This window comes from Callithrix jacchus, chromosome 9 (genome assembly GCF_049354715.1).
Source record: "Callithrix jacchus isolate 240 chromosome 9, calJac240_pri, whole genome shotgun sequence".
NCBI classification, from domain to species: Eukaryota; Metazoa; Chordata; class Mammalia; order Primates; family Cebidae; genus Callithrix; species Callithrix jacchus.
In genome coordinates this window covers 25271564-25343652 of record NC_133510.1, presented here as the reverse complement: position 1 = coordinate 25343652, position 72089 = coordinate 25271564, and positions in this window count along the sequence as shown.

The following is a 72089-nucleotide window of genomic DNA, read 5'->3' as shown; positions in this document are numbered from 1 at the left end:
TACATTTGTCAAAACTAGTTTAACATTTGTACATTACTTTAAGTAAATTCAGACTTTTTCAGATTATAGCACTCGTGTACTTGCTGTCTCCAATTCAAGATATCACATTGCGTTTAGACCTTCTAAATATTTTTTTGTGAAAAATTTCAACATGCAGAAAAGGAAAGCAAATAATATAATGAGCCCATATACCCAATAACTGATTTTAACAGTTGTTATTTTGCCATATTTGATTCATGTTTTTCTCAGTGCCATTAAGTAAATTATCAATATTATAAAATTTTATTTCTATACATATTCAAAAAAGGCATTTTTGTATCTGACCACAGTATCGTTACCATGTTTCACATTGTGATTATAATTTTTTTGAGACACAGTTTCACTCTGTCCCCCAGGATGGTGTGCAGTGGTGTGATCTCAGCTCACTGCAAGCTCCACCTGCTGGGTTCAAGTGATTCTCATGTCTCAGCCTCCCAAGCAGCTAGGACTACAGGCACCCACCACCACATTTGGCTAATTTTTTTTTTGTATTTTTAGTAGAGACGAGGTTTTGCCATGTTGGCCAGACTGGTCTCAAACACCTGACCTCAGATGATCCACTTGCCTCAGCCTCTCAAAGTGCTGGGATTACAGGCAGGAGCCACCGTGCCTGGCTGACACCACTACCTTATTGGGATGATTATAAGCTAGTAGTAGCTATTAATTTTTGGAGGACTTAGCATGAATGAGGTGCTTTCTAAGCACTTTGCACGACTTGATTCACTTAAATATTACAGCATGTCTATGAAATAGATATCATTATTCAATTTTACAGATGTTGGAACTTGGAACCAGTGTTTCAGTAACTTATCCAAAGTCCACAAAACAGTCAGTGGTAGAGCTTGGATCTGACACAATCAATCTAGGTCAGAGTCTGTGCTGTTTGACCACTGTATTCCTCAGCCTCATACTTACTGTACTTTAAATTATTTCTTTATCTTTTGTTGGACCCTGTATTTCTTGAAGAATTTTATGAAAGTGATGGACCATCTCCTGTATGGACACCTCCATTGATTCCTTATGCAGATGAATTCAGTGATAATTCAGTGAATTCCAGGAATCATGAGATCTCTTTTGGCTTAACAGTATATGAAGTTTTATCTGTATCATGAATATAAATTAGTTTGAGCATAATCAGTTATATAAAATACTATATAAGGCAGGAATATGTGAATTATGAATGTAGATTTATATTACTACATATTTTTACCATATGAAAGTTAATGTCATTAAAGTCATCCTCAACATGTTTTAGATTGAGAGAAACTGGTTATCTTTTTCTTAACTGCTATAACAGCACAGGTTCATTTTAGAAAAATTTCAAAGTAGGCCAGGCATGGTAGCTCACTCTGAAAATCCCAGCTCTTTGGGAGGCTGAGGCAGGCACATTGCCTGAGCTCAGGAATCCAAAACCAGCCTGGGCAACATGGCAAATCCCTGTCTCTACAAAAAAATACAAAAGATTTACTGGGTGTAGTGGTGTGCACCTGTAGTTTCAGCTACTTGCCACTGCGTTCTCCTTTGTTTGCAAATTGGTCAACAAATTTGAAAAGTGATTTCAGGAGAGAGCAGCTCTGAGAAATGTGAAAAATTATAATTACTACCTGGACCATTGATAGATTGTGACCAATAGTAGAAGGCTGCCTCTTACATAGAGAGGCTCCTTCTGTCCAAATAAATTCCTGTATACTATTCTATAAATAAAGGGAGGAATATATTCTGCTGGAAGCCTATGAACCATCGGTCAGGTTCTGATACAGCATAGAGGTTTTTTTCACGGAGTGAGTGTGGCTTAATTACTGTACTCACTCAGCACAGCAAGGTGTAAAACAAAATGTCAGGCCTCTGCTCTGCAAAAACAAAACTGCTATTGCTGCAGTATCTGATACCAGACATCCACATATCCACAAGAAGTGCCTCTTAGGTCTATGATGAGACTATGTCTCCATTCCTCACTTCCCAGAAAGGGGAGAGGGATGGCTTAAAAAGCATGTAGATGGTGGACAAATGGGTGGGGGGAAGAGGAACAGCCATTAACATAATATCATGTGTAATAAGCTTGTTTCAGAAGCCACATGGAAACCAAATTAAATTAATACAGAACCCATTTCTCAGAAAGAGTCTTTGTTTATGTTTTTGCTTGAGATGGAGTCTCTCTCTGTCATGCAGGCTGGAGTGCAATGGCACAAGCTTGGCTCACTACAACCTCCACCTCCTGGGTTCAAGCAATTCTCCTCTTAGCTTCCCGAGGAGCTGGGACTACAGGCACCTGCCATCACGCCTGGCTAATTTTTGTATTTTAGTAGCGATGGGGTTTGTCATATTGGCCAGGCTGGTCTCAAACTCCTGACCTCAGGTGATCCACCCACCTTGGCCTCCAAAAGTGCTGGGATTGTAGGTGTGAGTCATTGTGCCTGGCCATCAGACACATTCTTAATCCAATAAACTTCCTTTTGTAGAAAGGAAGGGGACAATCTGTAGAGGCAGTTCTGTCCAAGTAAAGTTGTTTTTAGCCTCCTGTCTACTGTTAGCTGAGGGAGTCACAGCCAGCCAGAGAGTATTACTGGAGGGTGGGAGAACTGTGAATACCAGCTGCCACATAAAAAGAGCCCAGCTCTTGGGAACATTGAAATGTAAGCTCAGGGTTACACAGTTCCAAATCTTGGGAAGGGGCTTTTCAAACACACTGTTTGCTTTCTGCTGAGATAAGAAATGCATCACTGCCAGAATATGACTTTTTACAGATTATTAAATAAAGCTGTATATGTCTCCTTGTTTCCTGAAGAAAAAAAAAGAGTTTCACTCTGTTGCCCAGGCTGTAGTGTAGTGGTGTGATCTTGGCTCACTCCAACATTTCTCTTCTAGTTTCAAGCAATTCTCTTACATCAGCCTCCTGAGTAGCTAGGAATACAGACACCCACAACCACCCTCAGCTATTTTTTTCTTTTCAGTAGAGACAGGGTTTCTCCACGTTGGCCAGGCTGGTCTCAGACTCCTGACCTCAGGTGACCCACCTAACTCAGCCTCCCAAGTGCTGGGATTAAAGGCATGAGCCACCACACCTGGACTACTTGGGAAGCTGAGGTTTGAGGATCACTTAACCCTGGAATGTTGAGGCTGTAGTGAGCCACGATCACTACACCACATGCTAGTCTGGGTGGCATACTGAGACCCTGTCTCAAAACAAAAATAGACCAAAACAACAAACATCCAAGTGTTGTGGAGAAACCCTGTCTCTACTGAAAAGAAAAAAATAGCTGAGGGTGGTTGTGGGTGTCTGTATTCCTAGCTACTCAGGAGGCTGATGTAAGAGAATTGCTTGAAACTAGAAGAGAAATGAATGCAAAATAAGTCCCTTTTTTGTCTTTTGCAGAAGCATGTCTAAAACCACAGAACTATGCACACACAAACAGAGATATGCATGCTTGCACACACACAGAGTCAGGATCAAAGAATCTTATCTGATACATAGTTGAGGAAGCATGGAAAAAAGCTGGCAAGAGAGGATATGAGGAGATCTGATCTAAAGTTGTTGGAATATTGCAGTATGGCATGGAAGTGGTTCTTGGGAGAGAGAGTGATAAATCCAGGCTACTAGAGAGAGGTTCAGATGGTGCACCACAACCTCCACCTCCCAGGTTCGAGCAATTCTGCCTCAGCCTCCTGACTAGCTGAGACTACAGCCACGTACCACTATGCCAAGTTAATTTTTGTATTTTTTGTAGAGACAGGGTTTCACTATGTTGGCCAGGCTGGTCATGAACTCCTGATCTTGTGATCTGCCTGCCTTGGCTTCTCAAAGTGCAGGAATTACAACCATGACCTGCCGTGCCTGAATGAATGCCATTTTTTTAAATGGATTTGTGATCTGTCTCCCAGGCTGGAGTACAGTGGCTTGATCTAGGCTCACTGAAACCTCTGCCTTTTAAGTTTAAGAACTTTTTCTGCCTCAGCCTTCTGAGTTGCTGGCATTATAGGTGCCCACCACCATACACAGCTAATTTTGTATTTTTAGTAGAGACAGGGTTTCACCATGTTGACCAGGCTGGTCTAGAACTCCTGACATCAAGTGACCCACCAGCCTCAGCTTCCCAATGTGCTGGAATTACAAGTGTGAGCTACTGTAACTGCTCCCCCTACCCCTTTTAATGGTTCTTTCCCAATTGGGTTGGAAGAAAAGTAAGCTCATTGAGTTTTTTTGAGACAGAGTCTTGCTCTGTCACCCAGGCTGCAGTGGTGTGATGTTAGCTCTCTGCACTTCAATTATACTATTTTTGAAACCCTGTAAAGAATGTTCTGTATGTAAAGTTGCTGTATTAGTCCATTTTCTCACTGCTATAAAGACATACCCAATACTGAGTAATTTATTAAAAAAAAGGTTTAATTGGCTCATGGTTCTACTTGGCTGGGGAGGGTTCTGGAAATTACAATAACAGTGGAAGGTGATGGGGAAGCAAGGCATGTCTTACCATAGCAAAGCAGGAGAAAGAGTGCATGCAGGGGAAACTGCCACTTTTAAACAATCAGATCTCCTGAGAACTTCTTCACTATCACAAGAACAGCATGGGGGAAACAGCATCCAAAAGCCAATCACCTCCCACCAGATATTTTCTAATAGTGTTGTCTTCTAATTACATCGTTGATGTTATTTTCAGTACCTGAAGTTTTCAACTCAAGATTGCCACCCTGCTTATCACACAGGTTTTCAAAATTCTAAACTGTGCTGGATTCCAGTTTGACAAATATTTCTGAGTATATATAGAAGCCAGGAACTGTGGCCAGGTGCGGTGGCTCATGCCTGTAATCTCAGAACTTTGGGAGGTCAAGGTGGGTGGATCACCTGAGGTCATGAGTTTGAGACCAGTTTGACCAATATGGTGAAACCCTGTCTCTACTAAAAATACAAAAATTAGCCAGGCATAGTTGTGTAAACCTGTAATCCCAGCTACTTGGGAGGATGAGACAGGAGAATTACTTGAACCCAGGAGGTAGAAGTTGCAGTGAGCCAAGATCGTGCCACTGCACTTTCACACAGAATCCATCTCAAAACAAACAAACAAAAAGCCAGGAACCCTTGTAGTTGGCAATGAGAATGCCAAAATAAAATATTGGTCATGGAATATTAAAAAAATCAACACTTCATGAAAAGGCAAAATGGAGAAAGATGTGCACACTGAATGTTGCAGGCATAAGGCCCAGCCTGAAGAATTACAACTTAGACCAAGAGAGTGTTCAGAACATATCAAATAGCACCCAATAAATTCATATTTTGTCTAATTTATTTTATTTTAGAACATAGGATTAATAGGAAGAAGATGATAGAAGCTGCACTTGTGGGGAAATTTTTGAAAACAACTGGTTTTAAGTTTTCTAGCATAATCAGATGCTTCAGCACCGTGGAGAGCTCCACATAACCCACGGACCCAGGCCCCCAAAATCCCCAGAAATATAATAAAATACTGCTTTGGGACTCAGTTTCAGCACTGAGCTACAAAAATAAAAGTCCCAGGAAGAATAAATCTTTAGAACCAACAGGAATATGAGCATTTCCACAGAGTTTCATAAGCTTCAGAATGATATTTAAATATGTGAATGGGAGGCCCGGCTGGCCTATGGTAAATAACAGAATCCTTGTAACAAATCCTGAAATTCATGTAACCATGGCTGGCCTAACTTCCATCATGGATGCCAATTCATAATTGCTGCTGATTGTCACAAACCACAGGGCTCTGAACCAAAATCTGATGGAGTGTGTGCATGTGTGTGTGTGCATGAGTGTGTGCATGTGTGTGTGTGCATGTATTAAGGTATGTACTTGTGTGTCTCTGTGTGTGTATTCATGCAGGTGTGTGAACATATGTATTTGCAACTCATTTTTAGCATGTATCTTGGCTATTTCTCCAGCTGGGAATTTTATAAGACTTGTGAGAAAACCTTTAAGGTTAAATGTGGATTTTGGATACTTTACATTCTGGTTTATTATTTTGACAGTTTTGAATTTCCATGGTAGTCTTAAAACTGAATCTTGCAAAAGTGTTAATTCTGTTCCATTGGCCAGAATAAGTAGCAAACCTGAGAAATGTTTTTGTGTCGTACATTGTGTGATGCATTGTTTAGGGCCTTGGGTTAGCCAAAGCTGTCCTGAGCTGTGAAGCTGACTGCAGTGTGTCACTGACATTAGCAACTTGACTTCGTTTGATGAGTAGGCTGAAAATCTTGACAATAAAAGAGTCTTCACAATGGTGGCTTTTTCATAACATTAAGAATAGACTAGGCTTTCTCATCCTTTGAATGGGAAGGAAAATAAAATGACCTCGTAATGTTCTCGTGAGGCTCAAGTTGAAAAATCAACGTGAAGTATTTAATACACTGCCTAGTATCAGTCAGCCCTTAATATGTGATAATCGTTACATTTAATTTTTTCATGTAAAAATAGAGAAATTCTGGGGCATCTTCCAACGTGGCTTGCTATGCTCATTTTTTGTGTGTGTATATGTGTTGTTATGTATACATGTGAGTGCCCACGGAGTGCCCCACAGAGAATATATGTATACATGTGAGTGCCCACACAAAGAATAATGTGTGGGGTGCAAATGACTACTGGAAGAGAGTAATCCCAAGTATGAGAATGACCACATCCACGTACAGGGGAAAATGTGTTCAGGAGTTGATAAAAGTATATCATTAGGCAAGAAGCCCTCAGTTACTCACCATAACTCAGATCTGAAAACCACCTGAGAGATGACAGATAGGAAAATTTAAATAGAAAAAGACAGTGTATTAAACAAAGCCACTCAGGAATCAATGGGCAGAACAGTGGCTGCAATTCTTCCTCAATGTGCAACAGCCCCTACCCTGCACTACAGACCTGCCTCGCACTCACACAGCAGGTGAGCTTGAGGAACAGTCAACTGGTGCCGTTCAATGTGGTCACCACTCTGCTTTTGGGTCTGGTTCTCACTGGCACACAAAGGCTTGCCGAAGTACCCATGCCTCACTCAAAAATTTTCTCTATAAGCCACGACAGCCTCCTGACTGCACAATTGCATAAAGTCAAAAACAGGTAAGATTAGGTACCATGAGCACCATCTCCCCAAGTCCCTGAGAATCATAGAGGCATGGAGTGCATGGGAATCCAGCCATTCACTCCCCTGCTTCCTGACTGAGTGTACACACCTGCCATTTATTTCTTCCTTGCTTGCCTCAGAAGATTAGTACAAATCTCTATTGAAATCATGGCCAAAACAATGGGCCACACAGTTGTAAATTATATCATCATCATTCATTTGTTAAACTGTGTATAAAATACCTACTCTGTCCAGGCATTAGCCTCAGTATTGGAAACACATTAAAGAACCATGTTGCTAATGTTTCTAATGCCGTGGCATTAGCATTCTAGTGCAGGCAATAGAAAAAATATATATATTACATCAGTTGACGGTACAACATATAGAAAAAAATAAAGCATGGTAAATGGTGTGAGGAGTCCCAGGGTTGACATTGGATTGCTATTTCAAATGGGACCATCAGAAAGGTCTAACTGATAAGGTGAAATTGAGCAGAGTCCTGGAGGAAATAAGGATGCGGCAATTGCCTGTCCTCTTCATAGTCATTAAATATAATGGTCCATCTTTTTGAGAGAAAGAGAAAGAAGGAGAGAGAATGGAAATCTTGCTCTATTGGCCAGGCTAGAATGCAGTCTAAAAAATGGGTATTAAAAACCACTTTTATGCCAATAAATTGTGCTTAACAATGGAGACAGGAAGGAATAAGGGAGGAAAATAGCAAACAAGCACCCAACTAATGTTTTATTTAAACCTGTGAAATGCTATGCAATTGCTGAGGAGTGATTTACTTAAAATTATGTAGTCCCTTTTAGAATAGGTGTGATGGAATACTGAGGAAAATGTATGTTTTGTGAATTTGGCGTGGAGAGTTCTGTAAACTTTAAGTTTACTTGTTCCAGGTCTGAGTTCAAGTCCTGGATATCCCTGTTAATTTTCTGTCTCATTGATCTGTGTAATATTGACAACATACTGTTAAAGTCTCCCACTATTATTGTGTGGGAGTATAAGTCTCTTTTTAAGTCATTAAGAACTTGTCTTATGTATTTTGGTGTTCCTGTATTGGGCACGTATATATTTAGAATTGTTAGGTCTTCTTGTTGAATTGATCCTTTTACCATTATGTAATGTCCTTCTTTGTCTCTTTTGGTTTTTGTTGCTTTAAAGTCTATTCTATCAGACAAGAATTGCAATTCCTACTTTTTTGTTTTCTTTTTCTCTCCATTTGGTTGGTAAATCTTCCTCCATACCTTTGTTTTAAGTCTTTTGTATCCTTGCATGTGAGATGGGTCTGGATACAACATACCGATGGATTTTGGCTTTTTATCCAATTTGCCTGTCAATGTCTTTTGATTGGGGCATTTAGTCCATTTAAATTTAGGATTGATATTGATATATGTGAGTTTGATACTACAATTTATTGCTAGCTGGCTGTTTCGCCCATTAGTTGATGTAGATTCTTCATTATGGTGATGCTGTTAACCTTTTGGTATATTTTTGGAATTGCTGATACTGGTTGTATTTTTCTATATGTAATGCTTCTTTCAGAAGCTCTTGTAAGGCAGGTCTGGTGGTGATGAAATCTCTGAGTCCTTGCTTGTTCAGACAGATTTTATTTTTTCTTCACTTATGAAGCTTAGTTTGGCTGTATATAAAATTCTGGGCTGAAAGTTCTTTTCTTTAAAGATGTTGAATATTGGACCCCACTCTCTTCTGGCTTGTAGGGTTTCTGCTGAGAGATCTACTGTGAGTCTGATAGGCTTCCCTTTGTGGGTAACCCGACCTTTCTCTCTGACTGTCCTTAGTATTTTCTCCTTCATTTCAACCCTGGTGAATCTAATGATTATGTGCCTTGGTGTTGCCCTTCTTGAGGAATATTCTTTTGGTTTTGTCTGTATTACCTGGAGTTGAGTATTGTCCTGCCTTGCTAGGTTGGAAAAGCTTTCCTGGATAATATTCTGAAGAATATTTTCCAACTTGGATTCATTCTCTTCATAACTTTCAGGTACACCTATCAAACATAGATTAGGTCTTTTCACGTAGTCCCACATTTCTTGGAGACTTTGTTCATTCTTTTTTACCCTTTTTTCTCTAACCTTGTCTTCTCATTTTATCTCATTAAGTTGGTCTTTGATCTCTAATATCCTTTCTTCTGCTTGATCAATTCGACTGTTAAGACGTGCATACTTTGTGAAGTTCTCATATTGTGTTTTTCAGCTCCATTAATTCACTTATTTTTGTCTCTAAATTCTTTATCCTCATCATTTTGTCAAGCCTTTTTTCAAGATTTTTAGTTTCTTTGCATTGGGTTAGAACATGTTCTTTTAGCTCATAGAAATTTCTTATAATCCACCTTTTGAAGCCTGATTCTGTCAATTCATCACACTCATTCTACATCAGGCCTTGTTCCATTGCTGATGAGAAGCTGCATTCCCCTGTAGGAGGAGAGACATTCTAATTTTGGGCGTTTTCAGCCTTTTTGCACTGGTTTCCTCCAATCTTTGTGGATTTATCCACCTGTCATATTTGTAATTGCTGACTTTCAGATTTAGTCTCTGAGTAGACCTCCAGCTTGGTGATGATGTTTTTTCTGTTTCTTAGTTTTTCTTTGGCAGACACCCCTTCACCACAGCACTGGACCTTCCCAAGTTCATCTGTGCTTGCTGTAAAACCCTCAATCCTCAGCGCTTCCACTTGCTGTTTTTTTTGTGTGGGAAAATTTTCCCTGTGGTGACACACTGCACTGACTGAAACAGCAGCGTTGAGATTCTTGGCACTTTTCTGCCTGGGAATCTCTCTGTCTGGCTCCCCATTTCAGTCCCCTTTTCAATTAGCTGAATGGGAGACTCTACCTTCCTGGAGCTCCAAATGCCAACCAAAAGGGGTCCCAGTCCCATATACTCCACACCAAGAACTTCCACACCAGGGTGTCAGCAAAACAGGCATGCCGGCTGAAAGGGTCAAGCTGGTGACCGGCAGTGCTCCTCCACTGGGAATTTCTTGGTCTGTTGGCAACAAAAATTCGTCTGGAAGTGTGACGCCTTCTCACTCTCTGCACTTTCATTGGGAGCTACAATCCTGAGTTGCTGCTAGTTGGCCATCTTGGGTCTCTCTTCTGATGGCCCATTTTTAATCCTCTGCAGTACTCCTCAAATTTTATTCCTCCATCAAAGCCTGCAAAAACTTCTCAAGAAGTTTCAAAGAACTTTATGTCTGAAGGAAAACGTAGTAGCAGCTTTGCTTGAAAAGTGCTGAGATGTGAACTGCCCCTCTGGCTGTAAACCTAATGTCTGCAACTTATTGTGTACCCATGTTAGGTAGTAAAATAAATAGACCACATTGCCTGGATACAGACAAAGCCTTGTACATGAAGGCAGAGCATGCAGAAACCTATCAGAGTCTTATGAAAAAGATGCAAGATGTCAGCAAGACAGTTATGAGCTATGTGATCATATGTAAGTCACTTAAAAATCTCCAAGTCTCAGGTTTTTTGCATGATAAAATAGGGTGTCATCTGCTACACCTTGTATGGTGAGCAGCTGAGGTGTGAAAAAATGATAGGTGGGTAACTGCTGATATGTTAAGATAAGCACCCTGAGAGGGCGCTGGGCTGGGTGCAGGAGACCCACAGCTAGAAAGGCTGTGGTCTCTGTATATGAGTTTCTGACAACATAGAGGATAAACAGATGTGGATGAAACAATGGCCAAGACGCCCCTGAAATCAAAACAGTGAACTTTCATTTTTGGCATATGGTAGGTTACTTACCCTGGAAAAACCTCCTACTTTGTAAGTTTAATAGGCTATAATAAATTTTAAATTTACCTTATAAGAGCATCATGGAGTTTAAACAAAAGTACAGAAAAGACTTTTATACAAGTCCAATAAAAGGATGCCAGTGTGTGTGCTGCCTTAAAGGTGTTTTATAGCCCAGGACCCCTGGAGACTTGAATTGTGAGGGTAGCCTGGGAGTGTTTGGTTCCACATGAGTATCAGTAGCCATGTTCCTTAAGTGAATGCTACCTCCTCACGGAAAAAAAAATGGAGTAGACAAAAATTTCCCATCAAGAATAACAGGAGGGACTTTGCTCTGGATCCCAGGTATTACACAGGAGGAACCACTGAGAATGAGGAGCTGTATTCCAGGTGAATACATTTTTTGACATCCAGCAAACCAACATGGCACATGAATGCCTGTGTAACAAACCTGCACATTCAGCACATGTATCCCAGAACTAAAAGTAAAATTAAACACAAACGGAAAACCATCAGAAAACAAACAAACAAACAACAACAACAAAGTTTTTCTCCACACACCTCTGAAGAGAGGCTTTGCTTTCCTGTCTGAACACATTCAAAGAGCTGACACTTCCTTTTGTTTTCAATGGGGTGAGATGGGTTTCTTCATTTGGACTTGGGTGATGAAACTTTTTGCTGCCTTAGAAAAATGTGTCCTTTGCTGATATAGCAAAAAACTCATGTCAAATTTTCTTTAAAAGATCATGAAATGTATGTCCCCTGTTGTCTTCCCAGTGGATTGCATGTAATTGCACAATTAATGACCTATTTTCATAGTCTTTATCTTGCAGAAGAGTACAGCGCTGGACTTTGTAGTTTCTTTTAGACATTTTTAAAATATAAAAACTTATTTAGAAGAACGTTTTCTATTAGAAAAGCAAAGAAAACAACAAGTCTCTGGAGAAGCATTTGAAGCCCAAATTCTGTAATAATTTTCACCTTCAAAGTTGGGCTGCTCTACTCTTGCTAATCATGCCTTCCAGCTTTGGACTCCATAGGTGGCTGCTTCAACCTCATTAAAATGTAGGCACCTGTTTTCATATTAAAGCATCATCTAGGAGTGCACTGGCCACACTCGGGTCAACATGTCACCCACACACACACACACATACACACAGAAAGGTACACGTGCACACACACACACACACACACAGAGAGAGAGAAAGAAACACGGAGAGATCCAACACTCTCAGGGAAACATACCCTGCCTGGCAGCTCCTGAGGCTGCGGGGTTCTGCTCTCTGCTGGAAAGCCTCACGGGGATAGAGCAGCTCAGCTGTATTCAGGGAGGCCTTACCTAGGAATCCCACACAGGACCGCTTTCAACGAGAGGCACCTTCACACTCTCTGACAGAAATGAAGTGTCATGAGGATACTTGGGGATCACCCTGGGCATTCTTGAAGCCCCATGGGATCTTTTCTCAGCCTGCTTTGGCCTGTCCAATTCCTCAAATCGCAGAACCAAGAAAATGATCATACAACATTGGGGAGCCATTGCCCACCACGGAGGCACTGACACAGAGGGCCCCTGCTTAGCCAAGCCGCTGTGACTGTTTCCCATGTAATGGTGGCTGTCGCTGTGATGCGATCCCTGGTTCAGTGCTGGGACTTGTGACAGCGTGCCTGGCTGGGAGCCACAATGTTGGCGCTATCCAGCTGCAGCCCCACAGGTACCTGGTGGAGGCTGTTACAGGGGCACCCAGGGAAGGAGGCTGCATGTGCAGGGAAGGAGCTTCCCAGAATGGCTTATAGGTGTGCTGGTCTGTTACCAACCCTAGTAGCTACAAAGCACATGCCACTGAATACTTGGTACCTGCTCTTTGGAGATGGCCAGTAGTTGAAATGTTATCCATTACCTGTCAACAAAGCCAATACAGAGACTCACAGAGATTGTGTTATTTTGCCTGCAATACAGTTGTGCTGTTTGTCAGTAGCTTTGAGAGAATGTATATAAGTACTGAAAAATAAACACACAGCTGTTTATATATAAAAATGTATATGTAAGAATCAACAAAACTATAAGCCTCCCTGCTTTTCCTGCCTCCCCTTGGAATCCTGCTACTGTTCACTTGCATCATTAGATAAAAATCAACGTTTAAGTAGTGAAATTTTCTGATGCTTCTTTATGTATCTATAGTTATACTTCCCCCTGATGCATGGATTTTGTTTTAGATTTTCTTGATGGCAAAAGTTTCTGCTAAGGAACATTCCAGGAGACTGCGACAGGCATATTTTCTTTTTGAAAAAGAGAAATACCTTGGTCATTTACGTAATGATGAGTACCCTAGGAATTCAGCGTATGCGGCTCAGTTTGCATTTATTTGCAAAGCTGTTTTGCAATCATAAAGTTCCATTACTTAGTCATGACAATTCAAGGTGGAAGCACGTTTGTGTGTTGGTAAATTTGGACAGGTGCAGAGTGAGGCAAGGCCTGTGAGATGCATGAGTTGTTAGAGGGCTGAGTGTGTCTGAGGTGAGAGGGAATTTGTTCAGATGGCCAGAGCCATGCCTTTATGAGGGCAAGTGTATGAATCCTAATTCTGGGTTTCTAGTATGTGTGTTATGAGTATCAGAGATCCAGATAGATAAGAGAACTAAGTCAAAAAAATCCTTTGGGGTTATGAGTCAGGAAGTATCTGAACCCAGGTGAGAGAAGCAGGGGCTGCATTTTAGGAAACTGAAGACATAATGGGCAAAGCCCATGCACAGGGAAACCCTAAAGACTTCCAAACATGGAAAGTAATGTTCAGCCCTCTTTCTCTCAGATAGCCAGGCTGGACTGATGGCTTGTAGGTGTTCTTTTGTCCAGGAAGGCTAAGCACTCGACTGAGGGAAGGGGTTTGCTCTGGAGACCTATTTTGCATTACTTTCCACAAAAAACTGATGTCTTCCTGGGAGGAGGTCCCCTGACAGGATAGCAGAAAAAGCCCCACTGCTGAGTGTCTCTAAGTGCACTTCAGCTATAATTGGCATCAGAATGAACTGAGAAACTCAGTGTAGATGAGAACTCCTAGTATCTCATCCTTGACTCACTTAATAAGACTCTCCAGAGCTGTGCTTGGGGTGATTGACAGTTGCATGTAAGTTTGCAAACTGCTGAGCTCCCTGTGGATGCTGTGTTCAGCTTCCTATACAACCTACTATTTGACATTGTGCTGCAGTTGCTTCTCCAGTCAAACGAGAATGATAATTGATATTCCAGCTACTGGTTAAAATAACAGGAAATTTCTTTTAAAATTTGAAAGTTCGACCCAGATATTATTCTATTTTTTACTGAACCAATGTAAGCTCTTTTCTGGCCTCCAGCTAGGAATATCATCAACAACAGTTTTCTTCAATGTATAATAGGTATGTCAAAAAATGACTTCAGAATGTTTTGGGTTCATTCTTTCCACCACTACCATCACTACTACCACAAATTACAGACTATTGTATAAAGGCACTGTGTTATTCACTATGCAGGATCAACATGTGAGCAAAATGCATTTCTCCAGTAATGTCCATCTGAGACCCCTTAAAGCACATTATATAATTACAGGCAGGATGTGTTTAGAAACAGAACATGGGCTTTGAACAATACAAGTCAAAGAGAGAACCTCTGTGACAAAGAAAGTCATAAAGGCTCCACAAAAGAGACAAGTATGAGCTGCGTCTTTCATGGTGTTCAAACATACAGAGTAGAGGAGAAAACAAAAGGCCTTCTGGGATGGTGTTCATAAGGGCTTGCTAATGAAAAGAGGCAGATGTATGTTTCAATTATCCACAGGGTCCAATGCCACAGGTGTGTAAAGGGCAGGATGGCTGGTAAGATGATGCTATGGTTTGTTTTATTTGGCCATGTCTCAAATTGACATGTAATTCCCAATGTTACAAGTGGGACCAAATGAGAAGTGTTTGGGTCATGGGCTGGATCCCTCATGAATGGCTTAGTACCATCCTTGTGGTAATAATTCTTGCTCTATTAATTCCTGCAAAACCTAATGGTTAAAAAGAGCCTGACATGCTCCCCCACACCCTCTTGCTTCTTCTCTCATTATGTGATCTGCACTCTGGCTCCTCTTCACCTTTCACAGTGAGTGGAAACTCAGATGCCAGTGCCATGCTCCTCATACAGCTTACAGATCTGGGAGCCAAATAAACCTCTTTTCCTTGTAAACTACCCAGCCTTAGATATTCCTTTATGGCAACACAAATGAACTAATGCAGATGAAATTATTTTCTCACACATAAAAAATAAGAAGTTTGTTTTTTGAATAATCTTCCATTGTAGAAAAATGAGCATACCACATATTTTACAATTTGTAAATGTTTTACATTTAATTATAGCTTAGTTTATTAAATCAAAATAAAATAAGTCAAATAAGACATAAACAGAAAACATTGCAGATTCTTTCTATGTGAACAGAACTTCAAATAAGTTACCCTTGCTTGGATTCTAGACAAGACTGGCAAGATTACACTAAGCCAAATGCAGGAATTCAGAACCATTTCTGAGTGCTTCTTTGAACCAGCCCACGCTGGCCTCAACCTTATCAACAACAGAACATACACTCAGTACACATCATATGCAACTGTGCCAGAGAATGAGCAGGTAGCCATGGCAAAGCAGATTAGAGCTCATAACTGCTTATGAGACCACTGCAACCTCTAGAGAGAAGAGCTTTTCACACCCTCCTTACTTGCAATGGACATCCACCTTCACCACCCACCACATGATTACAAAACCCCTAAGCCAACCTTAGGAGATTAAGAGAAGGATCTGTCCCCAGTTACATAATCTGGAATTTGAGTCACATTTTTCTAAAAAAAAACCCAAGCCATACAGATGGTTTCAGATTCTATTTATTTTCATGGGAACATCTCCAAGACAGCAAACTATCGATTGCACACAATTTATTAATAGTATTTTAATAATTTATTGGGGGATTAATCTTATACATACTTCTGCATTTGTTCTTTAAATCCTGGAAAGAGAATAGAGAGGGAAGGTGGAGGTAGAATACAAGCAGATAAATTGTTAGGAGAGAGATAACACAGTCTTAATCTCCTGCCAATGAGATCTCACATTGCAGAACACCTTCATCCACAAGCTTGACTGGTCTTGAGGAGCATTTTTCACACTCAAGGCAAGGTTTCTTTCCTTCCCCAGCCTGGGATTCTGAGACCAGAGTCTCTGTACTGTTTACCTACCCAGACTCATCCACCCATACCCACCAGGCTCACCTGTTTCCCCCATCCTTCAGACACTCCCAACTCCCACCCTCCAGGTACACCCAATCCTTACCCTCCAAAGCTCATCCAACCCCAACCGTCAGGCACAGCAACCTCATCTCCCAATCCAAGGGCAGATGATTGAATTAAGATTGAGGGATGATTAGTGTTATTATCATTGAATAAGCAATGTAGAGTTGTGAAAAGTTTGCTGCCCTATTCTCTTACTTGTGATTAGAAAGAACAGGGCATAGGGAAGTAGCTGGAGTTGAGTTGGTGGACACTGCCAGGGTCAGCAGAGAAAGAGCAGCAGGAAGAGGAAAGGAGTTTCCAAATGTGGGAGCAGTGGCCCATCCTATATTGATAATTCAAGAGGAGAAAGTCTAATAACGGTTTCCTTTAATAAAAATTGCATTAAGTTTATTAGCTGTCTAGCATGGGTGGATAATAGGAAAATATATTAAAGGAAGTTATGTACCTGAAGTGATTTTTACATCTATAGCATATTACAGTTTCCTGACATTTTATCCACCCATATAGTCCTTATACATTCACCCAGTGTGGACTATCAGAGATCCTAAAACCGAGAGCCATAAATGTGACACCTCATGCCATCAGGCTAACAAATGAGTACAGGCTCTGCCTAGTTTCTCTTTGGTTGGCGAGCACCTTCAGAGAGAAGTAGGGGGTGGTGCTGGCAACTGTATGGAAGTGCCTGTACCTTGACAGGCATCAGATCCAGTTCCTCTATGCATAGGGGCTAAACATACCCCTGGACAGAAGCTCTAGTCTGTAGAAATGACTAGGGACATGCATATACTATCCCATTTCTTCCAGGAATTAAATATCATCTCTGAAAACATCACTTATAAGTGTGTGCATCAGAAACTTGTGGAGAACAGACATCTGAATTCAGCCAGGCTACCTTTATGCCCACTCCACCGCCTGCCAAGCAAATACACTGGCTTCTCTTCATACCATATTCTACATCACATATAGCCATTATTCTCTAAAGTTCTGACTAGAACAAGTTTCTAAAGGAATTTTCACATCCATGAATGAACTAAAAAGTAAAGTGGCAAAGAAAACCATTTATACTGCAAGAGGATTCAACATATTTTCTCCTCTCTCCAATACCTAAAGTTTTATAAGCAGTCTTTATGTGGTTTTGAGACTTCTCTGAAAAAGAAGTAGCATCTCCCTTACATATTTCTTTAAAGTTGATGTTTGCTTTTTATAATCAGATTTTAGATATTTCTTTTCCGTTTTGAAAGTATGTCTCTGTGAAAGTCTTAAAGGAAATTGGCCATGATTGAACATATTAAATTAACAAAAACCTGAGTGATTGATCAGTTATCTGGAAGAACTAAGTAAGCCCTTCAGAGAATAATCTATTGGAAACTTCAAGCCTCATCTGTGCTCCTAAATGCTGCATCTATCTAGGCAAAAAGGGGTACTTTGAAGCTTAGATGGCTCTTGTCAAGGATTCATCCTCTTCACAAAAAATTCAATCCAATATGTGAGTGCATAATATTAGGGCAAGAAGTTATAAATAAATGTTTCTTCTTAGTGAAACAAATGCCCTTTTCATTCAAAGACAGAAAACATTAAAAGATTTTTATTTTTAAAATATATTCATGATCTGAGGATAACATAACTAGGTCATTCAAGTAGATATATATTAATCATGTCATTATATGTTCTTTTTGTTAAATTGAAGGTCAGGCTAAAAGCAGTGATCTACAGTTATATTTATCAGTACGATTCGGATGGATGCCTAACCCCAGGCAGGACACATATGGGGCTCAAAAAGTATTTGTTGGCTAATTGATAAAGTTACATGAGATTCTGAGGGTCCTAAGCCCCATCCTGAAGCTTGCTGCCAGGTAATAAAAAGCAAGGTCTGGAGCTGGAATTTCTCTCCTCTTTGCCAGATTTGACTTAATGGCTCCATAAGCCTAGTTCAGTAGAAAGGCTACCAGGACCCAGCTACCCCACCTGTCTTTGAATCAACATGATTGTTTACTAACTGTATGGATAAATTGTTTTATTTTACTGATTTATCAAAGTAGTTTCTGTCCAAGTATATTTGTTATTTCTGTCTTTGATTTTCATTTAATAGCTAACCACTATTTTTTAATATTAGTCTTGTATTTGAAGAGTAGCTTCAATTTTTGTAACTGCACTAAAACAGGACTTTCCCCAGGTATTTGCTGAGGTCATACCTCTTTTACCTCTTTCAGGATTCATGGTTCATTCTATTTCAAAGTATAAGAAACTATCACCATGTCAGCTTAGACTCCATTCTTTCTTCTGCCCTCCAAGAGATTGAGAAATACATTGCCCTGACCGAAGACAGCCTTTTACTCTGCCAGAGTGTCTTCCAAAATGTTGACAGCCATATGTATTACAATTTTACCACTACATACAAAAACACACTCCAAGAAAAAGTGATAAAACAACTGAAAGAAATCCCAACAGATTAAAAATTTGGCTTGTCTCATTACCACCATGCACAAAAGTTCAGCAGTGACAAACTCACTCATCCCCACAGAATTAAGGATTGATGTTTTAGTGCCTTACCCTTAAATAAAAACCAAGAAATAGGAGTTACTGAAACTTGAGGAGAACCTTTACCAAAATCTCTAACAAAAATTTGTAAATGAAGGCAAAGAGAAAAAAATAGAAAACTCAGAAGAGAGATACTGTAGAGAGCCAAAGAAACTTTTAAATTAACAATAATTCTACTCCTAATGAAGACAAAATAAGATCATGTGTCCTCAGAAAAAGAAATATATAGACATGGGTTTTGGGAACCAGGATCCAGTGTAGGAACGAGGAAAAGGGAATTCTGAGGATGAAAATGGAATGAAGTCCAGGACTGAATCAATGCAGTAGGCCTATGACATCAAGAAGGGAACAGAGGCTTTTGAAGAAATGTATGTCTCCAAGGGGGGAAAATAATCTGACAGTTTAATTAATATGTTTGACTTTTTTTTAAAGAAGCTTTTCAGTTTAATCAGAGGTTTTAGAAATGATAGACACATTGGGATTAATAGATTATAAGTGTTTCTATTATCTACAGTTGTGTAACCAATCCTAAAACTAAGTGATTTAAAATTATAACTTATTTTTACCTCTCAAGCTTCTGTGGGTTGACAGGGATCAGCAGGGCTCACTTGAGGGCCTCTCCTGTGATTACAGGCAGATAGTGGCTGAGGCTGGTGTCATCCCCAGGATCAGTGGCTGAAGATACCACATGATTAACTCACATGTCTGTGCTAGGGTGCTTCCTGGACCAGCCAGAGAATTACCAGTCTTCTGCTTCTATTCACACAACCTCTCCACATGCTGAATTGGGCTTCCTCACAGCCTGGATACTAGGCATCTCTTTCTGTGCACACAGTCTCTGCATGTGGTTACTTAGACTACTTCCCACTACAGCTATGGGTGGGAAGGTAGTCTTAAGGCAGTCATAATGCCCCATCACAGCAGCTTCTTCCAGAGTATTCAAGGCATCTGAGTGAATGATGCAAAGTTTCTTGTGATGTAGTCTCAGAAGGCCTGGCAGGTCACTGCCTCTACACTCTTTGGTCAAAGTCTAGCCCTGATTCAAGAGGAGGACTACACAAAGGCAAGAAAACTGAAAGGTGTAGTTCATTGGGGGACATATTTGTAAACAAGCTCCAATATTAATTGAATAATCAAATAATACAATTACCCCAAAAAATGTAATGTTAATGTGAACAAACATGCACAGATGATTTCACAGTTAAGAACAATTTTTACAGGAATGAAGTAAACACTAAATATTGATTTAACTTAAAAAATGTTATGGCCATACTGACAGAATGGGGTTAGGAATGGCACATGTGAGGGAAGGGTGGCAGAGTGCAGCATGGAGGGAGGATGATGCTAGGGAGACCAGCAGGGCCTAGAAATTAGGAGGTTCATTCTCAGGTTCACAGAGGGGCAGAACCAGCACTGAGTGACCACTCTTTCCATTCTGCTCCCTCGACACTGTACGTGTCCTACACTAGTCCCTGCCTAAGAAGCAGGAAAAGAGTTTATTTCTGATTTTCATCTTCCAAGTAAGAAATCAACAAGCCATAATTAAATTTAAAAATTAAGGAATATGAGTAAAGAGTTTCACTTTTAGAAGATGAAAAAGTCCTGGAGATGGAGGGTGGTGATGGTTGTACAACATGTGAATGTACTTAATGGCAATAGGATGTACACTTGAAAATGGTTAAAGCAATCAATTTTATATTATGCATACTTCACTCTATAAATAGCAACTTATCTAAAATTAAGTAAAATATTAATGTGTTTAAATTAATCTGTTTGAATATTTGTAAGGGTTTTAAAAGCTTCCAACAGAAATAAAGATACCAAGAGGAGAGGAGAATCAAGAAATATCTAATGAGGTATGTTATCTAAGTTAAAAAGAAAAGGTCAGCAGCTAAAATAGTTGAGAATTGCTTTCTCTCAAAAAGAGAGAACAGTAGTATGGTAAGAGATTACTGATTACTGTTTGTCGTTCCAAAATTTGTGGCTCTGTAAGTTATTAAACCATTTTCATGTATTACTTTGATAAAAATAAGAACTTACAATGAAAGTTAAAACTAAATCATTTGAATAGTAGGATAAGTCATCTTGGTTTTTATAGTTTATCTCTAGGAAAATCAAATAACCTGGATTATCCAGAAAGGGCTAATTTAAACTTTTGATTCCATTATCTCTCATTATTTACTTTTAAGTAAGTACTTGTATGCTACTTCAAGGGCCTGCTCTAGAACACTGACTTTCACTCTCTGGAGGATACACCTTGGTAGATATATAATAATTCACAGAAATAAGCAAGTGTAAGAACACAGTACACAATTCATAAGAGCAATAGGCAGCACTTAGAAAGAAAATAAATCCTTCATGGTCAGATAAGACGCTTTTCCTCATGAATTTCAAGTTAAATTTGCTTTTTTAAGTGACAGTTGTAGTGGATACATGGATTTTACTGAGAAAAAAAGATAAATCTTCATAAACTTGCTGAAGGAGATACCAATTATTGTGATCAGTTGTATGCCATATATCAATCCCTAATGTATAGTAAATCCACTCAACAAAATGGAAGTTTACCTTAACTAGTTGGATTTTTACAACATTTGCATGGCTTGGTGATTTATACTGAAAGAATTTTGGAGATTTTTATTACTAACAACTTTTCTAAGTGTCACAATGCAGAAGAGCACATTCTGTCTAGAGTTGGTTTACCTCATAAAAGTCTATTATTTTGGAAGAGTATTGTCAATCACAAGGTACACTTTACTAATAAATAAGTAAAACAAACTTTTCACTTCACAGAGTCACAAAACATGTTTCTACCTGAAATTGAAAGGATTTAAACAAAATATAACATCCAAATATATACATTTTATAATAGTCTATTACTATTTCATCTTATTCTCAAAAGAACATATTTCCAGAGAGAAATACAAAGATAGTACTAAAATAAGTTATACATGCCTGGCTAAAGTATCTGTATAATCTATGTACAAACCTGTGAAAATTGTTAATTACAAGAGCTATGTGGTTTTGATTAATAAAGGAAAATTCTACTCTTTTTTTTCCACAAACCTTGATTAATAATTTTCACTACTGCTCTTCCCCTGATTAAAATGGGACAAACACATTCCAGTCTGTCTCTCCTTTTGAATACACTATTGACAATAGCCAAGAGGTGGAAGCAATTCAAATGTCCATCCAGGGATGAATGCATTGTAAATGTGGTATATACATGCAATGGAATAATATTCCAAAAGAAGAAATCCTGTTAACATTCTCCAACATGAATGAATCTGGAGGACATTATACTAAGGACAATGTACCAATTACAAAAAGGCAAATACTATGTGATTCTACTTATACAAAGTATATAAAAGAGTCACATTTCTAGAGACAGAAAGTAGAATGGTCATTTCCAGAGGAATAAACAGGGAGTTGGTGTTTAATAGGTACAGAGTTTTAGATTCGCAAGACGAAAATCCTGGAGGTTGTTGCATACTTATGTAAATATACTTAACACTGGAGAGCTATGCACTTAATTATGTGTGGTTACGATGGTAAATTTAATGTAATGTGTTTGAAAGTAAAGTACATAAATAAATAGCTGGCAGATTGAGAAAGTAGACCAAAATTCCCAACATCAGAAAGCTGATGCAGAGTTTCCCATTTTTTTTTTAATATTCTCCAGACTGAACTCCAGGGATCCTTAAGCTCAGAAGTGGGAGCTAAAGCATGGAAATAATGAGCTTCAAGAAGTACACAGCAGAGTGGTATAATTGACACTCCAGTTTCTGGCTAGGGTGCAAGAGGACTGTTGCAAAATTAGAAATTACCAGGGAGATTGTGGAGAAGAAGTAGCATGAGAAAAGACTCCATAAACTTATTTATGAACTCTTGGCCCCATCCTAAGGAAGTGCTCAAATGTGGATCTGATCCTAACTGGCAGAAGAAAGACTTTGAAAACTTAATTATGGGATTAAAAGACACACAGTTCCCAGTCTGGTCTCTAAGTGATACTCACACAGGAAATGTCTGAATATATTTCAAGATCTCTTATAGCTGGACTGGACTGGCATAGGAATCAAAACCCAGAGGAGGCCAGTAGAAACCCGCAGCCTGAACCCAAAGGAGTGGAATGTCTACTAGAACGCATATATTCACAACCCTGATAAGATATAAAAATGATCCAGAGTTTTCTAACATCATATCCAAAATGTCCAGGATACAAGAAAACCTTACATTGCCTAAAAAGATTCCAGAAAATCACAACTCGCATGAGAAAAAGAAATCAACAGATATTCATGTCAAGATGATATAAATGTTGAAATTATCTGGCAATTACTTTAAAACCGTTAATACAAATATTCCTATAAGAAAGTGTGAACGCATTTTAAACAAATGAAAATTATCCAGCAAAGGGCTAAACTATATAAAAAAGAACTAAATGTAAATTTTAAAACTGAAACATGTGATAACCAAATTTTTAAAATATATTGGATATCAAACCACACGGAAGTCAGAAAGAAGTTGGTGAACTTGAAGATAGAGCAATAAAATTACAAATCTTAACACCAAGAAAAAAGATGAAAAAAATAATACAGCTTCAAAAACTTATGGGTCAATAACAAGCAATCTAAAAATGGAATCATTGGAATCCTACAAGAAAAGAAAGTTAAATGCAGAAAATAATATTGAAAGAGAGAATGATTAAAAATATCCCAAGTTGAGCGAAAGACTTGAAAACTACAGATGTAAAAGCTTAGCAAACACCAAACTGGCTGATCTAAAAGAATTCCACATCTAGACACATCATAAAAAAACTGTTGAAAAATAAACACAGAGAAAATGGTACTAAAAGCAGCCAGACAAAAATCATGCATTACTATTTAATTTGTATGACCTTGGATTTCACACCAAAAAACAGGAAGGCCAGAGGGAAGAGGAACAGTTTTTGTTAAAAGTGATGAAAGGGACAATACTGCCAACTCAGAACCTATATTCAGTATAAGTATTCTTCAGGAATGAGACTGAATTTTAGGCACTCTCAGATGAAGAAAAATTACCTAAATGAATTTTAGACACTCTCAGATGAAGAAAAATTACCTTCTATGGCCAGGATCCTGCTGTAGAAGCACTAATGACAGAGGTTAGAAATTCCAGGGGAGGAAGTGGGTAAGATTATAAAAGGGGAACATAGGAAACCCTTATGCTGTGACATTGTTTTATATCTTGGCTCTGTGCACGCATGAACCTAGAAAGACAATAAAATTGTAACTTACACACTCACATATACACACAGTCACACCGATGCATATGAGCAAATGGAAAATATGAAGGAGATGAGTGGCTAGCATCATTGTCAAGAACACCACATACCTACCACATGCCCCCCCACACACTTTATATACTGTCTCCCCAGTTCCCTGTCCCAGCAACCAAAAGACTTTGAACCCTGCCCTCAGCAGCTACAGCTGAACCCCTCCAAATCCTTCACTCACATCCACAAATGTTATTTTCCATTTGATTGGTCATTCTTCAGTGAGACTGATGGGCAGGAAGTGAGTAAAATATTAAAGTGGAAAAAACTGGGCAAAATATGCAAAGTATTTCTTTATACTGCTTCATCCAACTGCATTTTTATCTACAATAATCAATAAAACTTTAATTTTAAAATGTAAAAATTTTTTTAAGTGAAAGAACAATAACGGTCCAAGAGTTTGTCAAAAAGGAGACTGGGGAGATGTGGTAACTGAATGCAATGTATCCTTCATTCAATCTTGGTTAACAAGAGTGAAACTCCATCTCAAAAAACAAATAAATAAATGAATCTATATGGGTCAGACATAGTGGCTCATGTCTGTAATGCCAGCACTTTGGTAGACCAAGGTGGGGGGATCACCTAAGGTCAGAAGTGTGAGATTAGCCTGGCCAACATGGTGAAACCCATCTCTACTAAAAATACAAAAGGAATTAGTTGGGTATGGTGGCATGCACCTGTAATTTCAGCTACATGGGAGGCTGAGAAAGCAGAATCGCTGGAACCTGGGAGGCAGAGGTTGCAGTAAGCTGAGATCACACCATTGTACCAGCCTGGGCAACAAGAATGAAACTGTCACAAAATAACATAAAATAAAATAAAATAAATAAAATGACATATGTGTCTCTCTCTCCCTATATATATATAGAGAAAAAAGTAGCATTATATATATAATATAGTAACATATATATAATTATATATATATAACTATTTTCTGAAAACCACATTGTGTGGCTATAGTAATATTAGACAAAGTAGACTTTGGAGAGTAGAAATTATATAGGACAAATTGAAATATTAAATAATAATGGAAGTGTCAATTCACCCCCCCACAATAAAAACCCATTGTAGCCATTAAATGTGGATGCACCTGACAACAAAGGTTTAGAATACATGGAGCAAAACTGGAAGAACGGAAAAGGCAAATAGTCAAATCCACAATTATAATGAGAAATGTCCACATTTTCTCTCAGTAATTGATAGAACTAGTACACAAATATTCCTAGCAGTTCTACTCAGGATTATCAAAAACTGAATCCGTAGTCTCAAAAGATTGTATACTTGTTCCATTACATGACATTCTGAAAAAGACAAAGTTATTGTTTCAGAGAAAAGATCAGTGGTTGCCAAGGCTTAGGGGTTGGGGGAGGATGTGATTAGAAAGGGGTTGTACAAGGGACTCTGGGGGTGGTCCTGTCCTGGATCCTGATTGTGGTTGTGGGTACATGATACTGTGCAATGTGCACAATTCATGGAACCCTACATCCGATAAAGCTCAATGCTATTACGTATAATTCAAGCATTTTTAAAATACTAATACAATTGGACAAAAACAGAAACTGCCTTCATACAGTAAGTCTAAATTGTTTGAGCTTCCTGCATATAGAAGGGACAGAGTAAAGGCTCAACTAACACTAATGGACTCACTACTCACTCTGCCCCTTCCATCAAGGTTGATGAAATATTCAGGTTCTTTCCAGCTTCTTTTAATCTCCCTAGGAGACCTCGCTCACTCCTTGGCTTTCAATGCCATCCACATTAATATTACATATAATAATAAAACACTATGATTCTTCAAGAATAGATCTTTTAGATTGGGTTGGCGTATTCTGATTCAAAGATTGGGGAGAGAGACAAGGTGAGGAACCCACCACTGGGTTAAGAATGAGTTCCCTCCCTTCTCTCCCGTCTTCCTTCCTTCCCTCCCTCCCTGTCTCCTTCCTTTCTTCCTTCCACTTATTTTCATAAAGATGGTTGACTATCTGGCCATCGGTTTCACTGAAGAAGGACCAATCAAATGGAAAATATCGTGGGTGAATGAGAGTGAAGTATTTGGTGGGGTGCAGCCATGGCTGCTGAGGGCAGGGTTCAAAGTCTTTCTCTTGGTTGCTGAAACAGGGAAGTAGGGAGACGTATATAATGAGTGTGTTTATGTATGTGTGGTGTGGTAGGTTGATGGTATGCTTGTGTGTGTGTGTGATATGTGGTGTGTGTAGCATATGTGTGTGTGGTGTGTCTCTGTATGTAGGTTGCCTGCATATATGGCACATCTCTGTGTGTGTAGTGCATGTCTGTGAGTTTGTGGTGTGTGTGTGATGTGTGTCTGTGTGTGTTGTGCATGTGGAACACAGGTGTGGTGTGTGTTTGGTATATATATGTATGTCTGTGTGTGGTGTCTCTGTGTGGTATGTGCAGTATATATGTGTTGTTTGTATATATGTGTGTGTTGTGGTATTTCTGTGTGTATGATGTGTATGTGTGGTGTGTATGTATGGTGTGGTGTGTGTGGTACTTGTGTTTGTGGTATATGTGTTATGTTTGTGGTGTGAGTGTTGTGTGTATAGTGTGGTGTGTTTTTATACATGTGTGGTGTGTGTAGTATATGTGTGTGTGTATTGTGTATGTATTGTATGTGGTGTGTTGTGTGTAGTATGTGTGTGGTGTGTTTACCTATGTGTCTGATGTGTGTGTAGTCTGTGCATGTGCATTGTGTGATGTGTGTGTTTTGTTGTATGTAGTATGTATGTGTGGTTTTTGTATGTGGTATATATGTGTTGGTCTGTGCAAGTGTGTTGTGTGGTATGTGTGTGGCATGGTATGTGTTTGTGTATGGTGTGTGTGTGGCATGAATGTGTGGTGTGTGTGGGGTGATATGGTATGTGTGGTGTGTATATGTGCATGGTGTGGTGTGTATATGGTATGTGCAGTATATGTGTATTTGGTTTGTGCATGTGTGTTGTGTGGTGAGTGTATGTGTGTGGTGGTATGTGTTTGTGTGTACAGGGTGCAACTGATGGGGTGCAGGAAGCTTCCATATGTCTGACACCCTTTCTGCAGCCAATGTGGGAAGCCATGACGGAGGAAACATCTGCAAAGCAATGATGCTCCAGGTGCCTCACTACTCACATCAAGACTGCAGATAGGGCCAGAGTGCATGCCATGGTTTGTGCAGTGGGAGTAAGTGCATGACTTTCTTCCATGCCCACCAGAGATCCAGGAAGGAAGAAGCAACTGGCAAGACAGGAGACAGGCTGTAAGGGTCCAGCCAGAGGACTGTGAGCTGCCCACATGGGAAAACAGAAGCTCAGTGGTGGTTAAACATGCCTGCATTCCAGTGCCTGTCTTTGCTACTTACTAGCTGAACAATCTTGGCCAAGTTAACTTCTCTGTGCCTCATTATATTCATTTGTAAACAGAGACAAAAATGAAGATCCACTACGTTTTTAGGTAGTTATGAAAAATAAGTGGGTTAACATGCAGCAAATGGGTCAGAGTCCAGAAACACTATTACTTGTATTACTGTTTAGCAGTCATCACTCTGATTTTAACTATTTATAACTCAGTCTCTCAGTCTCCCCTTATTAACTTGTGAGCTCCTTAAAGGAGGAAACAATGTATCCTTTTTCTTTTTTATATGCCCAAACTTTATTGCTGGCATTTGGAAAGTGATCTATATAAATGAACTAAGTGTCAGTTGCATTATTGTAATATGGATTGTGTATGCATGTATGTATATGTGTGATGTGTACATATTCCATATATGGAATATGCATTGACTTACATTTCAGTAAGGGATGACAGGGAGGATCACCTTAATCTCAGCTCTGCCTGACTTTGCATTTTCAAATGAAAGGCTCTGAGTTAGCCAGTGTGATAAAAACATGCCTCCACCTCCAACATTCTGCTGTCTCCACCACAGGGGTGCACACTTTCTGAGACAGAATGGGCAGGTGTGGCCTACTAGTTTCCCATGAATGATGAAAGCTGTGGATCGTTCATTGACATTTTCTATATTCCAACCCAAGATCAGTATCTCTAGTGTAGTGAAGTTCATTCCTCATTTATAAGAACAGCATGGGCCAGGTGCAGTGGCTCACACCTGTAATTCCAGCACTTGGCAGGGGGCTGAGCAGGCAGATCACCTGAGGTCAGGAGTTCGTGACAAGGCTGACCTACATGGAGAAACTCCGTATCTACTAAAAGTACAAAATTAGCTGGGTGTAATGGAGCATCCCTGTAATGCCAGTTACTTGGGAGGCTGAAGCAGGAGAATCACTTGAACCCAGAAGGTGGAGGTTGCAGAGAAGTGAGATCACACCATTGCACTCCAGCTTGGGCAACAAAAGTAAAACTCCATCTCAAAAAAAAAGAAAGAGAGGGAGAGAAATAAAGAAAAAGAAAAAAGAATGAAAGAAAGAGAAAAAGAAAGAAAAGGAAAGAAGAGCAGCAAGAACCAAACCTTGAAAAAATAAAGACAATGAGCCAGGCAATTATCTTTCTCTATGAGATGACGCTAGAACCTTGGGTACAGAGTGCACTTTTATTAATAATACTTAAATGTCTGTGGGTGTGCATCAGTATTTTTGTTACAAAAATGAGAATGAGATTTAGAGCTTAACACTGCAATGCAGCTGTCCTCACTTATTCCCTTAGTACTTTGTAGACTCCCATGTTTTAAAGTCAGCCTCATTGACTTCCTTGCCTACCACCTGCTAACTAATTCCTTTGGAGAACTAAGAATCCACTATTGTACTGCCTTGGAAATCAATTCAATTACATCATTCAGCAACTCTCAGATAATAAAAGGCTGAATGCTTTTTTGAAATTTATTTTTGAATGAACAAAGGTTTTATATATTTATGGCATACAGCATGATGTCTTGATATATGTATACCTTGTGGAATGGCTAAATCAAGTTCATTAACATATATTGGCTCATACATTTATCTTTTCCTTTTGTTTGTGGTGAGAACATTTAAAATTACTCTCATAATCATTTTTTTTTCAAAAGAGATGGAAAAAAGGAAGCAAAAAAGAAAGAGAGAAAAAGGAATAAAGAAGAGAAAAAAAAGGAAGAGAAAAAGGGAGAGAGAACAGGAGTCTTGCTTTATTGTCCAGGCTAGCATGCAGTCTAAAAATGGGTATTGAAAACCTCTTTTATGCCAACAATTGTGTTTAACAATGGAGACAGGTAGGAGTAAGGGAGGAAAATAACAAACAAGCAGCCAACCAATATTTCATTTAAACCTGTGAAATGCTATGCAATTACTGAGGAGTGACTTACTTCCAATTATGTAGTCACTTTTAGAGTAGGTGTGATGTGGCACTGATAAGAATGTATGTTTTGTGAATTTGAGGTGGAGAGTTCTATAAATGTTTACTAATTTTACTTGTTCTGGGTCTGAGTTCAAGTCCTGGGTATCCTTGTTAATTTTCTGTCTCATTGATATGTCTAATATTGAGAATAATATATTAAAGTCTCCCACTATTATTGTGGGGGAGTCTAAGTCTCTTTATAAGTTATTAAGAACTTGTCTTATGTATCTGGGTGCTCCTGTATTGGGTATATATATACTTAGAATGGTTAGCTCTTATTGTTGCATTGATCCTTTTATCATTATGTAATGTCCTTCTTTGCCTCTTTTGATCTTTGTTGCTTTAAAGTCTATTTTATCAGAGGTAAGAATTGCAACTCCTGCTTTTAATTAATTAATTAATTAATTTACTTATTTATTTTTGGTCTCCATTTGGTTGGTAAATCTTCCTTCATCACTTTGTTTTGAGTCTTTATGTATCCTTGCATGTAAGATGGGTCTGGATGCAGCATGCTGATGGGTTTTGGCTTTTATACAATTTGCCTGCCTGTGTCTTTTGATTGGGGGATTTAGTCGATTTAAATTTAGGATTAATAATAATATATGTGTTTAATACTGCCATTTGAAGCTAGCTGGCTGTTTTGCCCATTAGTTGATGTAGATTCTTGACTCTGTTGATGCTCTTTACCTTCTGGTACATTGTTGGAATGGCTGATACTGATTGCTCCTTTCTATGTGTAGTGCTTCTTTCAGAAGCTCTTGCAAAGCAGGCCTGCTGGTGACAAAATCTCTGAATACTTGCTTGTTCACAAAATATTTTATTTTTTCTTTGCTTTTGAAGCTTAGTTTGACTAGATATAAAATTCTGGGTCGAAAGTTCTTTTTTTAAGGATGTTGAATATTGGCCCCCACTCCCTTCTGGCTTGTAAGGTTTCTGCTGAGAGATCTGCTGTGAGTCTGACAGAATTCCCATTGTGGGTAACCTGACCTTTCTTTCTGGCTGCCCTTAGCATTTTCTCCTTCATTTAAACCCTGGTGAATCTAATGGTTCTGTGCCTTGGGATTGCTCTCCTTGAGGAATATCTTTGTGGTGTACTCTGTATTACCTGGAGTTGAATATTGTCCTGCCTTGCTAGGTTGGGAAAGTTTTCCTGCATTATATCCTGAAGAATATTTTCCAGCTTGGATTCATTCTCTTTGTCACATTCAGGTACACCTATCAAACGTAGATTATGTCTTTTCATATAGTCCCATATTTCTTGGAGAGTTTGCTCATTCCTTTTTACCTGTTTTTCTCTAACTTTGTCTTCTTGTTTTATTTCATTGAGTTGGTCTTCGACCTCTGATATCGTTTCTTCTTCTTGATCAATTCGACTGTTAAAACTTGTGCATACTTCATGAAATTCTTGTGTTGTGTTTTTCAGTTCCATTAATTCCCTCATATTCCTCTCTAAATTGTCTATTCTCGTTAGCATTTCATCAAACCTTTTTTCAAGATTCTTAGTTTCTTTGCATTGGGTTAGAAAATGTTTTTTTAGCTCACAGAATTTTCTTATTATCCACCTTCTGAAGCCTGATTCTGACAATTTATCACACTCATTCTCCATCAGGCCTTGTTCACTTGCTGATGAGGAGCTGTGATCCCCTGAAGGAGGAGAGGCATTCTGATTTCAGATGTTTTCAGCCTTTCTGCGCTGATTGCTTTCCATCTTTGTGGATTTATATACCTGTCGTCTTTGTAATTTCTGACTTTCAGATTGGGTCTCTGAGTGGATGTCCAGCTTGTTGGTGGTGATGTTATTTCTGTTTCTTTGTTTTTCTTTGGTGAACGCCCCTCCCCCACAGAGCTGGACCTTCCCAGATTCAGCTGTGCTTGCTATGAAACTCTCAACCATCAGTGTTTCCAATTGCTGTTTTTTTTGTGTGTGGGTGAGACCAGCCGAGCCCGATCACCTGGCTCCCCGCCTCAGAGCCCCCTTTTTTCTTTTCCTAATTGAATGGTCGATTCTCTCCCAGTTGCACCAGTCACCCACTGAAAAGGCACCGGGATCTATGCAATTTCCCATGTGGTATCCACGCCAGCTGAAACAGTTGTGCTGAGCTTCGTGGAGCTTTTCTTTCTGGGAATCTCCCAGTCTATCTCCTGGTGTCAGCTTCCCTCTCAATCAGCTGAATGGGTAACTTTGCCTTCCTAGAGCTCTAAATGCCAACTAAAAGAGCACCCAGTCTCGCATATTTCACACTGAGAACTGCCGTGCTGAGACACCAGCAAAACAGCCGCACTGGCCAAAAGAGTCATGCTGGTGACCCATGGGGCTCCTCTGCTGGGAATCTCCTGGTCCGTAGGCAACAGAAATTTATCTAGAAGTCTGGCATCCACTCACTCCCTGCGCCTTCCCTGGGAGCTGCAACACTGAGCTGCTGTTAGTCAGCCATCTTGAATCTCTCTCCATTTTAAAAAAATGTATAATTTTATTAACTATACTCACCATAATGTATAATAATTCAATCAAAAATATAGCCTGTAAATATATAACAAGCCAGGTTTAAAATGGGCCAAAGACCTTAATAGACACCTCACTAAAAAAAAAATTGTGATGGTACATAAGTGTATGAAAAGATGCATCATATCATAAGTCATTGTGAAAATGCAAATTTAAACAACAATGAGATACCACTATACACATTAAAATAGTTAAAATCCAGAAGGGTGACAGCAAATGCTAATGAGGATGGGCAACAAGAATACTCATTGCTGGTGGGAATGAAAAATATGGTCACTTTGAACACAGTTTGGCAGTTTTTTACAAAACTATACACACACTTACCATAAAATCCAACAACGATGCTAATTGATATTTTACCAAATGATCTAAAAATGTACATCAACACAAAAACCTGCATACAAATGTATATGGCAGCTTAATATCAAAACTTGGAAGCAACCAAGGTATCCTTCAGTAAACGAATAAATAAATAACCTGTGGAATATCTAGACAATGGAATATCATTTAGTACTAAAAATGAATAAGCTACCAAGCAATAAAAATACATTGCAAATCCTTAAATACATATTAATAAATGAAATAATCCAGTTTGAAAAGGCTACATGCTGTATGACTTTCACTGTATAACATTCTGGAAAACGCAAAACTATAGAGATTATAAAAAGATCAATACTTGCTGGGATTGGGGGAAGGAGGGATGAATCAGCAGAGCCCAGGGAATTTTTAAGGCGGTGGAACCACTCTGCCTCCAAATGGTAAGTACATGTAGTTATACATGTGTCAAAACTCAAAAATACAATACCAACAGTGAACTCTAGTGTGAACTATGGATTTCAGTTAATAACGATATGTCACTCATTGTAGATTAACCCATAGTAACAACTATACCATGGGGGTGCATGATGTTGTTAGTGGAACATTGATATAAATATGTGGGGATGGATAAATGTGAAATCTCTATCTTTTGCTCAATTTTACTGTAAACCTAATTGGCTCAAAAAATAAATATACATATATATATATGTGGAGAGAGAGAGAGAGAGAGAGAGAGAGAGAGAGAGAGAGACCTTAAAAACATACTGCTAAGTAAAATAGTTCATGTGAAAAGGCAATGCACTGTATCATTCCAACTATATGATATTCAGGAAAAGGTGAAACTATGAGGAGAGTAAAAAAAAAAGATCAGTGGTTGCCAGATGTTCAAGAGAGAGTACAAGATATAAATAAGAGAGGATGAGACATATAAAAAGTGAAGCACGTGGTATTTTTAGGAAAATGAAACTATTCTATATGATACTGCAATGATATATACATGTCACTGTATATCTGCCAAAGCCTATAGAATGAACAACAACAGAGTAAACTCTACTGTAATCTATTTACATTATTTAATAATAAGGTATCAATATTAATTCATCAGTTATTTTTAAAAGTACAACACTAATTTAAAATGTAAATAATAGAGAAAACTGTGTGTGGGAGGAAATTAGGAAATTTCTGTACTTTCCACTTAATTTTCTATAAACATAAAACTCAAAAAATTGAATGTCTTTTAAAATTATCTATAAACATAAAAATAAGAGGCTGGGCGCAGTGGCTCAAGCCTGCAATCACAGCACTTTGGGATGCTGAAGTGGGTGGATCACGATGTCAAGAGATCAAGACCATCCTGGTCAACATGGTGAAACCCCATCTCTACTAAAAATACAAAAAATTAGCTGGGCATGGTGGCGTGTGCCCGTAATCCCAGCTACTCAGGAAGCTGAGGCAGGAGAATTGGCTGAACCCAGGAGGTGGAGATTGTGGTGAGCCAAGATCACGCCATTGCACTCCAGCCTGGGTAACAAGAGTAAAACTCCGTCTCAAAAAAATAAAAATTAAAATAAAATAAGAATAGAAAAAGCAGATAAGCATGACAGATAAGGAAGAGAAAAATCAACCAATTGAAACTAATGCAGGTATTAGAATTAGTAGACAAGGACATTGAAACACTTATTATAAATGGATTGTATACATTCAAAATGTAAGAAATATGAAAGATACAAGAACCACCCAATCAAACTTTTAGAGATGAAAACAGCATTGTGTAGAATGAAATTGTACTGAATTAGGCTAATGTGGATTAGATGTAGCAGAAGATTGACAAGTGAACTTGAAGACATGAAAACAGAAATCAGGCTAGGCATGGCTGCTTATGCCTGTAATCCTAACAGTTTAAGAGCCCGAGGCAGGTGGATCATCTGAGGTCAGGAGTTCAAGACCACACTGGCCAACATGGTAAAATCCCATCTCTACTAAAAATACAAAATTAGTTGGGCATGATGGCATGCACCTGTAACCCAGGCTACTTGGGAGGCTGAGGTGGGTGAATCACTTGAACCTAAGAAGTGGAGGTTGCAGTGAGCAGAGATCATGCCACTGCACTACATTTTGGGTGACAACAAAGTAAACTCCATCTTCAAAGAAAAAAGAAAAGAAAGAAAATAAAAAAGAAATCATACAAAACAAAACACAAAATGAAAGAAAAAATTTAAAAATGTATAAAGCATCTGTCAGCTCTGGGAGTTTCAACTAGCTTGCTTTACATGTAATCGAGTCCCACAAATGACAAAATAAAGTGAAAAAAAAAACCCAAAAATATTGTTTAGAAAAATTCCTCAAAATCTTATATATATTATAAAACCTGAAATTATATAGAAGCAAACAAATTTCAAAAACAAGATATTCAAATTGTTCCAAATATGTGACAAAAAAAACTTGTAAAAGCAGGAAGAAGAGACACAAAATAAAGAATGACGTCAAATTTCTTCTCAGAAGAAATAGAAATAAGAAGATACTGGGGCAACATGTTTTAAATACTGAATTTTTAAAAAAATTATTTTTGAAAACTCTTTTAATCTAGAATTCTGGAACCAGGAAAAATATTTCAGAAACAAAAATAAGCTAAATACATTTTTCAAACACACAAAATTAGTGGAATTCATCACTAGTGCACCTGCACTACAAAAAATATTAGAGGAAGTACTAGAGACAGAAAAAAATTATTCCAGAAAGAAATATATATCTACACAATGAGATAAATAGCATTAGAAATGGCAATCACATAAGCAAATATAAACTATTTTCCTTATAATTTAAATGTCTTCATTAATAAGTGGCACTGTAAATGAAAGTAATAATGTTGTAATTTAGGATTTATTATATGTGCAAAAGTAAAATGTATGATAATATCACAAAGATGAGAGGGGAGATATGGAAATATACTATTGTGAGATTCTTATATTACAAATGAACTGTATAGAATCAATGAAGGTAGGTTGCTTGAGACAAGCTAAAGATATTTAATATAGAACTTAAGACACCCACTAAAATAAACAAAGTGTTATAATAAAATATACAACAGTAGATAGAAGTAGAATCATAAAAACATTCTATTATTTCAAACAAAGGCAAACGAAGGAAACTGTAACAAAGACAAGATTGGACAAATACAAAAAAATAGCAAGATGACAGATTAAGCCTAACCATATCAACAATCACATTGAATCTAACAGTCTGCAAGAATAATTAAAACTCAGAGAATAAAGGCTGTACATTAAAGTAATACTAAACTATATCCTGCCAACAAAAAACTACCTATCAATGTGCAAATATATTTAAAGTAAATGGATAGAAAAACACATACTATCCTAATCCAAAGGAAGTTGGATGGGCTATCCTAACTTCAGACAGAATATTTCAAAGCAAATAGTATTAAAAATAAAAAGATTTTATGTCATAAAGTGTCAATTCATTAAGATATAACAGTCCCAAATATTTACAAACAGCAAGAACTTCAAAATTTCTAAAGCAAAAATAAACAAATTCAAGAAAAATAAGAAAATCCACAATTAGTATCAGTAATTTTAATTTTTGTCTTGAAATATAAAAAAGATATAGATAAATCAATAAAGATATAAAAAATTGGAGCTACACTATTATACCTTGACCTAGCTGAAGTATATAGAACATTCTAACAAACAACAGCACAGTATATATCATTCTAGAAGTACATAACAACAAAACATATACAAGATAAACCACATTCTGTGCCAGAAAAGAAATCTCAATTTGAAAACATTCAAGCTATACAAATTTGTTTTTTTTTACTATAAAAGAATTAGAAATCTGTAGCAAAAAAAAGAACTGAAAAATCTCCAAATATTTGGAAATAAATTATGGTACTTCTCAGTAACTCACAGGTCAAAAAAACTTAAAAGAGAAATTAAAATGTATTTTAAACTAAGTAAAAATAAAATCATAACATATCCAAATCTGTGGAATGCCAAGAAAACATAGAAGAAATTTTAGAAAAGTAAATACCTATATTAGAAGAAACTATAAGTCTCAAATTATTGACTTACATGATTCCACCATAAGTGCAAAAGAAAGACAAAATAAAACTCACATCAGAGAAAATGAAATAAAGATCAAAAAGGAAGTCAAAAAATAGAATATAGAAAAGCTATAAAGAATATCAATACCAGTATGTTGATGTGTCGAGTCACATCAACCATTTTCCCTTATGTCTGCATTTTCATTAACTGTGCTGTGTATATTGTGTATATAAGCGGACATTAGAGTTCTAATTTACATCTAGTCGATGTTAAAGAGGTTGCCAGTGTATGACAGAAGTAGAGTTAGTAAATTCAATACATTAAACATACCTTGTTTTAAAAATCATAGGGAAGACTTCTTAAAAACAGAAGTGAAATTGTTAAAATCCCCACTAAGCTGTCCATGGAGTTGGTAGAGGTCGGAAAGGGAGGTAGGTTCTAGGCCAGAATGTTTCTCTTTAGAAGGCACTCAAATTACAGTCTGTGTTATGTATACATTTGTTCAATGCTACCACTTATATAATGGAAAACTTCAGTTGGAAATATCTAGTCTTTCTAGGTGTTTAAAAGTGCACAACACAGGTTAAAAGTATAGGGCTAAAGTAATACCCATCTAAGCATTTGTTTTCATTACTTCCTTAGGAGTGGTTGGTCGCATTTGGAAATAGAATTGTTAAAATTTGATGCTTGGGAGCCTATGCTGACTATTCATTGGGTAGTGATGGGTAGGGGAGGAAGATGTTTGCAGGGAGAAGGGTTCTGTGCCCCTTGGATTAGTTCAGCTGGTCTAACCATTGTTCTCTATGTGCATTTTACTTAATATTATGTATTAAAGGATAAACAAGTCAATGCTCAGAGTATGATAAAAATATATATAATAAATCAGTCCCTTTATGAATGTCTTTTTGTTAGTTTTTAAGAAGGCCTGTCTTCTGGGAGTAACCTTTATTATTAGTCCACTTCTTGGAGCCAGACATCCTATACTTAGTCACTGAGGATGGTGGAAGAGAGAGAAGACAGGGTGAAGGGAAGCGCTCTTTGCTAGTATCTCCATATTTACAAGATGGTTTTAGATGATAACCACAGGTCTATATAAGTGTTTTTAGTAAAGTGCTTGTGTTTTTGTGGACAAATGTTATTATTTTGCAACATCTAAGCTTTATGAATGTCTGAGGTGACAACATAGAGCTAGTGAATCAGCCAATTTGTTAATACCTTTGTTGTAATTGATAAAAAAGATGCATCTTGGACATGGAATTGTAAACCACCTCTGAGCAGTATATGTCAGGACTTTTTAATTAGTTGTCAGCAGAAGGGCAGAAGGAACTATAAAGGGAGAGATGTATGCAGATGTGTCCATATTTACATTTTGATGATAGACATTAATGTATGCATCTCTTGTGGCTGTACTATAGGAATATATTAAATAATTCAATGGAAATATACCTTGCTAATATTTTAATGGTATAGATCTGCTAATGACCTCTCTTAGAAGTGTTATACTGACTCAAGATGGCGCTGTGAGAACAACCCAGGATTGGAGCCCGCGTTGAATTCGCAAATGGTGAGTCAGTGCTGCATTTCCAGACTGATTTTTGTTGCCCACAGAATGGGGAAACTCCCAAGTATAAAAAGACACGGGATGCCAGGCAGTAGGTCTGCCTGGCGAAGCCGGCAGCCGGGGCGGCGGCGGCCGGCCCTACCCAGCAATCCCCACAGGGCACGCTTGTCCGGGTGCCTTGTTGAACTGGCAACCTGAGACTTCAGAGGGCTGGACTTGAGACTGAACGAGACTTGCACAGTAGCCCAGCCCAGGGGATTGCAGGGACAGATCGCTTGGGATACCCAGTGGGACGAACAAAACCGCGATTTCAAACTATCCCGGGCAGACGGTCCAAGACGCTCTGTGGGGGAGGGGCGTCCACCACTACGGAGGCAACCTACCCCAACTGATATACAAGCCCACTGCTGAGGCAGCCAGCCGTTGCCGAGGCAACCCGTCCCTACTGAGATACACGCCCACTGCTGACGCAGCCTGCCGTTGCTGAGGCAACACGCTACAACGAAGAGACTCCGCCGCAGGGCGTGGCGGAGACCACAGCAGAGCCGGCAGGAACAGCGCGAATCACACAACAGCAGGGCGGAGCCTCGGCAGCCAAACAGTGGCTAGTCTGCCTTCGAGCTGGGCAGGACACCTGATCGGACATCCAAAAATAAAGCCCAAACCCCTCAACACAGAGCATTTGAGAAAAAAAAAGGGTTGTTTAATGAGCTGTGTTGCAGCAGAATCAAACATAGCAGCCTAACAGCCCTGAATGAACAACAGAGTGCACAGCTCAGCAATTAAACCCCTATAAAGTACAAACTGTCTCCTCAAGCAGCTCCCTGACCCCTCTATATCCAAAAGACTGTCATTAGGCAGGCATCATCCTGGGACAAAGAGAGCAGAAAAAGAAACTGGTGGCATCCCTCGCTGTGCCACGGCTACTAGAGGTGCACCCCAGACAAGCAGGGTCTGGAGCGGACCTCAACAGTCATACAGCGAAGGGGCTAGACTGGTAGAAGGAAAACCAAGCAACAGAAATACTTCATCATCAACATTCTGGGTGTCCACTCAGAGACCCAAACGAAAAGTCAGCAACTACACAGACGACCAGCGGACAAATCCACAAAGATGGGAAGAAACCAGCGCAAAAAAGAGGAAAACACCCGAAACCAGAACACATCGCCTCCTAGAAAGGACCAAAACTCCTCACCAGCAAGGGAACAAAGCTGGACGGAGAATGACTGTGACAAAATGATGGAATTAGACTTCAGAAGATGGATAATGAGAAACTTTTGTGAGCTAAAAGATCATGTATTAAATCAATGCAAAGAAACTAAGAACCTTGAAAAAAGATTTGAAAAAAGATTCGAGGAAATGATAACAAGAATGGATACCTTAGAGAGGAATATGAATGAATTAAAGGAGCTGAAAAACACAATACGAGAACTTCGCGAAGCAAACGCAAGTTTCAATAGCCGAATTGACCAAGCAGAAGAAAGAATATCTGAAGTCGAAGACCAACTCAATGAAATAAAACGAGAAACCAAGATCAGAGAAAAAAGCGCAAAAAGGAATGAACAAAGTCTCCAAGAAATGTGGGACTGTGAAAAGACCTAACCTACGTTTGATAGGTGTACCAGAAGGGGACGAAGAGAATGAATCCCAGCTGGAAAATACTCTTCAGGACATCATCCAGGAAAATTTCCCCCACCTAGCAAGACAAGCCAACACTCAATTGCAGGAAATACAGAGAACACCACAAAGATATTCCGCAAGAAGAGCAACCCCAAGGCACATAATCGTCAGATTCAACAGGGTTGAAATAAAGGAGAGAATACTAAGGGCAGCCAGAGAGAAAGGTCGGGTCACCCACAAAGGGAAGCCCATCAGACTCACAGCAGATCTCTCGGCAGAAACACTACAAGCCAGAAGAGAGTGGGGGCCAATATTCAACATTCTTAAAGAAAAGAACTTTCAACCCAGAATTTCATATCCAGCCAAACTGAGCTTCAGAAGTGAAGGAAGAATAAAATCCTTTGCGAACAAGCAAGTACTCAGAGATTTTGTCACCACCAGGCCTGCTTTACAAGAGCTCCTAAAAGAGGCACTACACATAGAAAGGATCAACCAGTACCAGCCATTCCAAAATCACACTGAATGCTAAAGAGCTTCAACATAAAGAAGAATCTACAACAACTAACAGGCAAAACAGCCACTTAGAATCAAAATGGCAGTATCAAATTCACACAAAACAATATTAACCCTAAATGTCAATGGACTAAATGCACCAATCAAAAGACACAGACTGGCAAATTGGATAAAAATCCAAAACCCATCAGTGTGCTGTATCCAGGAAACCCATCTCACATGCAAGGATACACAAAGGCTCAAAATAAAGGGATGGAGGAAGATTTACCAAGCTAATGGAAAGCATCAAAAAGCAGGAGTTGCAATTCTCATCTCTGATAAAATAGACTTTAAAGCAACAAAGATCAAAAGAGACAAAGAAGGCCATTACATAATGGTAAAAGGATCGATACAACAAGAAGAGCTAACGATCCTAAACATATATGGACCCAACACAGGAGCACCCAGATACATAAGGCAAGTTCTTAATGACTTACAGAAGGACTTAGACTCCCACACAATAATAGTGGGAGACTTTAACACTCCACTGTCAATACTAGACAGATCAACCAGACAGAAAATCAACAAGGATACCCAGGGCTTGAACTCAGACCTGGAGCAAGCAAACCTGGTGGACATTTACAGAACTCTCCACCCCAAATCCACAGAATACACATTCTTCTCAGCACCACATCACACCTACTCTAAAATTGACCACATAATTGGAAGTAAAGCACTGCTCAACAAATGCAAAACAACTGAAATCATAACAAACAGCCTCTCAGACCATAGTGCAATCAAGTTAGAACTCAGAATTCAGAAACCGACCCAGAACCGCACAGCTTCATGGAAACTGAACAACTGGCTCTTGAATGTTGACTGGGTAAACAACGAAATGAAGGCAGAAATAAAGAAGTTCTTCGAAACCAATGAGAATGAAGACACAACGTGTTAGAACCTCTGGGACACATTTAAAGCAGTCTCTAGAGGAAAGTATATAGCAATAAGTGCCCATATGAGGAGAATGGAGAGATCCAAAATTGACACCCTATCGTCAAAATTGAAAGAGCTAGAGGAGCAAGATCAAAAAAACTCAAAACCCAGCAGAAGACAAGAAATTACTAAGATCAGAGCTGAGCTGAAGGAGATTGAGACACGAAAAACCCTTCAAAAACTCAATAAATCCAAGAGCTGGTTTTTTGAAAAGATCAACAAAATAGACAGACCACTAGCCAGATTGATTAAAAATAAAAGAAAGAACAACCAAATAGATGCAATAAAAAATGATAAAGGGGAAATCACCACAGATTACACAGAAATTCAAACCATCATCAGAGAATATTACAAATAACTCTATGCACATAAACTAGTAAACCTGGAAGAAATGGATAAATTCCTGGACTCCTGTGTCCTCCCAAGCCTAAACCAGGAGGAAGCTGAAACTATGAATAGACCAATAACAAGGTCTGAAGTTGAGGCAGCAATTAAGAGCCTACCTCACAAAAAAAGCCCAGGTCCAGACGGGTTCACAGCCGAATTCTACCAGACACACAAGGAGGAGCTGGTACCATTCCTTCTAAAACTATTTCAAACAATCCAAAAAGAGGGAATCCTTCCCAAATCATTTTATGAGACCAACATCATCCTGATACCAAAACCCGGCAGAGACCCAACGAGAAAAGAAAACTTCAGGCCAATATCCATGATGAACATAGATGCAAAAATCTTCAATAAAATATTGGCAAGCCGATTGCAACAGCAAATCAAAAAACTTATTCATCATGATCAAGTAGGATTCATCCCAGGGATGCAAGGCTGGTTCAACATACGCAAGTCTATCAACGTAATTCACCACATAAACAGAACCAAAAACAAAAACCACATGATTATCTCAATTGACGCAGAGAAGGCATTTGACAAAATTCAACAGCCCTTTATGCTAAAAACCCTCAATAAACTCGGTATCGATGGAACGTATCTCAAAGTAATAAAAGCTATTTATGACAAACCAACAGCCAATATCATACTGCATGGGCAAAAACTGGAAGCATTCCCTTTGAAATCTGGTACTAGACAAGGATGCCCTCTCTCACCACTCCTATTCAATATAGTACTGGAAGTTCTAGCCAGAGCAATCAGGCAAGAAAAAGAAATAAAGGGTATTCAAATAGGAAAGGTGGAAGCCAAATTGTCTCTATTTGCAGACGACATGATAGTATACCTAGAAGACCCCATCGCCTCAGCCCAAAAACTCCTGAAACTGATAAACAACTTCAGCAAAGTCTCAGGATATAAAATCAATGTGCAAAAATCACAAGCATTCGTCTACACCAATAACAGACTTAAAGAAAGCCAAATCAAGAGCGAACTGCCATTCGCAATTGCTACAAAAAGAATAAAATACCTTGGAATACAACTCACAAGGAACGTAAGGGACCTCTTCAAGGAGAACTACAAACCACTGCTCAACGAAATCAGAGAGGACACAAACAGATGGAGAAACATTCCATGTTCATGGTTAGGAAGAATTAATATCGTGAAAATGGCTATACTGCCCAAAGTAATTTACAGAATCAACGCTATCCCCATCAATCTACCATTGACTTTCTTCACAGAACTGGAAAAAACCACCATGAACTTCATATGGAACCAAAAGAGAGCCTGCATAGCCAAGTCAATTCTAAGCAAAAAGAACACAGCGGGGGGCATCACACTACCGGATTTCAAACTATACTACAAGGCTACAGTAATCAAAACAGCATGGTACTGGTACCAAAACAGAGATATAGACCAGTGGAACAAAACAGAGGCACCGGAGGCAACACAACATACATACAACTATACAATCTTTGATAAACCTGACAAAAACAAGCAATGGGGCAAGGATTCCATGTTTAACAAATGGTGTTGGGAAAACTGGCTAGCCATGTGCAGAAAGCAGAAACTGGACCCCTTCCTGACACCTTACACTAAAATTAACTCCAGATGGATTAAAGACTTAAACATAAGACCTGGCACCATAAAAACCCTAGAAGGAAATCTAGGCAAAACTATCCAGGACATAGGAGTAGGCAAGGACTTCATGAACAAAACACCAAGAGCATTGGCAACAAAAGCCAAAATAGACAAATGGGACCTAATGAAACTCCACAGCTTCTGCACGGCAAAAGAAACAGTCACTAGAGTGGATCGGCAACCAACAGAATGGGAAAAAATTTTTGCAGTTTACCCATCTGACAAAGGGCTGATATCCAGAATTTACAAACAACTCAAGCAGATTTACAGGAAAAAAACAAACAAGCCCATTCAAAAGTGGGCAAAGGATATGAACAGATACTTTACAAAAGAAGACATATATGAGGCCAACAATCATATGAAAAAATGCTCATCGTCACTGGTCATCAGAGAGATGCAAATCAAAACCACATTGAGATACCATCTCACGCCAGTTAGAATGGCGATCATTAAAAAATCTGGAGACAACAGATGCTGGAGAGGATGTGGAGAAAAAGGAACACTTTTACACTGTTGGTGGGAGTGTAAATTAGTTCAACCATTGTGGAAGACAGTGTGGCGATTTTTCAAGGCCTTAGAAATAGAAATTCCATTTGACCCAGCAATCCCATTACTGGGTATATATCCAAAAGACTATAAATCGTTCTACTATAAGGACACATGTACACGAATGTTCATTGCAGCACTGTTTACAATAGCAAAGACCTGGAATCAACCCAAATGCCCATTGATAATAGACTGGATTGGAAAAATGTGGCACATATACACCATGGAATATTATGCAGCAATCAGAAATGATGAGTTCGTGTCGTTTGTAGGGACATGGATGAATCTGGAAAACATCATCCTCAGCAAACTGACACAAGAACAGAAAATGAAATACCGCATATTCTCACTCATAGGTGGGTGATGAAAAATGAGAACACACGGACACAGAAAGGGGAGTACTAAACACTGGGGTCTATTGGGGGGAAAAGGGGAGGGCCAGTGGGAGGGGGAGGTGGGGAGGGATAGCCTGGGGAGAAATGCCAAATGTGGGTGAAGGGGAGAAGAAAAGCAAAGCACACTGCCATGTGTGTACCTACGCAACTGTCTTGCATGCTCTGCTCATGTACCCCAAAACCTATAATCCAATAAAAAATTAAAAAAAAAAGAAGTGTTATACTTAGTATATTCTGTTGCTGTATGCTTCGTTTTAAATTGAGCATTAAGGGAATGCAGGATTTAAATCGGAACTCTGCCAATGCTTTTATCTAGAGGCATGTTGCCATTTTTGTCTTTATAAAATTTTTATCCCAAGACAGACAGGATTACATATATTTTTAACAGACTGGACTGGTGTAGTGTATTTTTGGTTATCAAAATGCTCATATAGCTTTGGGATTTTGAATTGGTAAATATTCATGATGTGTGAGAAATCATGATACATACTGTACAATCTCAGTTCCATAAAATTGGATGTTGTGCCTACAGACTCACAGGACCTAGAAGAATGTGTCAAACTATAAACTGCTTGTGATTGTGACTTTGTTCTTTGCTTCTTGTGTTTTTCAGTTTTCTCTAATGTACTTTTTAAAAGTAAAAGTTATTTTAAAAACATGTTTTAAGCCCTCGTTGCTTGTAGAATAAAGTTAGTATACTCCAGAAGGAAAAAAAAAGAATATCAATAAAACCAAAAGATACTTCCTAAGGAAGACAAATAGAATTAATTAAACTATAGCCAGTTGAAGCACGAAATAAAGGGAAATGACAAAAAATATCTGCCAATATTAGAAATAAAGAGGCAACATCACTATACATTTTTGCAGGTATTAAACATTAAAAAGATATGTGACAAACAAATATACACCAATAATTTAGACATCTAGATTAAACGGATAGATTCTTTGAAAGACATAAACTTCCAAACTCACTTAAAAAAATAATTTGGAGAGTCCTATATCTATTTCGAAGGTTTATTTTGTAGTTGAAGCATTTTCCAAAAGAAAAACTTCAGGCCCAGATGGCTATGCTGGTAAATTATACAAAATGTGATTGTGATTCACAATATTAACAAACTAGAAAATAATAACTATTTGATCATCATAAGATATGCAAAAAAATGACTTAGAAACATTATTAATTAAATGCAACATTCATTCCTATCAAAACTATTGGCAACTAAGAGTAGAAGAAAACTTCCTTAATGTGGTAAATACTAAATAAAACAAATTCATACTTAATCATGAAAGATTAAATGTTTTATCCCTCAAATTGTTACTGAAACATTAGGGGTTTGATCTAAGTCCTGCAGCTCAGAATGCAGAAAGCCAATTACTGAGACATTGAGCACTGACAAGGAAGAAGGCTTTAACTGGGTGCTGCAGAGGAGGAGATGAGAGATCAGTCTTAAATCAATCTCCCTGAAAACAAAAAATAGGGACTTAAACAGCAGGGGGAAAAAATGCAACAATGTATAAGAAAACAGGAATCAAGGAGATGCCAGGAAGCAACCATGATGAATGAGAGGTCTGGCTTCTCATCATCTGGATGTGGTGATCTGTTAAATTTCAGTTCTTTGACATGTTTTTTGAGAAAACTAAAGGTCATTTCCCATGGAAGAAACTCAGATAAAACAAAAGTTTCAAGTTTTTACCTGGGAGTCAATTTATATAATTATTTATAAAAAAACAAACAAAACACACACACTAATAAAACTATCTTGGGTTGGTTTCAAAAATCATGCCAAGGCAGGTATGTCCACAGTCACAACTTCTATTCAGCATTACACATGAGGTTTCAGTCAGTGTAGTAAGATAAGGGAAATAAATAAAATACACTTATGTTGGAAAGGAAAACATAAAACTGTCACTATTCAAAGAAACATTATTGTCTATGTTTTTTAAAAAGTAATGAAATATACAATTCTACAAAGCAATAAATGATTTAACAAGATTCAGTGTACAAGATACAAAAATCAATTGTCTAGAAATACAAAGAAACTAGACCATTCTAAACAACCCAGGAAAAGAAAAAAGACAGGGGATGTAATCTCTGTCTTTGGGATGTAATCCCCAGCACTTTGGGAGGCTGAGTTGGGAGGATCACAAGGTCATGAGATCAAGACCATTCTGGCTAATGTGGTGAAACCCCATCTCTATTAAAAATACAAAAAATTAGCCAGGAGTGGTAGCACATGCCTGTAGTCCTAACTACTCAGGAGTCTGAGCAAGGAGAATCTCTTGAACCCAGGAGGCAGAGGTTGCAGTGAGCCAAGATCATGCCACTACACTCCAACCTGAGTGACAGATAGAAACTCTGTCTCAAAATTTTAAAAAACAAATTTGAAAAAAGACAGAGGAATCACAATATAGAATTCAAAGAACTTTAAAACTGCAGTAACCAAGATGGTGTGGTAGAAGATCATGTTGTAATAATTTTATATCCATCCACAAGAAAAAAATTGGCCCATACTTTGCTTCATATAAAAATAAAGTCAAAATTGTTAATAGACCAAAACTGTAAACCTAAAGGTATAGAATATTTTAGAAAAACAATAGGTGAAAACTTTTGTGACCCTGGCTTAGACAAAGATTTTATAAATATAATACCAAAAACAACATCCATAAAAGAACTTAATAAATTCATTTATAATCACATATACAACTGTCCGTTTTTCAAAGGATACTGTTACAGATACTGTCAAGAGAATGAAATGACAAGCCATAAACTAAGAGAATACATTTTCAAAACACATTTAGAGAAAAAAGTTTATTCAGTAAATATAATGAAAAAGGAAATTAAATAATAGTAATAGCAAAACAAAACCTTATAACTTGTAGTTATTATATACTGAAGTAGATTCTAGCTGTGTTGTATGTTATTTAATATAACTCCTCAGCGCTGTTTAAGGCAGAATAACTTCCTTCCTGCAACCTACTGAACCTTATCTATTCTTCCCACATTCTTAGCAAAGTTTCCAGGTGCCTGAAACTTACCGTTCTTCTTGCTGACCAGCATCAAGGTCACAGAGCAGATAGAAACTGCACAATGGGTTTCTCAATACGTTACTTTTTCAAATGTAAAGTACATCACAAGACATGTTACAAGTTGATTAACTGTTCTTTGTTCTGGTTTCTGTAAATCTTTTTACTGCTGCATCATCCTAGGTGCATAAAACACCCCAGTTTCTTTGTCCTTTGCTCAGACCTTGGAAGTGATTCCATTAAGTAAGACACTCCTTCAACCCCATCTGTAATCCAGATCTCTGATTTTCCACTACAAAAAAGAAATCTCAAATCCAATTCTAAAAAACAAATTACCATTTATTTAACAAGCAGATTTAAACAGATACTTCACCAAAAAATATATCAAATCTGACAAGTACATTAAAAGAAGGTGAAATCACAGATTTACCTTTTTCATAAACATAAATGCAATATTTTAAAATATTGTCAGCCCAAATATGACGATATATCAAAATAATGGACACGATCATAACAAAGCTGAGTGTATTTCTAACACTGCAATAATGGTTGAACATTGCTAATCAGTCAAAAATTTATTAATGGAATGACAGGGATAATATATCACAATTATATTTTTAGGTACAGAAAATACATGTAAAAAATTTAACATCTGTTCATCATTCTTAAATTAATACAAAATAACCTAGCAGACTGGTAATAGAAAAAAAGGGTCCATAACCTGACAAATGGTATATACATAAGCCTACAACAATCATCAAACTTAAGTATAAAACGTTGAAATCTTGCTCAATTGAAATAAAGACGAGACAAGGATTACTTCAATTTGACATTATCATTGAGGTTTTAACTGGTGCAATATGGCAAGAAAAATAAATTAAAATTGTGAGAATTGGAAAAAAAGAAACAAAACTGTCACTATTTTGAGACAATATGTTTGGGTATGTAGAAAATAAAAAATGACTATAAGTAAACTATTAAAATTTATGAGTACATTGGAGAAAGGAGAAGATGGCACTATAGGAGCAACTCAGGATTGCAGCTCCCAGTGAAAGTGCAGAGGGTGAGTGGACGCCGCATTTCCAGACGGATCTTTATTGCCCACAGACCAGGAGATACCCAGGTGTAGGAGCCCCACAGGCAGCCAGCATGGCTGTTTTGGCTGGCACGGCCATTTCAGCTGGCATGACTGTTTCAGTCAGCACCACAGCATAGCAGAACTCTGTACAAAATACACTGGTCTGGTTGCCCTGTTAAACTGGCAATTTGAGATTTGGGAAGGCAGATTACCACATTCATCTGAGTAAACGGGACTTAAACAGTAAGTCAGGCAGGAAGATTCCCGGGAATTGACATTGTATCAGTCAGCACAGTGGGTTGCTGCATGGGAAATCAAACAAATCCTGGTTCCCTTTCAGCAGGCGACTGAAACACCTGGGAGAAAATCAACCGTTCAACTTAAAAAAGAAGGGCTCTGAGGCAGGGAGCCAGGTGATCCGAATCAGCAGGTCGCACCCCCACAAAAACAAACAAAAAAGCAATTGGAAATGCTCAGGGTTGAGAGTTTTATGGCAAGCACAGCTGAACCAAGGATGGTGCAGCTCAGTGGGGGAGGGGTGTCAGACATTACCGAGGCACCCCATGCCTACGGAGATACTCTGCCATTGCTGACACAGCCTGCCATTGCCAAGGCAACCTGCCATAATAGAGAGAGTCCGCCATTACAGAGGCAGGCCACCATTGCCATGGCAGTTCTAACCACACCCATATAAACAGGACTACAGGGAATTACATACGGCAGCAAGGTGGAGCCAATGGCAGCAGGGCAGAGTCCATGGCAGCAGGGTGGAGCACACGACAGCAGGACAGAGAAAATAGCAACAGGGTGGAGCCCACAGCAGCAGGGCAGAGCCCAGAGCAGCTCAGCATAGCCTCGGCAGGCAGGCAGTGACTAGACTGCCTCCTTGCTGGGCAGGACAGTGCAATAGATACTCATAAATAAAGCCCTAACTCCCCGGAGCACCTGAGGAAAAAAAGGGGCTTTATGAGTTCTGTTGCAGCAGACTTAAACGAACCTGCCTAGCAGCCCTGAATGAACAACAGAGCTCAAAGCTCAGCACTTGAGCTCCTATAAATTAGACTGTCTCCTCAAGCAACTCCCTGACCCCCATATATCTAAAGAGTCACCTCACAAAGGACTGATCAGACTGACGTTTGGTGTGCATCATTCTGGGACAAAGATAGCAGAAGAAGAAACTGGTAGTGAGTTTTGGGAAAATGGCACTGTAGGACCAACTCAGGATTGCAGCTCCCAGTGAAATCACAAATGGTGAGTGGATGCTGCATTTCCAGACAGATCTTTATTGCCCACAGACCAGGAGATTCCCAGGTGTAGGAACCCCACGGGCCAGCAGCACAGCAGTTTGGGCTGGTGCAGCTCTTTAGGCCAGCATGACTGTTTGGGCCGGCACAGCTTTTTGCACTGGGGCCACAACACAGTGGCACTCCATACAAAATACACTGGTATGATTGCCCTGTTAAATTGGCAATTGCAAATTTTGGAAGGCATATTAGCACATTCATCTGATTAAACGGGACCTAAACAGAAAGCCAGGCCAGGAGATTCCTGGGGAGCAACACTGTTTGAGCTGGTGCAGTGGGTTGCAGCATGGGAAATCACACACATCCCGTTGCCCTTGCAGCAGGCGACTGGAACACCTGGGAGACAGTAAACCATTCAACTTAAAAAAAAAGGGCTCTGAGGCAGGGAGCCATGTGATTACGCTTGGCAGTTCCAACCCCCACCAAAACAAACAAAAAAGCAATTGGAAACACTCAGAGTTGAGTGTTCCATGGCAAACACAGCTGAACCCAGGATAGTACAACTCAGTGGGGAAGAGGCATCTGCCATTACTGAGGCACACGACCCTTATGGAGGTACTCTGCCATTGCTGATGCAGCTTGCCATTGCCAAGGCAATGTGTCATAACAGAGAGAGTCCACCACTACAGAGGGGGGCCGCCATAGCCATTGCAGTTCTAACCACACCCATATGAATAGGACTACAGGGAATTACATACAGCAGCAGGGTGGAGCCCACGACAACAGGGCAGAGCCCATGGCAGCAGGATGGGGCCCATGGCAACAGGGCATAGCCCACGGCAGCTCAGCATAGCCACTAGAGGCAGGCAGTTACTAGACTGCCTCCTCGCTGGGCAGGACAGTGCCACGGACATTCATAAATAAAGCCCTAACTCCCCAGGCCAGAGCACCTGAGGAAAAAAAATGGGGCTTTATGAGTTCTGCTGCAGCAAACGTAAACGTACCTGTCTAGCAGCCCTGAATGAACAACAGAGCTCACAGCTCAGAACTTGAGCTCCTATAAAGTACAGACTATCTCAAGCAGCTCCCTGACCCCCATGTATCCAAAGAGTAACCTCACAAAGGACTAATCAGACTGATATTTGGTGGGAATCATTCAGAAACACAGATAGCAGAAGAAGAAGCTGGTAGCAACCCTCACGGTTCCACAGCTGCTACAGGAGTTCTCCAGGCAACAAGGGCCTGAAGTGGACCTCAACATTCCTACAGCAGGGAGGTCAGACTGTTAGAAGGAAAAATAAGAAACAGAAATACTTCATCGTCAACAATCAGGACATAAACTCAGAGACCCAATGAAAAAATCAGCAACTACTCAGATGACAGGTGGATAAATCCACAAAGATGGGAAGAAGCCAGCGCAAAAAGAAGAAAAACACCCAAAACCAGAACACCTCGCCTCCTACAAAGGACCAAAACTTCTCACCAGCAAGGGAACAAAGCTGAACAAACAATGAGTGTAATGAAATGACAGAATCAGACTTCAAAAGGTGGGTAATGAGAAACTTCAATGAGCTAAAAGAACACGTTCTAAACCAATGCAAAGAACCTAAGAAACTCGAAAAAAAATTTGAGAAAATAATAACAAGAATGGACAACTAAAAAAAAAATGAGTGAACGGAAAAAGCTGAAAAACACAACACGAGAACTTTGCAAAGCATGCACAAGTTTCAACAGCCGAATTGAGCAAGCAGAAGAAAGCATATCAGAACTGAAAGATCAACTCAATGAAATAAAATGAGAAGCCAAGACTAGGGGAAAAAGCGCAAAAAGAAAGAAACAAAGTCTCTAAGAAATGTGGGACTATGTGAAGAGACCTAATCTATGTTTGATAGGTGTACCTGAATGTGACAAAGAGAATGAATCCAAGCTGGAAAATACTCTTCAAAATATTATCCAGGAAAATTTACCAAACTAACAAGGCAGGACAATATTCAAGTAAAGGAAATACAGAGAACACCACAAAGATATTCTGCAAGAAGAGCAACCCCAAGGCACATAATTGTCAGATTTACCAGGGTTGAAGTGAAGGATAAAATGCTAAGGGGAGCCAGAGAGAAACGATTGGTCACCCACAAAAGGAAGCCCATCAGACTAACAGCAGATCTCTCGGCAGAAACCCTACAAGCCAGAAAAAAGTGTGGGCCAATATTCAACATCCTTAAAGAAAAGAACTTTCAACCCAGAATTTCATATCCAGCCAAACTGAATTTCAAAAGTGAAGGAAAAAGAAAACCCTTTGCAAACAAGCAAGTACTCAGAGATTTTGAGGCCACCAGGCCTGCTTTACAAGAGCTCCTGAAAGAGGCAATACACATAAAAAGAAACAACCAGTACCAGTTATTACAAAACATACCAAATGCTAAAGAGCATTTACAAAATGAGGAATCTGCATTAACTAACAAGCAAAACACCCAGATAGCATCAAAATGGTAGTATCGAATTCACACATAACAATATTAACTCTAAATGTAAATGGGCTAAATGCATCAATCAAAAGACAAAGACTGGCAAATTGGATAAAAAGCCAAAACCCGTCGGTGTGCTATATCCGAGAAACCAATCTCACATGCAAGGATACACAAAGGCTCAAAATAAAGGGATGGAGGAAGATTTACCAAGCAACTGGAGGGCAAAAAAAAGCAGGAGTTGCAATTCTTGTCTCTGATAAAATAGACTTTAAAGGAACAAAGATCAAAAGAGGCAGAGAAAAAAATTACATAATGGTAAAAGGATCAATACAACAAGAAGAGCTAACAATCCTAAATACATATGGACCCAATACAGGAGAACCCAGATATATAAGGCAAGTTCTTAACGACTTACAAAGAGACTTAGACTCCCACACAATAATAGTGGGAGATTTTAACACACCACTGTCAATATTAGACGATCAGCCAGACAGAAAATTAACAAAAATATCCAGGACTTGAACTTGTAACAAGCAAATCTGATAGACATTTACAGAAGTGTCCACCCCAAATCCACAGAATATACATCCTTTTCAGCATCACATCACACCTACTTGAAAATTGACCACATAACTGGAAGTAAAGCACTCCTCAGCAAATGCAAAACAACTAAAATCATAAAAACCAGACTCCCAGACCATAGTGAAATCTACTGAAAACTCAGAATTTGGAAACAAACTCAGAACCGCACAACTTCATGGAAACTGAACAACTGGCTCTTGAATGTTGACTGGATAAACAATGAAATGAAGACAGAAATAAAAGAGTTCTTCGAAACCAACGAGAATGAAGACACAACATACCAAAATCTCTGGGACACATTTAAAGCAGTCTCTAGAGGAAAATATATAGCAATAAGCACCCACATGAGAAGAGGGGAAAAATCCAAAATTGACACCCTATCGTCAAAATTGAAAGAGCTAGAGGAGCAAGATAAAAAAAACTCAAAACCTAGCAGAAGACAAGAAATAACTAAGATTAGAGCAGAACTGAAGGAGATAGAGACACGAAAAACCCTTCAAAAAATCAATAAATCCAAGAGTTGGTTTTTAAAAAAGATTGACAAAATAGACAGACCACTATCCAGATTGATAAAAAAGCAAAGAGAGAATAACCAAATAGATGCAATAAAAAACGATGAAGGGGAAATCACCACAGATTCCATAGAAATTCAAACCATCATCAGAGAATATTACAAACAACTCTATGCACATAAACTAGTAAACCTGGAAGAAATGGATAAATTCCTGGGCATCTGTGTCCTTCCAGGAGGAAGCTGAAACTATGAATAGACCAATAACAAGGTATGAAGTTGAGGCAGCAATTAAAAGCCTACCACACAAAAAAGCCCAGGTCCAGATGGGTTCACAGCCGAATTCTACTAGACACACAAACAGGAATTGTTACCATTCCTTCTGAGACTATTCCAAAAAATCCAAAAAGAGGGAATCATTCCCAAATCATTATATGAGACCGACATCATCCTTATACCAAAACCCGGCAGAGACTCAACAAGAAAAGAAAACTTCAGGCCAATATCCATGATGAACATAGACGCAAAAATCTTCAATAAAATACTGACAAGCCGATTGCAACAACACATCAAAAAGCTTATCCACCGTGATCAAGTAAGATTCATCCCGGGGATGCAAGGCTGGTTCAACATATGCAAGTCTATAAACGTAATTCTCCATATAAACAGAACCGAAAACAAAAATCACATGATTATCTCAATTGACGCAGAGAAGGCGTTTGACAAAATTCAACAACGCTTTATGCTAAAAATCCTCAATAAACTCGGTATTGATGGAATGTATCTCAAAATAAAAAAGGCTATTTACAACGAACCAACAGCCAATATCATATGGAATGGGTAAACACTGGAAGCATTCCCTTTAAAATCTGGCACTAGACAAGGATGCCCTCTCTCGACACTCCTATTCAATATAGTACTGGAAGTTCTAGCCAGAGCAATCAGGCAAGAAAAAGAAATAAAGGGTATTCAAATAGGAAAGGAGGAAGTCAAATTGTCTGTTTTTGCAGACGAGATGATTGTATATCCAGAAGACCCCAGCATCTCAGCCCAAAAACTCCTGAAACTGATAAGCAACTTCATCAAAGTCTCAGGCTAAAAAAATCGATGTGCAAAAATCCCAAGCATTCCTATACACTAATAACAGACTGAAAGAGAGCCAAATCAAGAACGAACTGCCATTCACAATAGCTACAAAAAGAATAAAATACCTAGGAATACAACTAACATGAAACGTAAATGACCTCTTTAAGGAGAACTACAAACCACTGCTCTACGACATAAGAGAGGACACAAACAGATGGAGAATCATTCCATGTTCATCGTTAGGAAGAATCAATATCATGAAAATGGCTATATTTCCCAAAGTAATTTACAGACTCAACGCTATCCCCATCAAGCTACCAATGACCTTCTTCACAAAACTGAAAAAAAACCCACCTTAAACTTCATATGGAACCAAAAGAGAGCCTGCATAGCCAAGTCAATTCTAAGCAAAATGAACACAGTAGGAGGCATCACACTACTGGACTTCAAACTATTCTACAAGGCTACAGCATGGTACTGGTACCAAAACACAGATATAGACAATGGAACAGAACAGAGGCATCAGAGGCAACACAACATATCTACTACCATACAATCTTTGATAAACCTGACAAAAACAAGCAATGGGGAAAGGATTCCCTGTTTAATAAATGGTGTTGGGAAAACTGGCTAGCCATGTGCAGAAAGCAGAAACTGAACCCCTTCCTGAGACATTACATTAAAATTAACTCCAGATGAATTAAAGTCTTAAACATAAGACCTGGCACCATAAAAACCCTAAAAGAAAATCTAGGCAAAACCATTCAGGACATAGGAGTAGGCAAGGACTTCATGACCAAAACACCAAAAGTATTGGCAACAAAAGCCAAAATAGACAAATGGGACATAATCAAACTCCACAGCTTCTGCGCAGCAAAAAAAAAAAACAGTCACTAGAGTGAATCAGCAACCAACAGAATGGAAAAAAATTTTTGCAATTTACCCATCTGACAAAGGGTTGATATGCAGAATTTACAAAAAACTCAAACAGATTTACAAGATTAAAACCAAGAAGCCCATTGAAAAGTGGGCAAGGGGTATGAACAGACATTTTACAAAAGAAGACATACATGAGGCCAACAAATATATGAAAAAATGCTCATCATCACTGGTCATTAGAGAAATGAAAATCAAAACTACATTGAGATACCATCTCATGCCAGTTAGAATGGTGATTATTAAAAAATCTGGAGACAGATATGGCTTTGCTCTTATCAAAAAGTTAGCACCTGCTAGTGAACATCTACTTATCTCAAGTTATATGCTAAGGGCAATTTATCTTTGTGTGATGATGTATTCTAAATTTTCAGAATTAAGCTTGTGAGTGAGAATTGCATATAAAAGAAGTCTTTGTCATCTCTTTAAAAAATTAATAAAAAATCTGGAGACAACAGATGCTGGAGAGGATGTGGAGAAATAGGAACGCTTTTACACTGCTGGTGGGAGTGTAAATTAGTTCAAGTATTGTGGAAAACAGTGTGGCGATTCCTCAAGGACCTAGAAATAGAAATTTTATTTGACCCAGCAATCCCATTACTGGGTATATATTCAAAGGACTACAAATCGTCCTGCTGTAAGGACACATGCACCTGAATATTCATTGCAGCACGGTTTACAATAGCAAAGACCTGGAACCAATCCAAATGCCCATTGGTGATAGACTTGACTGGGAAAATGTGGCACATATACACCATGGAATATTATAAAGCAATCAAAAACAATGAGATCGTGTCGTTTGTAGGGACATGGATGAATCTGGAGAACATCATTCTCAGCAAACTGAAACAATAACAGAAAATGAAATACCACATGTTCTCACTCATAGGCGGGTAATGAACACATGGACACAGGGAAGGGAGCACTACACACTGGATTCTCTTGGGGGGAATAGGGGAGGGAAAGCACGGAGGGGGAGCTGGGGAGGGATAGCATGGGGAGAAATGCCAGATGTGGGTGAAGGGGAGGAAGGCAGCAAATCACACTGCCATATGTGTACCTATGCAACTATCTTGCATGTTCTGCACATGTATCCCAAAACCTGAAATGCAATAAAAAAATAAATAAAATAAAATTTGTGAGTATATTTAGCAAGGATGCTGAATACAAGAATAATTAGCAAATATCAATTGTGCTACTATGTACTAACAATAGCATTAGAAATTAAAGTAAGCTATTACTTCTAAGCCATCCTACATGTGCAAGTAGATTTAATGAAGGAAAGTTGCCTTACCAGAAGCTATAAGGTATTATTTGTAATATTTTACTTAAGTTAATGAAGGGCTTTGCCATTTTCATGGATTTGAAGATTCAATAGCATAGAGAGGCCAATGGTCCCCCCAAATGTTGTTATAGATTCAACACTATCCAAATTATAATATCAGCAAGTAATTTTTATAGATATTATCAAGGTCATTCTAAAATTTGTATGTATACAAAATGTCAGAAATAGCCAAGGAAATTTTGAAAAATAACAAAGTTGGAAAGCTTCTTCAAATATCAAATTGTATATAATAAATTTACCTTAGTTAAGGAAGTATAGAATTTGACACCAGGAAAACCCAATAGATAAATGCAAGAGATCACGGAGTTTAGAAACACATCTGCACATATGGAAATTTCATTTACTTTAAAGAAAAATGAAACTGCAATTCAGACGAAATTGAGGTTACTAATCAGTTGACTTTCACTTAGGTAACTTATTCTAATGAAGCTAATCTAATTACCCTTTTTAAAAGTTCCAGATATCTGGTGCCAGTTTTCTGGGACCCACCACCAAATTGCAATTCTTGAACACAAGAAAGTTATGACAGTTGATCTAGAGCTTTTAAGCTTTCTCTTTACAACAAGATCGGTTCCATGGAATCAATTCATTACCAGAGCAATAATATTTTACATGATCATTTGCTGTTCTGACCAGAGTAGATTATTATTTTGTATTTGCTGAATGAAGAAGCTCCATATCCAACCAAATTTCTAAGAACTATTTTAATGAAATTTTATCCCTTTAAAATTTCAAAGCAGTAGAGAAAGGGGACGAGGAATTCAACCTGGATAAGCAAAAGGAAGAGCTAACTCTATTTAGTAAATATCTAAAAATACTATCTTTGGCCGTGCACGGTGGCTCATGCCTGTAATCCCAGCACTTTGGGAGGCTGAGGCGGGTGGATCACGAGGTGAGGATATCGAGACTATCCTGGCCAACATGGTGAAACCCCATCTCTACTAAAAAATGCAAAAATTACCTGGCAGTGGTGGCTCACCTGTAGTCCCAGCTACTTGGGAGGCCGAGGCAGGAGAAATGCTTGAACCAGGGAGGTGGAGGGTGCAGTGAGCAGAGGTCGCACCACTGCACTCCAGCCTCCTGGTGCCTGGCAACAGAGCGAGACTGTCTCAAAAAAAATTTATAATGTAGATTGATGAGTACTTTTGCACAGTCTAAATTCTCAGGGTGCCATAGTAAAACCGCTAATGGGTACATCCCCTAGGAAGGAGTTAAAAGGAAACTGGTAGTACTAGTATCATTTCATTTTCCAGAAACCTAAGGGAAGTCCTGAAATGTACCCCTCTGTAGTTTTGTTAGCGTTTACCAATTTTTGATGTCATGCCCTTCAGTTAAATGCATGGATGTGCCAAAATAATAAGAGAAAATCATTTTTTAAATAAATGAAGTATATCAGAGCAAAATTGTTGTAACCATAACTTGTTAATTGAATAGTGTTGAATAACTCCTTGCTAATTTTTAAAGGATTTATTATTGTAAGAGTCACATCTTCTGTACTATGTCATCAATTGAATACTAAATAACTCTAGGTTAAGAAAACTCTCAGTTTGAAGTTTTCAGTTTGGTTTTGATTAACAGGCCAATGTAATTTGGTGGGAAGTTCCTTGGACCAAAAGTCAACAGTGTGAAATAGACCTGTGTGGGCTACTCACTCAGCCTTAATATTTATGTTTGAATTTCTTCATATTAAAATGATAACTAGTATATTAGATTATCTTTGAGATAAATTGATTATACTTATGTTTGGACTTCTCTCTTATAAGAAATACCTTGCAGTGAACCATATACACTCAAACAAACTAGGAAACCATTTATGTTATAGCTTAAATTATATTGCTGAATGAAGAAGCAATATAATGATGAGAAGTTATATTCTCATCAACACTTGACATTATCCAGCTTTATTTTCTTACGTCTTATGCTATTTACTCTTGTTGTTAATTACATCATCAGTTTTTTTATTGTCATCATGCTCTAATATAGATTTGTTTTGTGTGACCATTTAAAATACCTATGATTATTTATATTCCCAAATTGTTAATTTTAAAAAATAAAATTATTGCATTTCACTTTTTTCTCTGTGTTTACACTTAATCTAAAAATATATCTTTAAGATTCATGCCCTTTGCAAATTGTTCATTTAGTAGGCTATTACAACAGCTTCATAGTACTCTGAAGTGTATATCAACCACAATTTTCATGTATCCACTTCCCTGTGATGGGCTCCCAGATGTCTACAACTCTAAAATAAAAACGATGTTGTCATCAACATCCTCATAAATATTCCTGTAATAATTTACTTAAGATGTAATCCCCGAAGCACATGTGCAGGCTCACATTATATTTTTATATTTAATTTGACTATGTGCTGCCAGTTTGCACTCAAAAATGGCTGTGCCTGTTTACAGACCAAGGGGTCCTAGATGCCTATATTCTCATCAACACTTGACATTATCCAGCTTTCTAATTTTTGCCAGTCAAAGAGACATATTTACCTTTTATTTCTCGGACAGTTAATAAGATGAGCATGATTTATATAGTTTTCCCTTTGGGCTTTTCTTCTATAAGTTATTTTTTCTTTTCTGTACTCAATTTTTATGCCTTTTTTATAATTTTAAGAGGTCCTTGCATAAATTTTTAGACAGTAATTATTTTAGTCTTTTAAATAGCACAATTATTTGGGCCTTTTTTGATACACTATTAATTTTGTTCAAGGTGTTTTTTTGTTGAACAAAACTTTATTTTGATAGATGTAATCAATATAACCAATTTTTGTCTAAAATGTGTGATTTTAAAGATTTATTTAAGAGAGTTTTAAAGTTTTAAGATTTTAAAGCTTTATTTCTTTTGTCTTTCTACAAAAGAAACTTGTTCCTCAATAATTGTTCTATTAACTATACAGTTTTACCTTGAATAGTAACACCTTGAGGTAGCTCTGTATTGTCATTATCTATACAATCTACATTTAATGTAAAATAAGACGTATTTTATATATGTTTGTACTGACATTTTAGATATTTTAACCGTGGCAAGTATAAGTCAAATTAGGCTTATTTTTATTAATAAAAAGTTTTTGAACAATTCCACAACAGTTTCATAACTTAATCCATGCTGTTTTACAATTATAATTTTTCATTTACAATCTCTTTCACTCCACACCTGCACTATTACTGTGCGCTGAGAGTCAGTCATTCCTATGAGTATGTACCCATTCTTATATGATGCTCTAGTTATAGCCTTACCTGTCTTGCGCCTAAAATATTGCAAAAGATTCCTACCTAGCCGTAAAGCTCCAATTTAAGCAATGACTCCAGCAGAAGCCTCTTCAATTCTGTTCAGCTTTCCCTTCAACTCTGTTTTTCCCCAGCCACAGCATATAGTCTTCAAATGGCCATTGATGCAAGTGAGATCAATTGGGGACACATTTTGCCACACCTACCAATTCTCTTAAGTCTTTTATTTTTGACATAATCTTTGTCTTGTATGTACAAGGGTTAGACTTTTGAAATTATATTAAGTCCAAGATCTTACAATTTAAACTTTGGTTTTCTAAAACCCAAAAAATAAATTTCTTTTTTATTTATCAGGTAGCAACTATCCCTTGGTAAAAATCAGTGCCTCTGAGTCAATGGTGAGGAGCTAGGTTCAGAAAGAGTATTGGGAACATAATTCAGCTTGCTGAGTTCAGTAAAATAAGTACTGTTAAATGCTTGTCTGAGGGAGAGGGCTAAAGTTTGGTTAATTGAGACAGAGGGCAATAAGTTTAAGGTCCAGGTTAGTCACCAGGGTAAAGAGCACAGGAATCCAAATGGAACTGGAATCTTTGGAATGGAATCAAGTTAACCAGCTTCAGTTAAGATAACAAGAAGAAGAAAGATAATGATGAAGTGTAACACAAGGATTCAAAAGTAGACTAGAAAAAGCACTAGCACATTTAAGTGAAACCCAGAACCTTAGAGGCAGTAGAGCCAGCCATAAAAATGAAGGATGTGAAGAATCTTTAATATTATTTGATTTAGTATCTTGCATTCAGATTGATAGTTTTCCTTATCCATACCATAAGCAAGGTGATAGAGGCCCAGAGAAATGCACCTTTATTTCTAACACGTGGGTGAGTGGAGGTAAGAAATGAGATGTTTTTTGTCCCCAGATCAATTCTCTCAAGCATCATAATTTCCTTTCTGAGTCACAGTCACCTTCCCTTCTGCAAGCCAGTTTTTGAGTCAAGTCCTGGCAGGGAGACTAGATTGCTTCTTAAGACAACTAAAATTTCTATCAAAAGAGTTAATACTAATTAATCATGACAATTATCTTCACTTTGTTTAATTTTTCTTATCCCCTACTAGCATATGTGTTGTTTCTTGCTCTAGCCAGCGAGGTAATGAGCTTTCTTTTCATGAGGTTTTAGATTTTTTTTCCTGAATTCTTTATACTTTTCAGCTTTTATTTCCCTTACTGTCTTCTTTCTTTTTTTCTTCCATTTAATGAGTATTAACTGAAGCTTTATACTGCAATTTAATGCATTACATATGAAGAACAGATAAACAATAGGTTTTTCCTTTCAAGGAATTTCTGTCTAATAATATCCTAATTGGAATTTATTCATAGTTTAAATTAGCATTACCAACCCTTTTCTGTAAAAGCCAAATAACAAATATTTCAGGCTTTCTGGGCCAGACAACCTCTGTTGCAACTACCCAACTCTACCACTGTAGCACAAAAGCATGAATAGAAAACAAATCAAACAAATTGGCATGACTGTGAGATTAATTTGAGCAGTGGGACATGTTTGATAACCTCTAGTTTAAATAAATATTTAAGCAGTATGAGTAGTATTGTAAGAGAGATGTAAATAAAGGAATATAAGAGCCAAGGAGTCTCACCTCCTTTCTATCAATTAATGTTCTATTACTTAATTGATCACCTTTGCAATGTTTTTATTAGATAAAATATCTTTAGTATACTTGCCTTTCTTTCTTGATAATTTATAATACTAATTACTTGCTACAATCAATTATTATTTATGTACATGATTATTTATCTATTAATATTTATCTGCTAGCTTATTCAGTTGTGAAAATTCTTGATGACATTTAATGAATAATATACTGGCCATGAATCTTTTCTGGCATAGTCATTTTTAAAGAAAGATTTGCTACTATATCATCATTCTTAAAGAATTAGCAATAATATTTGATATGGCTAATAAATACTGTGAATCTCAACACAGGTACTGTGAACAATTTATTATATTCAACCTTCATTATATAAGAAAATGTCTGAAAGAACATAAAAATAAATTCGCCAGTACGCTAAGGTGTGAAAATATAAAGTTATGCTCAAAAGGACAAATGTACATATGATTTATTTTGTGTATATGAGTTTACTGTATTTTTAAATTGTATTATGAAGAAAATGTGTTAGGGAAAGTACTCCATAATATTAATAATTAGGTAAAAGGACAATAGCAATACTATGACAGTGATTTTCTACCAGGATGATTTTGCCCCTCACATTTAATGTCTAGAAGTATTTTTGATTGTTATACTTGATGGGACTACCACCAGCATCTAGTGACTAGAAGCCAGGGATACAACTAGACATCCAGTGAAGCACAGGACAATCCCCAGTTAAAAGAATTATTCAACCTAAAAGGTCAGCATTATGGTTGGAAAATCCAGTTTACATTTTTGGCCATGTACTTTTCTTTTTTATAATATTAAACTTTAAATTTTGAGATAACTACATTCATATGAAAGAAAGAATACAGTGAGGTACCCTTTACACAGTGACCCATAATGATAATATTTTGCAAAATTATAGTACAAAACCACAACCATTGTATGCTATTGACATTGACATAATTAGCATATAAAACATTATAATCACAATAAAGACCCTTCATATTGCTTTTATAGCCACACCTACTTTCTTCCGAATTCAAGACTATTTATTATAGGATTCCATTTATATGAAGTGGCCAGAGTATTTACAACTATAGCTACAAAAAGTAGAGCAGTAGTTGTGAGGGATGGGAAAAGAGAGAAATGGGGAACAATCACAAAAGGGGTTAGGAGTTCTTTCTGAGGTGGTGAATATTTTCTAAAATTAGATTTAAGTGATGGTTACACAGCTTTGTGAATACACTTAAACTATTAAACTGTACACTTTATATGAGTAAATATTAAGATATGTAAATTATGTCTCAATAAAGTTGTTAAAAACTAAAAATAATCAATTATCCTTATGTGCATATTTCTATTTCTAAACTATTTTGTTCTTTGCTTAATGTGTATATCCCTTCACAATGACTATAGTCTTCATTGAAGTTTTTTGGTGTCTTAAAATTAAGTAGTAATTCCTATGATGTTCTTCTTCTTTGTCTTAAGTCAACTGATTCTGATGCATTTATTAAAAATTTCAAAATTATTTTGTCTGTATCTAAAAAACTTCTGCTTAATTATGCTAAATATATAAATTGGGGTATAGCATAGACATTTTCTTCTTTCGAGACTTCTAATCCATGGACATAGAATTTGCATTTCTTTAGGTTTTCTTTGGTCGGTCACTTTCATCAGCATGTGTAGTTTTTGACATACACATCTTGTACACGTTTTTTAGATTTATACCTAAGTATTATATTACATTGGAAAGAAATTATTATAAATGGTGAAAGTTATATTTCCAGTTGTCCAATTGTAAATAGATATGAAATAAATTCTCATGTATTGACATTGTATTTGTACCCCTGAAACTCATGCACTATTTCTAGAAGGTCTTTTGTAGATTTCTTAAAATTTTTCATGTCAACCATCACATAATCCATGAACAGGAACAGTTATTTCTTCTTCTTCATTCTTTGTACCTTTTATTTCTGTTTCTGGCTTTATTGCCTTGAGCTGAATTCTTAATATTATGTTAAAGAGAAGTAATAAACATGAACATCCTTACTTATTTTCAAACTTAGGGAGAAGGTGTTAAATCTTTCATTATTAAGCATGACGTCACCTTTAGAATTCATGTTAATGTTACTTATTAGGTTAAGAAAATTTTCGGCTATTTCTAGTTTGCCCAGAGGGGTAGGTTGGTTGGTTGGTTAATTGATTGGTTGGTTGGTTAGTTGTTTTTATCATGAATGAAGTTAAATTTTGTCAAATTGGTTATTTTTTTTCATTAATTGATAACATCATGTGGTTTTTCTTCTTTAGACAGTTAAATCATGGGTTATGTTGATCTTTGAGGGACGAATTAAACTTGCATTCTCACAATAAACCCGATTTGGCCATGATGTATGTAATTTATTCACATTTGTAGAGGATGTTTGTTTCTTTGTTCACAAAAAGTATGTATCTGTACTTTTTCTCCCTTTGTTCTTTCTGTGGGTATTTTTGTTACTGGTGTAATTTTCCCATCATAAAATCAGTTTGGGTGTTTCCTTTCTTTTATTCTTTAGAAAATAATTTCATAAAATTGGCTTTTAAATATTTGCTGTATTTTGCCAGTAAAACCATCTGGGCCTAGAAACTTCCTTTTGATAAAATTTAAACATGAATTCAATTTTTGAATTGTAGCTATGTGAGCATTTACGTTGGCTTGAGTGAATTTTGAATATACAAATCTGCTCCAACCATAAGAGAAATGCTTTGCAAGCAATTGATTCACTTAATCTAGATTAGCTAACTTATATATAGAAAGCTATTTATTTCCTTATTATTTTTATATAATAATAGAATTGTTATTATTGATGCCATAATACAATCTCTGTAGTGATAGCCAACTTTTCATTTCTAATAATCACAAGGTTTGTCATATTGAGTTTTATTTTATCAGTTTGGTGAATGGTTTGTTACTTTTATTACTCTTTTTTTAAAAATAAGCTTTAATGTCATTAATTTCCTCCATTGTTTTATGTTCTCAAGTTTGTTTCTGCTCATATCTTTGTTATTAACCTTTCCTTATTCTTATTTTGGGTTAACTTTTATTCTAATTTCTTTAGATGGAAATCTTTGATGTTAATTTGAGACGTATTTTATTCTATTATTAGCACTTAATGGTATAACTGTACCTTTAAACACTGCTTTTGCTACAGAGTTCAAATTTTGATATGCAGTATTTTTATTTTTATTAGGGCTAAAATTTTTCTTATTTGTCTTGAGAGCTTGTCTTTGACTCATCTCCCAGTGTTTGAAGATGTTCCTTTTCTCTTTCTTCCATTAATTTCTAATTTAATTCTATTAAGTCATAGAACATACTTTGCATGATTTAAATTCTTTTAGTGTGTTATTGTTTATTTTACAACACATGATATATTTTGTTGAATATTCCATATACATGTAAAAGGATTTTGTGTTCTGGCAAGGCACAGTGACTTATGCTTGTAATCCCAGTGTTTTGGGATGACAAAGTTGGAAGATTTCTTGAGCCCAGAAAGTTTGAGAGCAGGCTGGGAATAAAACAAGACACCATCTCTAAAATAATAATAAAAACAATAAATTTTAAATTAGCCAGTCATGGTGGTGTGCATCTGAAGTCATAGCTACTTGGAAGGTTGAAGCAAGAGGATTATTTGAGCACAGAATTTTGAGGCTGCAGCGAGCTATGATTAGGCAACTGAACTTCAGCCTAAGTGATAAGTCAAGGTTCTTTTCCCCAAAGAAGTGTGTTCTTTCCTTGTTAGATAGTGTGGTATAAATATTTATTAGATTTGATTGGTGTATGGTGCTATTCAGTTACCCTAAATTCTCAGATATTCTGCCTAATAGCTCTACTGATCACCAAAAAGAAGGAATGTTGACGCGTCCAACTGTAATAGTGAACTTACTTTTCAGTTCAGTTTGTCAGTTTTTGCTTCCTGAATTTCAGAACTGTTGTTTGTGTCTACATGTTTTGAATTAGTTCAACTTGTTGGAGAATTACTTCTTTTTTTATTATACGATTCTTGTTTCTCCTTGGTAATTATATTTGTCCTGAATTTTATTATCTGTGATGTTAATATAACCACTCTATCTAGTTTTATTTTTATTGGCATTTACATGGTATATGTTTTCCATTCTTTTACTGTCAATCTAATTATACCTTTATATTTGAGGTAAGTTTCTTGTGGAAAACATATCAAGAACAAATGGGTTATATTAATCTTATGTGTAGAAAAGTCCAAGATTCACAGTCAGCAAGCTGGAGACCCACAAAAGCTGTTGGTGTAGTCCTAGTCCAAATTCAGAGGCCTAAAAAGCAGCAAAACTCATTTCTATGGACTGGACTCAGTTGTATATCCCCAAATTGATGTTGAATCCTTAATCCTCAATGTGATGATATTTGGAAATGGGGTCTTTACAAAGTAATTAGGGTTAGATAAGGTCATGAGGATGGGCCCTTATGATGACATTAGTACTGTTATAAGAAGAAATACAATAGAGCTTGCTTCTTTTCTCTTTTTCTTTCTCTACCATGTGAGAACACAGGAAGACCATCACCATCTACAAGCCAGGAAGGGAGCTCTCACTGGGGAACAAAATCAGCTGGCACCTTAATCTTGGACTTTTCTGCCTCTGGAACTGAGAAATAAATTACTATTGTTTAAGCCACACAGTCTATGGTACGTTGTTATAATAGATTGAGCTGACCAATATACTAATGGTGTAGTTCCAGTCCAACTCTTGATGCCTGAGGACAAGAACAATGGTGCAGTTCCAATTAAAAAGTTGGCAAGCTCAGCCAGCTGTGGTGGCTCATGCATAAGATCCCAGGACTTTGGAAGGTTGAGGTGGGCAGATCATGTGGTCAGGTCTTTGAGATCAGCCTGGCCAACATAGTGAAAATGCGTCTCTACTAAATGTACAAAAAATTAGCTGGGCATTATGGCAGGCACCTGTAATTCCAGCTACTCTAGTGGCTGAGGCAGGAGAATTGCTCAAACTCAGGAGGTGGAGTTTACAGTGAGCTGAGATCACGCCTTGTACTCCAGCATGGGAGACAGTGCAAGACTCAAAAAAAAAGAAAGAAAGAAAGAAAGAAAAGAATAAAAGAATAAAAAAGAGAAAAGAAAGTTGGCAAGCTCTAGAGCCAGAAAGAGCCAATGGTTCAGTGTCAGTTTGAAGACAGAAAAAATAGGTCTTATTTCAAAGGCAGTCAGGCAAGAGTAGTTTCTTCTTACTCAGAGGATCAAAGGAGAGTCAGCCTTTTGGTTCTAGTCACCACTCCAACTGATTAGATGAGACACACCTACATTGGGGGCAATTTACTTAGTCTACCAATCCAAATGTTAATTTCATTCAGAAGCACTCAGAATAATATTTGTGCATCTTGTGGTCCACTCAAGGTAACATATAAAATTAACCACCACAGTTGGGCCACTTTTTAAAATCCATTCTGACAGTCTTTGTCATTTAAGTATGCATGCAGACTATTTACATAGAACGTGATTATATGTGCAAATATAGGTTTAACTTTTTTTCTATGTGTTTCTTCTGTTTATTATTCTTTTTCCCCTTCCCTATTTCCCTATTTCTTTTGTACTATTTGATCTTCTCTCTTTTTCCTGCTAGTATCGCATTTTCATATATTTATTGTTTCTGGAGAACATATGCATATATATATTTATCTTTTTTCATGATTGTTCTAGGTGTTATACTATACCCACTTAACTTTTAAATTTACTTAGAATTAACTTTTTACTACTGCAAGTAGATTGTAAGAAATCTTACCAGCTTCAGTGTCCCTTTACCATCCCCCTCTTTATGTTATATTCACTTTTTCTTTTATTGAGATGGAGTCCCACTGTGTCACACAGGCTGGAGTACAGTGGAACAATCTTGGCTCACTGCAGCCTATGCTTCCCGGGTTCAAGTAATTTTCCTGCCTCAATCTCCTTAATAGCTGGAACTACAGGCATGTGCCACCATGTCCAGCCAACATATATATAGTATTTTTTGTAGACAGGAGGTTTAGCCATGTTGGTCAAGCTGGTTTGAAACTCTTGACCTCAAGTGATCCACCTGCCTCAGCCTTCCAAAGTGCTGAGATTCCTTACAGGCATGAGCCACCATGCACAGCCTATGTTATACTAACTTATATATTATACCTCCGAACATTGAGAACCTTTTCAAAAATGTTTTAATTTTTCTTTCAACCGTGAAAAATATTTCAAAACTGAAGAGGAGAAGTATAGTCTATTATATTTATTAATGTATTTATCATTTCTGATTCTTGACTTTTTTCAAGTTGTTTTGAGCTTCTAATCAATTTTTCCTTTTTTGTAAAAATTTCCTTTCACAATTATTTTTGAGCAGGTCTTCAGATAATGAATTATCTTAGTTTTCCTCCACTTTAGATATACTTATTTGATCTTAATTCTTGAAGAATATTTTCATGGGATATAGAATTCCAGGGAGATGGTTTTTTACTTTTCAGCATTTACACTTCCCCTAGACACCATGGGTTCAGATGAGATTTTCGCAATCATTCAAATCATCATTCTGCTGTAAGTAGTACATCATATTTCTCTAATTTCACAAACTTTTCTTTGTGTTTGGTTTTCAGCTATTTGACTATGATGTGCCTGATCTTATATTTATTTACATTTATCCTGTTTGAAAGTTATTGAGTATATTAAAGCTATTAATTATTAGTTACTGAGTGTATTAAAGTATTCATTTTTATGTTTTACCAAACTTGAGATGCTTTTGGCCATTATATTTCTCAAATATTTTTTCTCACCACACTATTTTGCTTCTCCTTCTAGAGCACCAATAGTATGAATATTGAAACTTTTGGTACTGTCCTACAGGTCCTTGTAATTAGGCTATTTTTTTGCAATTAATTTTCTCTATAATGTTTGAAATAGATAATTTCTAATTCTCTATCTTCAAGTTCAATTATCTTCTACTTTGTCTTCTCTATTCTGTTATTGAATCTTTTCAATAATAATGAGGTTTTTCTAATTCTCATATTTTAATTTTTAGTGGTAAAATATATTTTGTTATTCTTTTTATCTATGACTTTGTTGAGAATTTCTATAATCCTATTCATTTCAAAAACAGTGTTTGCCTTTACTATTGTATCATTTTTATAATAGCAATTTTAAAGTCTTTGTGAAATAATTCTGATTTCTGTGTCATCTGGGTTTTGGTATATGCTGATTATTTTCTCCCATATGATAAATATTTTCCTGCTTCTTCCTATGCAGAGAAATTCTGAATTGTGTTCTAGACATTTTAAATATTATGTTTTGATTGTCTGAGTCTTGATTAAAACCTAAGAGGAACATTGATATTTAGTTTAGCAGGCAAACAACGTGGTGAACTCAGGCCCCAAGTTCTGCCTAGCCTTTTGAGGGTTGTGGTTTTAAAAGTCTTTGAAATGCTATTTATATATTTCTATGTTTTCTACACCCAGTGGCTGGTCTGAGATTTTGGTAATGGTCTATGTCTTATTTCTGTTTTCAGACTTCTTAGTATAATATTTAGGGTCAGCTTCATAAATACAAGGCTCAGGGGTGAGGCCAAGAGCTTATAAGCAACTTCATCTGTTGTTTTCCTAAATTTCTTTCTCTCCATTGATATCCCCAGTATTTTTTGTCCACAAAACAGAAGATTTCATGATCCTTCTCCATTGTACACTTTTTATTACTGCAGCTTCATCCAAGGCCAAGCAGCAGGAGGGCAGAGACATAAAAATGAAACAGGTATTTGTCTATCCCCTGGAAACTACAGCGCCTATGGCTGGAGAAAAAGGTTATCCTTCCACAGAGCAGTAAAGTGCGTCCCTTGCTGTGACGCTGTTACAAACAGGACACTCCTAGCCCACAAGTCACAACCAAAGGGTTTGTTGTTGTTGTTGTTGTTGAGACAGAGTCTTGCTCTGTCGTTAGGATGGAGTGCAGTGGTGCAATCTTGGCTCACCACAACCTCCGCCTTTCTGGTTCAAGCAATTCTCCTGTGTCAGCCTCCCGAGTACCTGGAATTAGACATGTGCACTACCATGCCCTCTAATTTTTTCTATTTTATTAGAGACGGGGTTTCACTATGTTGGCCAGTATGGTCTCAATATCCTGACCTCATAATCTGCTTGCCCCAGTCTCCAAAGTGTTAGGATTCTGGGTGTCAGCCACCATGCCCAGCCACCAGAGAGTCTTCTGGAGCTTTCTCTATTCATGCTAATGCCCACTTCGAAGTTTCAGGATGTGTTGGGTCCAGGCCAGGGAGTTACTGGAAGGGAAAACACAGCATGGTAAACTCACCACTAGTGTGGTTGACTCCAAATTCTGGTTTTCTACAATTTGACTGCTCTTTATTTTTCATAGGCCTTAGATAGCTGCTCAGTGCATTCTCTCAAAAATTAATACCTGCCTTCAATGATGGATAAGGATGAAGTGTGCTTACTGTGTGTTACTCAGAATCAAAAAAACCATGGTTAAGTTTTGAAACCAACCTTATGACCTGTTTTGTTCAGAAGCATACAATACTAAAATGTGCCAAACTGAAATTTTATTTAAGCTATGATAAGTTTGCTCTTCATTTTAATATAAGATTCTTAATATAAATTATTTACTATAAATAAAAGCTTTTTATAAAAACCTTGTTCCAATTTAGTCATTTAACTCAAGAAATAGTTACAGAACAGCTAGTTTAAGCAAGTCAATTTACTAGGCGCTACATGGTATAGTGCTATTTCACATGGTGTCAGGGAAAAAAAAATTGTGTGGCAGTATAGAAGCCAATATACAACAGATTCCCCATTGTTAATATGGAAATTTTTTCACTTGGGAAGATCCAACCATATTTGTTATCTTATTAATTCTAGCCTTGTGTCCTTAACTCAGCAGGCAGTCATGTTTATAATACTAAGAAAAATATTATTTTACTTCCTACTGCACGTCTCTTTCCAGTTCTACATTTTGTTATATCAGAGTGGTTGCTTGAAATCAGCCATGTTAGATTACTGTAAGTAATTGGCAAACATGGAAAAGTCGCATGCTTTTCCCTCCAGTTATGTATGTTAGACAGTTAACAGCATAATATTAAATAGAATTATATCACATTGCTATATGTGTCATCAGAAAGTAATGATATGCTGTAGGAATATGAATGATGTGAGCAATGAACCCCTGATTGGAGAAATGAAGAAAGGCCTTGTGGAAAAGTAAATATTTCAATTATGTTCAGAAAAAGATGACACTTTAACAACTCCAAGGAACATAAAGGGTCTTTGAAAACAGTTACAGATTATATTGCTGTTCCCAGCTATGCAATCCCCTTCTTGTTTTAGATCACTTCCATTGCCTTATGACTTATTACATATTTACTCTAAATAACACTGTTAAGTTATTCATACATATGTGTATTTAATTCTTACCAAAAAGAAAAAATCAACTATGAAGTATTACAATATTTCATTTTAACATACAGAAATCTTACACACAAATAAGTTGCCCATGATCACACAGCTGCAAGGTGTCGTTAAGATTTCACAGCCTTACTCCTTATCACTGTGTCAACTTCCCTCATTCATACTATGAAGGCTCTATGAAGTGCCAGGAACTGTGAATATAACATTCAATTCTAAGGGCCAACATGTCTTTCTTTTTTTTCTGTCCTTTTTTGAAAGCACCACAGTGTTGCCTTAATGTGGGGAAATTCTTTCACTTTGTGAGATGCATCACTTTTCAAGTTTCTGCAACCTGTAATCAAAACCACCTACTTAGAAGATTGATCTCTTCTTGGGGGCAATAGGGTGCTATTTTGTTTGTTTGGTTTTATTGCCTTGAGTTAAAATATTCTCTTCAAAAATACCAAAACTTAAACATTACTAATTTGCTAAAGATTCATAATGTTAATAATAAAATACTTGTTAGGGGAAGAATCAATGTTTTTGAAAGAAAGCTAACATCTTTGTGTTCATTTTAACAAATTGGAACCTAAGGTGCTTTCTTATCAAGAGTGTGTATCCTCTTGTGAAACATTCCCCTCACGTCACTTTAGCGTTTCCTAGTATCTCCTTCATGTCTTCACCCTCCAAACATTCTTTTCCCTCACATATTTTAACTTTACATAGGGTAAAATGGTGTTTGCTAAAGTGAAGCATGAACAAGAGCAGAGTTTTCCAGAAGGTTATTTTTTTCTTTTTTGGTCAAAATTCTTTTTATATAGGAGTGATCTCTATCTTTGAGATTTGCCACCCTATAATAATTAGAAGTTTGTTGAGAGTTTACTTACATCCATAGTAGATGTCACTCATGAGTTTTCTTTAATATAAACAAGCATAGAAATTAGGAATCATACTAAAGAAAAAATAGACAAATGATTAAATAATTTGTCCTAATGATTGAATTTCGTTCTAAGTCTTCAGTTTAGAGAATGTTTTTAATATCTCTGTTTTCAAAATTGGTCTAGTAGAAGATACTAACCATTTTTATTTCTTTATAAGCCCACATCTTTCTTAGTCACATTTTATCTAAATACACACACACACACACACACACACACACACACACACGAAAGTGAACTTTATTTTTCAGTCAATTGTTATTTCAGCAGTGTTTGCAATTAAGAACAAATTTACTAAATGAACTGTAATTACTTCAAATTGTGGTAAGCACTAGTAATTAAAATCTTGCAGTAGTGCTAGCCAGTTTTGCTACATTCTCTTCGAGAGAAGCATAAAAATGATATTATGTCATTTACTGCTATTTGTATTACAGATGAGAAAACCTGGAAATTCAGGCTTTCAGAATCATTTGGCTGAGATTTTTAAAGCACAATGTGAAGTGGGGATTAACAGTTATCCAGTGAATTCAAACTGCAAAGATAGTCAGTTTGGTTAATTCCACAGTGACAGTGGCTTTTTCTTTCAAATATGCAATCTTTAGGGAATAAACATACATGGCTTCCCCTTGGGCAAAAAATGAACAATAAACTATAAAATCTTTTTTGTGTTTTCAAGATGCTAATAGTGACACTTCTGGCTACAAAAGCAGGAGGAAACTCCTTCAGTCCACACCCA